General features: G+C 45.4%; 1 protein-coding gene across 2 annotated transcripts; it reads left to right on the forward strand.

Annotated features, from left to right (window-relative positions):
* The first annotated feature begins 31,495 nt into the window (after nucleotides 1–31,495).
* Nucleotides 31,496–53,422, forward strand: TNFSF15 (TNF superfamily member 15). Of its 2 annotated transcripts, none has more exons than XM_010122975.2 (4): nucleotides 31,496–31,708; nucleotides 38,315–38,366; nucleotides 38,964–39,011; nucleotides 45,657–53,422. In XM_010122975.2, exons 1-4 carry the CDS (start codon nucleotides 31,511–31,513, stop codon nucleotides 46,082–46,084), a joined length of 726 nt encoding a protein of 241 aa, XP_010121277.2. In that variant the 5' UTR covers nucleotides 31,496–31,510; the 3' UTR covers nucleotides 46,085–53,422. The 2 variants fall into 2 exon arrangements, with proteins under 2 accessions (XP_010121277.2, XP_086620175.1); XM_086764049.1 differs by having other exon boundaries at nucleotides 31,511–31,708; nucleotides 38,970–39,011.
* The last annotated feature ends 18,246 nt before the right edge of the window (nucleotides 53,423–71,668 follow it).

The following is a 71,668-nucleotide window of genomic DNA, read 5'->3' on the forward strand; positions in this document are numbered from 1 at the left end:
CCATCCTCAGCATCCCCTCTGGGTTGCCAAGGGCTTGCGCCCGGCAGCAACCGCCCTCCAATGTTGTAAGATGAGGGTGTTGTACACCATGAGTAGAGTCACCAGTTTTTCCTGAGATGCCATATGCTGCAGAATTGGCACACTATTTCCCTTCAGCCATGTTCACAGCATCTAAATTTAGATCCCCTATTTCCCTCCTTAGCCGGAGTGAAGCAAGAGGTGAGTCAGAGCACCCAAAATAGCTGCCTAGATAAGACATGGTCAACTGCTGAGTGAGTCCTTACTCACTCCAGTCACTGGGTCCTCAGTCTCAACAGCTTCATTCGAGTCAAGAAAAATAAAATATTATTTAATCTGTGGATTTATAATTTATGGACACATTCTACTGATAATTTATGGACACGTTCTACAGCTTCCCAGAGTGCTGCCTGTGCTTTGAGGCTGTGCGAGGCTCACAGGCAGCCCACGGCTCTCCAACAGAATACGTTGGTAAGGAAAAACACAAATGCTAAGTTGTTACATTTATGGATGCAAAAGAATAAGGTTTTCCTGCTTAGGTCATTTTCATTTCCAACAGCACCTATTCCTTGGACTTGTCCAGAATGAATAGAGACAGAGCAATATTTTGGAATTAGGCACCAATGCAATACTTAGGTTTCGAAGTGACTCTTTTCTCATATAGAACTGTTTGGTAAATATTTGAAATTTTTTTCGATCCCTTCAGTTTACATATTTTTAATTTCCTTGTTTTTCTGTTATTTTCCTTCATCCCATCTTTGCTCTTATTTTTCAGTCTCTATTTCTAGATAAAAGGATTGGGAAAAAAAGCAAGTAAAATACAAAGTGAGTTGGGGGCGGGGAAGGAAGGAAGGAAACCAAGTAAGTGTGAAGAACTGGGGGAAAAAAAACCCTGTTTGAACAGTTAAATGAGCTCTACAGAAGCTCTGGCTCCAAGCATGTCAGTGAATATTGGCATATGCAACAATCTGAAAACAGGTATTTCTAAAACTTATGTTTTAGAGGAAGAATAAGTTTAATGCTTAAAAATGAGAATTTTATGCAATTTTTAAAATATTTTATATGAATGTAATTCCAGGGGCTTCAACCAAGTTCCTCAGGCTTGACAGTGGCAGAAGAGCAGAACTTCCGCCTCTGGCAAGCAGAATTTTGTGCTGTATAGCAAAGCCTTTATATTTAAAGGGTATTTTTTTTCTTCATGTATAAACCCGACTGTGTTGTGAGACAATTCGTTGGGGGCTTTAGCAATAGACACAGATGAAATGTCAAAATAATTATATCATGTGAAATGAAATCGTTCAATGTTAATTATTGCAGTTTAAGTATTGGGGGCATGGGTGTTTTCCTGAATAAACACACCTGACTGATAACAGGGTGGTAAGCGTGACTTTAATCACCTTCAGGCCCATCACAGAACATGTCTCCAGGTAGACACGCGTACAGACCCGATCCTCCAGCCTAGCCAAACCCAAACCTGTTCCTTACGGGCGAGTTCACTCGCTGCGGGACCACAGCAGCCCTTTGGACCACCTGTTTGGGTAGGGGGCTGCGGCGAGCATCTGCCTTTCCCCCAGAGCATGGACCCTCATAACAGCTGCAGTAACACGCATGCAGGGCTCTAGTTGGCCATACAACGTCTGTATGAAGATTTAAGGAGTTAAGCATTTCAGTTGAATGCTAAGTTTTGGAATTCAGCCCTGGGAAGTGCTCAATACGCTTGCTCTGATTGAGAGGAGCACTTCAGTGTAAACCTCACCTCAAGCAGGTGTTTAACCACAACCAAGAGGCTCTAAAAATAATCTGTCTGCTTAAATACCTGAGTGTTTTTAAGCAAGAACTGCCACAGTGCATGAGCTTAGGCATCTAAGAAATTCTGGGTCATGGCATTATATGAACAATTCAGTAACGTACGTTTGTCTAGCATCAATATTTTTGAAGAGTCACTTGAGCTTTTCCTTAGACTTTGATCTTCCATTACCATACAGATCAGGGGGCTTTTAAGCTCCAAATAACTTCAATTCAACTTAAAGGTTGTAAAATTCAATAAGCAACAAGGACTTTGGTGTGTATTTTGTTTGGGTATTACGTAAAGTCAATCAAAGGATAACAGGAATTGAAGAGCCTTCTGAAATTCTTAAGCTGATTTTTAAAATATTTTAAGTAAAACCAATAAAGAAAACTACAACAACTATAAGTTTGCATAAGAAAACACAGTAGACGTGACGCATTGCATAAGTCCTCTTATATTAAATTCTGTGCAGAAAAGATAAAGTGACTCCCTTGCCGCAAAAGAAAAAGAAATTAGAAAATCATTTTATAAATAATCCACCCCATGAGGTACGTGCCATGAACAACTCAAAAGGTAATTTTTTTTTGTGTGTTATTAAAGTCTGACATTTACACCAGTAGGACTGTAATCAAACAGAAATATGATTTATTGTAGCAGATTCACTAGGATGTTATTAATTGCCAAGGACACACTTCATTAGCAGCACTGCCAGCTGGAAGACTGATCCTTTTAACAGGTGGGGTAAAGCCGGTTTATGTATTGCAGAGGAAAGCAAGACTTGCTGGCCGGACTCAAAACCAAGAGCCGCTATCCTGGCATCCACAGCAGCCAGTACGGCTACGCCACGTACGAGGGCAAGACCATGTCCCTGTGCACCATCCCATCCCACCAGCAACCACTGGAGATCACCCGAACCTCTGACATGGGATTTTTCCGTTACTCTTACCACGCTTTGTGCATAGCAACACCCCATGGCTCTTAAAGATCACCTTAAAATCTTGTAACTCACCTCCCTCCAGAAATGCAATAACTACAGACTAATTATTCAGAAATGTAAGGGGGGGGGGGGGAAATCAGTCTATTTGCTGGTTTTTAATTAATGCCCTTTATATCAAAGTGTCTCACCATTGCTCAGCTTTCCTTATTGTGTTCCCAAAGCAAAAATGACTCACATGTCCCTCGCGTCAGGTGTCATAGCTGATTTTGTTCAACTTACAGTCCATTTCACATGTGTTGTCTCCTGTTGCTATCTGAGCCATTGACAAAAACAAAGTGCATAAATACAGGGAGGAAACCTCTGTAAATAAACTGTACACAGAGCGAACTAAAGAATGAAAGAGAAAACTGTGAAACTTGGTCTGGAAAAAAAGCCAAGTAATACACTTCTCTATTTAACTTGTGAGATAATTCAGCTAATCTGGTTTTATACATCATAAATGTTTCTTAGAAACTGTCTCTTTTCACCATATGACCCAAATCCTGTCATACGGACAAAATTAATGTGTTGAACAACAGTAACTACAACACATAATCCAGGAAATAAAACTCAAACGCCTCTCGCTGATTAGCAAAAATTCTGGCTTCAAACAGCATGGAAATTTTTGCTTAAGGGTTTTCAGAAGTTCATATCCTACAGTTGATTTTTCCTCCAGGATTCTGAAATATTCTAGGCCTACTCAGACAGAATATGCATCCCTGTTTGATGGGGACCTGTATTACTGAATACATAAACTCATATCATTCACAATGCTATATTTTTTCTGAAAGAACAAGGTCCAAAAGGGAAGAAAAAAATCTTTCTTAACATTAGTGATTGCCCACCAGAGAATCAAAATGAATAGATTATGTTAAAGACAAAAGGGAATATCGCATAAAAGAAATGTAAATTTTTTTTTATCTTTTTTTCCCGAAGCTTGCAGGGCTTAGCCCCACAAGGAAAGTGCAAGACACAAATTTTTCAACAAAGTCACATTTTTTTCTCTCTTTTTCTGGAAAGTACCAGTTTCACTGAAATGCTTATCAACAGAAGTTGCTAAGACGAGGCTGGAATTTCTGGTCAAAATCACAGAAAGACCAAGACACTAACACAAACTATCCAGGGGATCTGGCTCTTCCCGGAGGCAGGAGGACGTGGCTGTGAAGCCTCGCCCCAGGTGCCCTCTGACGGAGTTGTGTCCCAGCAGACAGCCCCCGTCCCCAATGCTACACTCCCCGCCTCCACCAGCAAAACAGTCCCTCTGCTCAAATTTTGGTGCGTTACTCTAAAGTATTGGTTGTGGCTAATGACATGCTGTTGTGGTGTCCCTCTCATTGGCTGCTTCCTGGCTGTAACGGGTTATTTCTGAAAAGAGCACAAGCACTAAGCAAGGAGCTGAAGACCGAATCTGGGAGCTGCTGCTCAAGATGGCCCAGTACAGCTCCTCTGCTGGAAGGGTTGGTGCTGCAAATATTGCTGATTTCACCCCAGGGAACTAAAATGCCTTGTCCCTGTATCAGAGGCCTAGAAAACGGGTTTCAGTTATTTGGGTTGGAGTTTCGGAGGCGATGGGAGAAGCTCTGAAGGGAATCCTGGAGAGCTGCAAACACTTGCACCATGCAGGAGTGATGCTCAGCCCAGATTCAACATTTACAATGCATAACTGGGGTCTTCTGGAAAATCCATTGCTGTGTAACTCCTCAGAGGTGGTACCCATCCCTTCCAGATTTTGCGAATCATCCCCTTGGAAGAGCGCCTGGAACAGCATCAGTCAGCTAAGCAGCACCTAGAAGAGTCACCCTCACTCGCATTCATACTTATTTCCAGCTATGCTCTCACTCTCTTCTTGACATCAAGCTCTTAGTCCTCTCTTAAAAACATAGAAATCCCTGGAAAATATGTCCAGACCTTTTCTTTGCTATTTTCTTTCACCACACAGAAAGCTGGAAAGCACAAGACGCTGACCAGCGCTTCCTCCTTCCATTTCCTTGAGCACGTTTCTCTCCTATGCCGATTTGCGTTGTGCCAGTTACAGTCCCTGCTGCCTTCCTCTCCAGTTTCTCCAGGAGTGCCATGCAACTGAGGGGCACTCTGTCTTGAAAACTGAGACAGACAGAAACTCTTTAGCAGAAGGGCACTGGGACACAACTGCCTGCTTCCTCTTCTCAGGAGAAACTCTTGTAGGAGTTAAAGAAAGTAGAAAAAAAAAGTTTTGCAAGTGGGAAGAATGATCTTTAAACTTGCCAGAGCTCAGGATGGATTTTGGCTGGGGTTTTCCAAGGAGTTCAAAAGAGTGAATGTACAGCCTTCTTAGAAATTCACTGACATTTGAATAGCAGCTTTTTAAAAATATCCCATCCCTGCTCATTGCCAGCTCTGCCACTGACTCAGTACAGCTGTACCCACTCTGACCTGAGGGCAGGGTTTGTCTTGGGCATGGTGCTGGCATCAGGCAACCGCAGTGTTGGATGGTGGTACAACACCCATGGAGGGGGATGGTGTGACAAATCCCATACCTGGTGGGAGGCTGGGGCCATCCCCAGAAGTATACTGGGACCAGTGATGCCTCTACAAGGCAGGCAGTGTGGCTAGCCAGGCTCACCTGTAGGCAGATGTTTTCCCGGCCCATGTTAAGGTTCACTTTTCCTTCCCATTCCTTAGCAAATCTCACACTGTATCCTTCTGCTTGTTTCTGGTTTATCTCAGACGACGCTTTGACAGCATGGGACAGCAAATGGACAACAAAGCTGGACTCAGGATCCAGTCCAAATCCACATTCAGCATGTAAATACATCCTCTGCAAGCTCTAGCAGGTCAAGGGCAACATTTTTAAGGGCTCTCCATCTTCACAAGCACTGTTTGAGGTGTGTCCTTGCCCTCATCATCCTCCAAAAGCACTTGCACAAAACGAGCTACCAGCTATGAACACATCTGCCCATATCCTGTCTAAGGTTTATGTTTCCTAATCCGCAATAAAACATACTGAACTTCACTTTAGTGCTGCATCATCAAATAGACACTCCAAAATTACAGCAGTGACATCAACAGAACAACTTATAACAAAGACTGATGCATTTGTAGAAGACACAGAAGGCTTTAAAGGGCAAGTTTTCAGTATTGGATAGGTAAGAAACCACCTCCATGGAATATAGCCCCCGGGACTGAAGTGGTATGGGTAGTTCCCATAGTATCGCTGACCAGGATCCAAACACTACCCTGTGATAGCAGAACTAACCCAGCATGGCAGCTTAGACTTAAGGTAGGTCGGAGGCATTTCTACTCTACACATGTATCGGATTATGCACTTCTACCACGAATAAAGAGATGTCTTTCAAGGAGCAAGTCATAAGGAAAAGTCTTGTAAAGAAAGAAGTTTAGTTCTGTTAATGTCTACTACTCTTCTTAAGCTGAAAGTGCATTCCTCTTTTCAAAGTGTTGCTATTTCATTGTGATTTCTGACACTCAGAATATTTCATTTTACTTGAAACAATTTCATCTTGAGATGTGGGGTATCAGAAGGTAGGACTCAACATAACAAGAAAGAAGGAATGGTCAAAAAAAATCTAACCTAATGCTGGAAAATAATTATCTGTATCTTATAATGGAAGGTCTTTCAAATCCTCTTCTAATTATTTTCTAGACAATATTAAGAAAAATTGATCACAGGTGTTAACCAACCATAAGCACTGAAAAGACTCCCATCAGCTTCCCCTGGAACTGCTGAACACCCTAAACCTTACAAACAACATTTAATCATTTATTCATGTGCTTCGCTACAAGCATTACTAGCATCACTTTCCTTGCCCTTTGGTTTTCTTTTTTATTACGAAAAAGGAAAAGCACTCCTCCCTTCACAGTTACCAGACGTCAAGCACAGTTTTCCAGCTCAAGAACCATTTTGATTTTTACATTCTCACACCCAACGTCCCCAGCAGAGCTGCCACTGTGCCAAGTGAAGCCATCCCAACCCAGGCTGTGGTTGAACCTAGAGGAGCAACTTTCTGAGCCGATTCTTGGCTGCAGCACAAGCTCAGTACATGGTTTGTTTGTGACAAGTCACTAATGAAGTCATCCAGCCTGATTTTCATTATAGTCAGGCCTGAACATACCAAGGCCATGGTGAGGAGGGGAAAAACCTTGGAACTGTGCCTTTCCCTTCCCCTGATGAGCTAGATGCCATCACCCAGAGAATTTCTTCAGGACTGCTGGCATTTCTCCAATCACTGTTGTGGGACTCCACAGCGAGAAGGAAAGAGTTTTTTGCACCGTGTCCCCTATACATGCTGACAGATGCAGTGGGTCAAATGGACCCACAAGATCAAGTGGCAAATCTTTATTACCAATGCAAGGCTCTAAAAGAGACCCTGTAGGTTTCCAGATAAACCAACAAAAAAACCCAGGCTCTGATTCATACAGCGAATCACTTGGGTGAGGAATGGGAGGAGATCACTTGAGGCAGACCACCGAGCAGTGATTTTTATAGACATTTTTTTCAGGCATCGAGGTGGTTGGAACCTGTCACAATTCACCAGCAAGGCTTTCGTGGCAACTTGCACACCATGCGGGAGAGGATCCCGTGAGTACAGGCTACCAAACCTCTGACCATCTTAGTGATGGAAAGTGGCCTATGGCCAAGGCTTGTGCAAGCAGAAGGTGTGTTTGAATGCAGGCAGTGAAGAACCCTATAGTCTTGGATAGAGTAACACTTGACATTACCAGGTACTACTCCACTTAAAGCCAAAAGTGACTAGAGAATGAATGTATCGTATGAAACATGATCCAGCAATTGCTACGCAGTGTGGAACAGGTTGGTTAAAGGTGTTCTCTCTATTCCAGGCTTTAATCTGTGATGGAAAAGGCAATGATACCATCTTTGCTGCTTTCTCCAGAAACTGAGCAAGGAGCTCCATTAGGAAGAAAGGGCGGAGGGAGTGAAAAGCACGAGGGGGAAGACCACAAGCCCAGGAGCTGAAACAATTTGCCTTACAATTTCCACACTCCCCTTGTACGCCTGGCTTCTTCCTCGGGATCAAACAAAACATCTTACGTAATCTCCTCACAGCACAGTGACGTCCTGATGGTGCAGCTCTTGCTCATTCCTATTTCCCATGTGTTTAGACATGCCTGTGAGGCACAGCATCTACCTTCTGCTGCCTTCCACCACAACCACAGTGCCCTGAAACAGCTTCTCACCTTTTCAAAGGGCTTGAAATATTAAATAAGAAAGAATCTTCATCTCAATCAAAGACGCAGAGGAATAGGCAATAATCCACTTGCCATTGCTTTGCATTAATATTTTCATGAACGTCAGTGCAAGACCTCAAGGTCCTATTACATTTCACATCATAGCTTCTTTCATTTGTGCCCAAACCTGCACTGTGCACATGAAGGAGCCCTGCACACACTTCCTGCTGCTCTTGGACTCTTTCTGCAATACACAGATATTGGGTTCTTTAATCAGAAAGATGACATTTTACCAAGCACTACCAGATACTGCAAAATTAATGGGATCTTGCCAGGGATCTGAATGACTCCAGGATTTGCGCCAATCCAGCAAATAATTAGCCTGGTTTTGGCAGGAAGGGAAGGTTGGCTTTTGGGAGAAAAACTTTAAGAAAAGAAAGGCTGAACATAGTTGAATAAATTACTTTGCACAGCCCTTGGGTCCAGATCCATCCTAAGCAGTGCAGCGTAACTCAGCATGCCCTCACACTGCACCCACCAAAAAGGAGGGGGAAAAAGCAAAAGGATATTTCAGCTCCAGAGATGTGGTTTTGCTGCCTCATCTGAGCCTAGTGCCCCTGCTGAGCTGCCAGAAATGGCCAGCTTTTTCCACGCTTGCTTTCCTGCTGAAGGGACCTTGATTTGTGGGAAACCACAGATCTGGAAGCACTGCGGGAAGGACTGGGCTTCCCCTGCCCCAGCGAACTCCCCTCTTCTATGGTTCCACTGACATCTCATCCCCATATCCGTCCTGGGATCCTTCCAGGTCCTCATCTGATGTGCCTGGGCTGCTGCCAGCCACATCTGGTATGTGGGCTCCTACAGCAGGGAAGTCCAACTGCCATCACACAGCGCACATGTTAGGTGAAGCCTCCTGCCTCCTTGGAGCTGTGCCATCCTTGAGGAAGGCTGAGCATGCTCTACGTGGAGTCAGTATCCACAGGGTGGATGTCTTCCTTGCCCCAAAGGAGGTCAAAAGGAGGGTGAGGTACCCACTGCCTTCTCAGCAGCTCTGCCCACCACACACTACCAAAGGCAGAGAAACCTCACTTGGTCCCTGAAGGCCCTCTGCACATACCAATGGGTCACTCAAGGGCTGCTAGCAAGCTGTGTAGGCAGGGCTCCACGAAATCCATGTTTCTGGTGACTCATGGCAGCGGCTGTTACTCTTCCTTCTGCTTTCTTCATGTCTGCTCATAATTTCAGAATTAGAAAAATGAAACAATGACGTATATAATGTTGCGTATTGCTGCCTACCCTGCTGACCAGTATTTCTTCACTCTCATCCTTACTCTCTCTTAATGGCATGTGGCCATCTATCCTCTTACACTGAGCAATTGTTGTCATCGCAGTTGTATCTCAAAAGACACCAAAACATCTCCCCAGAAAATCTCAGATAAAGCAAGTTATCTGGTATATAAACTTTTACGCAGTGATGACCGGACCCGTGCTGAACCAATAAGCAGAACTATGTGTTGGAAAAGCATTGTTTTCCTGGTGACTTCTCACAGTTAAGCCAAGCAAAGTTGGAGGAAGTTATCTTAGGAAACAGTAGGAATTTGGCTACGTAACCAAGGTTTGTGTTTCACTTTGCACAACATCTGAGATGTGAGCAACTTGATACTACAGTGGTGCTATTTAAATGCTTATTAGTAACATTCTCCTCTTTAAATAATCTCTGTCCTTGGCTGAAAGAGTTAAAGAAGCGTATGTATACTGGCTGAACCAGATCTTTGGGCATCTCCAGCCCACCCTCCTGCTCAAAGGAAGACTGCCACCAGCACTAGGTCAGGTTGGCCATGGCTTTCTCTAGCCAAGTCTTGACAGCTTCCCAGGGGAGGGATTCAGACCTGTTTGTGTGCTGTATCACCCTCTGAATGGAAAAGATCCTCCTAACATCCATCATCAAGTTCCTAAAATGCAGCTGATGGCTGTGAATAGCTCCTGGGTGTACCATCTGGTATTACCAAGGCTTTTTGGCTTCCCTTAGCCAAACTAAACCAGCCCAGCTCCCTCCACCTCTCCTCACAGGTCATGCTGCCCAGGACCCTGAGCATCTTTGTAGTCCCCATGGGAAGCAGAGAGGGAGGTGCTGATCTCTTCTCCCTGGTATGTGTGGACATGGTTCAAAGCTACACCAGGGGAGGTTTAAACTGAACAAAAGCATTTCTTTAGCAAGAGTACAGTCAAACACTGGAACACCAACTAGAGAGGTGGTTGATGCCCCAAGCCTGACAGTGTTTAAGAGGTATTTGGACAATGCCCTTAATAAGCTGCTTCAACTTTTGTCAGCCCTGAATCGGTCAGGCAGTTGGACCAGACAATCCTAGTAGGTCCCTTCCAAATTAAATTATTCTATTCTATTCTGTTCAGCCAAAATTGGATGCCATATACCAGTCACAGTCTCATCCTCACCAGATAGGGGGGATCTAACAATGCCCCTTGGTCTGATGGCCACTGTCCTCCTGACTTTTATCAAGACATAAAGAAATTGTATTGTTTTGTCATCCACACCTATAGTCCCACACCCTAATTTGGTGTAATGAGGCCTGAGTCCAAACTTCTCCAAAAGCTGTGGAATATCTTCCACTTACTTCAGTGGTTTGGGTTCAGGCACTCATATTTTACTGGGATTGCCACAAACTTGATGACACTGCCAGCTACCCCCAGGGCATCCATCTTCCCTGGATATTGGAGTTTTCCTTTCCCTGGGCCAAATGAACAGTGTCCCCTCACCCGGATTAGGAGAGAACATTATCTCTCACTGCATCACTTTCAAGTGCAGGCACATGGAAAGAAGTATATTTGAAATCCTTTTTTTTTTTGGCAGCTATAAAACTCCCTGCAGCTGCAACGCCCACGTCATTCCTCGGTGCTTCATTTGTCAGGGAGATGTGGAGTAGTTTCTCTGTGTGTAGGTGGCCTTCTCAGCCACCTCCGCAGGTACTGGAGTGGAGGAAACACTTTGCAGAGGGTGTGTTGAGGCAAGTAATGGAACTTTCATCCCATGTGGTCACATGCGTGGGCTTCCAGATTTCCATTCTTTTTTTTTTCATTTCCCCTCCTTAGCTGCATCTTTATGCAAACCATATATAGAGATGGAAGCAGGAATTTTTCACTGGAATGTGGACAATAGCGCAAGAACATAAAGGTTTGCCAAATTTCTGGAACTTTCCTCTTCACCTTGGGAATTTTTCCACAATGGCTGAAAACCTTTATGAATGAAACTCGGTTGTCTCTCCTTCCTAGGCTCCGCTCCATCAACAAGGTAAGAAAACTGACTGTAATTCTTTCAACCAAAAGAAAAAAAATAAAATTGCTCTTTCCTTTAAACATTTACTGACTTAATCAATTCTCTGACATATTTTAATCAGGGACCACGTCCTCACTAGGGGCCAGATGAAGTCCTAGCATACTATGCTCATCAACTTTCATAGAACCGTAGAATCATAGAATGGTTAGGGTTGGAAGGGACCTTCAAAGGTCATCTAGTCCAACCCCCCTGCAAGGAGCAAGGACATCTTCGACTAAATCAGGTTGCTCAGAGCCTCATCCAACCTGAATTTGGACATTTCCAAGGAAGGGGCATCCACCACCTCTACGGGCAACCTGTTCCAGTGTTCTACCACCCTCACTGTAAAAAAATTTTTTCCTAATATCTAATCTGAATCTACCTCCTTCTGTTTTGAAACTTTGTCCCCAGAGCATTCCTCTCAGGAAACGTGCAATGGGTGGCTGTCATGAAGTGTCCTTCCTGTAAAGTTCAGGTTGCTCAAAGTGATGACAGCAACCCTGCTAAAGCACTAACGCTTCTGATTCAGCTGAGACATAACCCAACGCTCAGACGGCGCTGAATGGTGGAGGAGGAGTGTTGACGTGAACTCATGGCATCTGTACAGAGGCAATTGAATGTTGCTGTGATGCTGACCTGAAACAGCATACCAAAATCTCAAATGGTCTCAAAGCTTGAGTGACCAGACGCGACTTGGTTCAATGCAAAACTGCAACCAAGAGGTCCTCGCACTCCTGGGCTCCCTAAGGAGCGGCCAGGCTGCCAGCTGCAAAAGAACGGGGCCAATACCACACACAAGCAGAAAAGGACAGGTTTTTTTCTCTTAGATTTCTCAGCAAAAGCCCTGTTGAGGACCACTACATAAAGACCAACACCTACTAGTATCAGCAGATGCAGTGAGACAGAAAGATGCGTAGGTCTCAGAGTGCAGATCTCAGGTCAGAAGATTGTCCTCAGCTTTGCTTGCTGCACGCACGGTACTGGAGGAACCTTCATGCTGTTGTAGCTTGCCAAGAAGGGCAGATCTGCTTGAAATGGTATAGCGGGAAGTATGAGAAGGTAAAGCAATCCATCTCTGCAAAAACTGATGTGTGTGGAGAATGCCTAAGCCTGGTCTCAGACCCAAGCTCTCACATTTCTGCATTTACTCATTTCTAATCTAGGCATTTATGAAAGAAGTGATGGATGGCCAGATGAGAAGTGGTTGATGTTGTGAAGTTAAGGTGTTCACTGGGGTCTAGCCTAGCTCTTTCTGGTAACCTCAGAGGACACTTGAAATAGCACAAAATGACAAATATGAACTAAGATCCACAGGAAAGAACATCACGGCGATGTAAACATTACTGTACCATTAAGTTCATCTCACAAACATTCTACTGATTGCACCATATTCGTACTGAATATATCATAGAACAGCTTAAAATTTTGCTTCTATTTTTAGCACATCCTTTTTCAAAAGAAATAATGAAGACACTGCACAGGAAGATAATCCAACAGCCGTTTCTGCCCAGTGAAATCAAGATATAGTCAAAAACTCTGGAAATGTGCTTGTGCATATTGTGCACAAAATATTGTTTGAATTACAAAAATCTCTCTGTCTCATGCTATGATAGTCGTAAGTTTTATTTTGTCACCGCCAAACTGAGGTGATACTTGGAATTTCCTTCCTGTGGGCAATGTTCAGATGTTTCACTTTGTTTCTTTCCAGCACAGAATGGAAAAGCTGACAACTTTTTCCTGAACAGAATTCCTTAATTTGTCTAAGATTTAACTTCAGAAGAGTCGAGGTGCTTCTTTATACCTTCGACACAGACAGAGAAAAAAAACTTGATTAGATTAGTTTGAAATTAACTCAAATGTAGTCGAAAAGGGACAATCAAACATCGTTGAAACGAACCTATGGATGATTATTCTTGACAAATGCAGCGCCATTCCTCCAAGAGTTCTCAGTTAATTCAAGCGAAATTTCCTTCCAGAGGAAAAATATTTTTGTCAGAAATATTCTGGTCAGATCTGAGATGGCAGAAAGTGAAGTGTCGAGGGATGGATGTGCCTGGGGTTGAAGTTTTGCATCTCACCCTTTTTGCACTAATCCAGCTTAGCTCTCCAGCCTATGTAACAGCAGGCTGTGCTGTGCCTCTGTCTATGATGTTCATTTTCTCTGCCATTTCATGTTCTTTAATTGAGCACTGATCATTCCAGCACATGGGAAAGGCAGCAGCTGGCCTGTCTGGAACTAGGTAGACATCTCTGTTAACTCCAGTGAAGGGATTTCCAATCAGATCAATAGAAGGGACACATGAACTAATAGATCTTAAGTTGCAAGAAATTTCCCTTAGCATTGCCAGCCCAAGTTTCCTTTCAGTTACTACCACCCCTCTGTCCTGGACAGTCCTCCCTCCTTTCCATCCTGATGCATTTTGTTATTTTCATGTTATAATTGCACCGATCGCAGTATAACCCTTCAGTGCTGTATGGTTTTTGTGCACAGCATGAAACAACTTCTGTTCAAGTGGTCTTGCGATGGATCTGAGAGGTAATACATGCATTTTTTGAAGTTGAGCACCGAGGCACAGACCATTGTCTGGCAGCTGGATTTTTAACAGCATTTCAGCACCTATTTCCCTGACAGGGATCAAGCACAATTTCCAAAAGCAAGTAATATGCTACATAAGAACCATTCCAGATGAATGTCGCTGTATTAGTACCAAGGAGGAGCATCGTATTAACACCGCTGGTTTCCCAATAGTGTAGTTTCCAAAAAAAAAAAAGTAGTTCTTTGCAGTCTTTATGGTAGACAGAATAAATTTTGTGTTACATCACCTGGGAACACTTAGAAAGTATTTCTGCACAACAGCTGCAACCTTAAACAGTACAGAGATTAATCTAAACAACATCAATATTATAGATTAAAACATCATTAACATTTAAGAAATGCCTGTTGCTGAAGAGATCTACTTTAATAACAGTAACAACAATAATAACAATAGGAACACAGGTAATAACATTTTCCAGTTAAATCCTCAAGTGCTTCACAAATAAAAAGCCCGGTTTCATAGCTCGTGTTTTCCTATTGCAAATTCAAAGCCCAGACAAACGAAGCAGCTGCCAGTGCAGAATGCATGCCTTTAAGTTGCAGGACAGTGCTCTGTCCTTTTCCTCCTCTCAAGGGTATTTTAGACAGTAACCCTAGCCAGCTCTCAGAGAAGCCTGTAATCATCTTTTAACCACGCACTTCATCTGTGTTTATACCTTCTGCTGTTTGCATTCTCCACACCTCTGGTAATCCTCCCTGAGTTTTCCTGGAACACCTTCACTCGGACATGCTGCTGCAGAGATGCTAGAGGCACACATACATGACAGCAATTTATACTGACATTTCAGTCAGTCTTTTCCATGGGAGCTCAATAAAAATGTTCTGAGATCAAGTCCTCAGCAAGCTTCAGCCGCGCACAGCTCTCCAGCCATTTCTGAAAGACTTTTCGAAGACGATGGTCCATCAAATGACCATGACCCAGCATGGAGGTGAATTGTGCACCCCAGGCACTCAAGCCAGCATTGGGTTGACTGGGGAGCTGCCCTCGCCTTCCAGACTTGCTGTCTAGCTGTCACTTCAGCAAGAGTTAGCACATCATCACGCACTGTGGGTGCCAAGAATTGTGCAAGCAGTGCTGGTGATTTCCAGGAGCAAGGTTACTTCCCTGCCACGCGAACACCCGCTACAATGAGAGCTGCTGTTCACGCTGTTTGTATCACCTGGCTGCTGAGAGCAGTCAAGCACAGTTCAAACCCATGAATAAGGAAAGGGATGGATTGCTTGGTACCCACAAGAAGCCCTCTTTGTACCACAGTGTTGAGGCATGCAGCTGAGCAGAGGCAGAGCAGAGATGCTGTAGCCTCCTGGATCATGCCTGTGGCAGCACAATTTGAGAAAGATATGGAGGAAAATGAAAGACTATACCAGATCTAGATATGAGAGAAGCCTTTCTACCTTGACTTACTAGTTTTTTGTCTATGAAAGGTCTGTGATTTCCATTAAAGACAATAGTTACTCATTCTTTATACTGATCCCATTTGATCCCAAATGCCCTTTCATTACTCATCCTAAAAATGAGCCTGAGATGATTCATCATGGGAGATTTTTCCCTTGAATCCCCAAGATTTTAGGTGGCTCCTGCAAAATCCAGAGGGCTCAGTGGTGAGACATCACACTAGGAGTTTGGGGTTGAGCACTGAAGGACAGAGGAAGAACATTCAGTGGTGTAAAAAAATGGTTACTGGAATGACCCAGAGGACAAGGGAGGAGGGAGGAACAGGGAAGGCAGGCATTTGGGAAGACAAGGGAAATGGTGTTACTCAAAAAACTGGTGGAAAATTCAATGAAAATATTAAATAGAGGAGTCTGCTAGCATAGGCAGGGAGGCAGGAATAGTTTCATTCCTTTCCTCCCATGAGGTGGGCAAGGCTGCTCTGCTAAACTCTCAGTGGAACAGGATAAAGGAAGCACGACGACATCTTTCATCCAGCATCTGCTCGAAATGAACGCACACAGACAATTTGTTTCTATCAAAGCTGCTTAGCTGAAAGCTGTAGAAGTCACTACGATGTCCCTCCTGTGGTTTGCTACAGCTTCATTCCCTTAAGATCATTGCTTTTTCTCAGCACACAAGATGAATTAGGATGTTTTTCCCCACTTGCTATACTTTACAATTTTAGATAACAGGTAAAGTTTCTGGGAATGACGTGCCAGCCTGCATGGTGTTTCTGCAGATGGAAGAGTTTTACACATTACAGGCAGATGTAAAAGCTTTCCACAATAATTCACTTTCCAGCAACCAAGAGGAGAGTTTAATCAATAATAACTACAAATAAATGGGCATTAGTCCCTCAGCTACAGCCAATACCGTGCAACTTGTACATGACAAAGCGACTAGATCACAAATTATTTCGCAGATTTGGGAGAAGCCATGTTATTCTTACTTGATCCACCTATGATAGCATAAGGTAGGGAGAGAGCCTGTGACTTGTGCTAATTCTCTCATTCAAGGTTGTTTAGTAGCTCCTACACAACAAATCCTTTTCAAGTACTTCAAACTGACCCCTTAAACTTGAGTTGCTCTGATTCTCCATGTATTTCTGAAAGTCCTGGTCCACATTCTTCAGCCTTGTAGTAGCGAGACTTAAGGATAGAAAAGAAGAGGCCAAGGAAAAGAGGCTAAAATCCTCCTTCTGCGTCTTGTTTAATTGACTGTGTCAGCTCTACAGCCCATTCGCAGTCCGTCTGTGCTTCCCTCCAACCTTCCCTCTACCTCTCCCCTTCGCACTTGCAGAGCTGGGTGTAAGAAGGCCCATCACACAGCTGAAATGGAAATGCATGTCCTTGGAAAGTCACTTCTGTGTCTGGACGGGCAGGAAGGCCACATCACTGCTGTCTTGTAATATGGCAAAAACACTTTAAAGTACCGATACTACTTGACAGTTGTATGTAGCAAGGTGGAACTGGATGATGAATACAAAATATTTCTATCACGTTTTTTTCCCTCGCATCCCAGGATAATTTGGCTAACAGAATTATTACTTCCCTCAACCATCTCACCTTGCTTCTAGTTTTAGATTACCAAGGCCAGAACTTTATTGATCAAAGTAAAACCAAGAAGTGATTTGCATTTAACAAGTGAATGGGGGAGAGTATCGGGGAACAGTCTTTCTTTACAAGAGACCTGTATGCTACCCATGTCATACCCATCCCCTTTCTGGTACGCCTCCTGCAATTCTACTTTCTCTACACTTATAAGACTCAAAAATGAAAAATTCTTCATATTGTCAATGGTAGTGTGTTAATTTACAGGGTTCAAATCCCAGCAGATTAGATAGTAAAACATTCCAGATGCTGAACATTTTGCGAAGAATTATGGCATGATATCTATATGTATGCAACAATGACTTTAGATGAAAATATAAAAACAAGCTGGTGTTTAAGCTGGGAAATGAGGTGCACTTACAGATATGAGCGATATGACTAGGTGTAATTTTGTGATAAGGCACAGACTGCGTCATTTAGTTGAGTAACCGTTTCTCAGCATTTTCCCCATATAATGCCTTTAACATCAACTACTATCTTTTTGTTTTGCCACACCAGAGAGGTTGTAAGTGGGAAAAAATAACAAGCTGTTAGTGACTTTTGCTTTTTGAAATAATTCTTTGATCCCAGTTTTTAAAAATTTAACTTTTACTGCTTGATTTCTATCTAGGTTAACCTATAACTATAGCTCAGAGTTCAGCTCTACAAAGGTAATGAGCTCTGATTAGATCCAATCAGTCTTATTAGGTAGTCAAAAAGTCAAAATTTGGATTGTGGGATAGTCATATCCTGTGTCACGAGACAGTGATCCTTCTAAAAGCCACTGCTGTACTCCAGTAACCCTATTATTTCATCCACCGGAAATCTCTGCTCCAATGCTCAGTGCAAATCATTTCTACTCTTTCCCAGAGGTCACTGACTCACTGGCTTTGCCCACACAACAAGACTGGGAGATGAGGGCTGTTACATCACTCTTCCAGGCTCAAGGACATACTGAAGCATGGCTCTATCTCCCCATTTGCATGCCCACACTTGCACATCCCTGAGCATTCATTTCAAAGGATGGTGGGATCCCAGCTCTTGCTCTGGCCTGCAGTGTGGTCATGGACTAAGAGCACACCTACAAACCAGGAACGGTGCCTATAGCAAAGCGCTCCTCATCCCACAGCTGAAATTCTGCCAAGAGATCCCAGGGGAAGAGATGAGGGATACAGACCTGTGGACAAGTTTCAGGAATTGACTCATTAACTTCCTTGGCATTTGAGAAAGGCCTAATTAAGAAGCAGCAAACTTCTGACCTCAGAAAGCAGCCAGAAACATTAGCCTCACAGACACTCCTACCTGGAGCCTGCATCTGAGGCTGGGCTGTTCCAACAAGTCTCTGTCTTCACCCACTCAAGATGTAATTCAACCTCTTTGAAGCTGACAGAGCAATCATGACGTTCAGTGAATTGCCTCATTAACCACACCCCGGTAGCCTTCACTTGTGCTGGGAGGACTCCTCTCATGCTCTTCCACCGTCCCAAAGAGGTAGGCTTCAGAGGTGCAACTCCATCTAATTACACCATTACTTTTACCCAAACCTGCACAGTATCAGAGCACGCTTTACTCGGGTGTGTTCAAGCCTGCTGTAAGCCACTTTCTTGGATGTGACAGACCCACTTTCCCACCTCAAGCCCCCTAAACCTAGATCCTGGTAGCTAACCAATTACGAACCTCCACCAGTTCCTTCAGCTCAGAGTCACCGTGAGATTTGGCCATTGTGTCTTCCACAGATCTAGTCCTCCCAGACTGCTCTCTCGTTCTTCTAGTGCATCTACTTGCAAAGCCAGATGTGTTCATAGTTCAAACCTGTCTCCTGTCCACCTTAAGCACTCTCCTCTTGTGATGGGAACCCCACTGGTCAGTTCATACCAGCGCCAGGCTCATATAGCCCCTCTACAAAGTGACCTGGGAGTTAGGCTGTTCCTTGAGGGGTCCTATCTTATTATTATTCACTTTGGTAGTTTGCAGTTAGATTTGGTGCAGCAATTATTTCCTTTTTGGTCATTACTTGGGCAATCAGCCCTCTCCACTTGCCATGAGGTTGTGGCAGTGTGTTGTTCCAGGTTAACAGCTAGCCAGTGTCAGCTGCAGGCATACTCTTGCAGCTTGATATACTCTTCCAACTAACCATGGAGGGAACTAATTCCCAGTTTCCCAAACTATTCCAATTATGAGTCTCAAATCAAAAACTTAAATTATGAATCTCAAAAAAAAAAAAAATCAAAGCAATTGCATTGGAACACATGCATGCACATACCCAGCTGTCCTAATAGGAAACTTCCCTCCGCAGAAATGTCACCTCAAAAAAACAGGAGGAATTTCCCAGCTTCACCCCAGTCCAACTGGTGCAACTCAGCAATGCACCGTTTTTTCCTTCGAAGAGGTTACAGTTTTGTTCAACTTTTTTTGGACTTCAGTCCAAGAAAAACAGGTCTAATCTGTCCAAGAAAAGAAGATGTCAAGAATTGTTCATATATGTCATCACTTAGCCCCACTTGGGACCAAGCTACGCAGTCTCTCACTCACTCCCCCCACCCTCCAAGGGCATAGGGAAAGGTAATACAACAAAAAGGCTCGAAGTTTGAGATAAGGACAGGAAGAGATCATTCAAGTTACTGTTACGGGCAAAACAGACTCAACTTGGGGAAAAATATTCATTTATTATTAAAACCAAAGCAGGATAATGAGACAGAGAACAAGATAATCTCCCCCCACCCCTCCCTCTTCCCAGGCTTAACATTATCTCTACCACCTTCCCCCTGAGCGGCACAGCGGGGAAGAGGGAATGGGAGTCACGGTCAGTTCATCACACGTTGTTTCACGCCGCTGCTTCATCGTTGGGGAAGAGCTCTTCACATTCCTCCCCTGCTCCATCTTAGGGTCCCTCCCACGGGCTGCAGTCCTTCGTGAAACTGCTCCAGCATGGGTCATTTCTTCCACGGGGTGCAGTCCCTCTAGAACAGCTGCCCCAGCAGGGCCTCCATGGGCCACAGCCTCCTTCAGGCATCCACCTCCCCCGGTGTGGGGTCCTCCCCGGGCTGCAGGGGAATCTCTGCTCCTGCATGGGCCTCCACGGGCTGCAGGGGGATCTCTGCTCCTGCATGGGCCTCCACGGGCTGCGGGGGGTTCTCTGCTCCTCCATGGGCCTCCGCGGGCTGCAGGGGGTTCTCTGCTCCTCCGTGGGCCTCCCTGGGCTGCATGGGGGATCTCTGCTCCTCCGTGGGCCTCCCTGGGCTGCAGGGGGTTCTCTGCTCCTCCGTGGGCCTCCCTGGGCTGCGGGGGGATCTCTGCTCCTCCATGGGCCTCCATGGGCTGCAGGGGCACAGCTTGCTCCACCATGGCCATCACCACGGGCTGCAGGGGAATCTTGGCCAGGAGCAGCATTACTGCTCCTTTTTCACTGACCTTGGCGTCTGCAGCCGTTCCTCTCACAATAAATTTTTCACAACCGGCAGGCAGATGCCTCTCAGGATCTCTTCACCTCTCATTCACATCTCATCTCTCCACTTCTTGCAGCTGGGCTGGGCCGAGTTGGGCCCGGATGGCCACCCGGCAGGAGGCCAGAGGGTGAGGGCCACAAGGCCCACAAGGCTCACGCCTCCTGCTTCAGCTTCTTCACTTGCTTTTTGTAATTTTTCCCCTTCTTGAATACGTTATCGCAGAGGCGTTATGACGGAACATTCTGTCACCAATTGGCTCGGCCCTGGCCAGCAGCGGGTCCACCCTAGGCCCGGCCGAGTCCACTGAACAAAGGGGGAGCAACTTCTAGCAGCTTCTTACAGAAGCTGCCACTGTAGCCCCCCCCTCACTAAATAAAACCAACACAACTTGATACCTGAATTCCACAGGTATTGAGAGGCCCAGTGAGTCAATATTGACAGAGCACTTAAGAGTCCTTTACAGCGAGAAGCCACATAAACACTACAGATAAATGCTGCACTGAGCTAGTCTGATTCTCCTGGTATATCTATAAAACTCGGATGATTTTGCTCTTCTTTTCAGATTTTCACAGATGTTTATATCACCCCCAAAACATGAATCTGTTCAGCATTAAAGACAGCAAAGCTTCAGTGAGTGAAGGCTTGAGTCAGTTCCTACTTGTTCACATTTGTGTCACTTTTGCATCTGAAGCCATGACAACGTATTTTGTGAAATATGAAAATAATATCCTCTCTCCCTTTGTAATTTCCTTTCCCTAGTCCTACCTCACTGCTCATCCCAGTATGAGGTTGTGGTTTTCTTTGCTCACCGTAAGTAGCATTTGTCCACTGAGAGCAGAGGGTAACGAGACCTTACAGACCTCACGAAGCGTCTCTGGTTTTGATTTGCATGTCTTGTGTCCTGGCCTGAACAACCCTTATGAATCACAATGAACTTTATCATATATTAATTCAACAGAGCAGCTTATACATTGCAATTTCCAGGGACAAAAATCAAGGTCAGCCCCTTGATAGACAGAAAACAATCTCCGAGACAACCAGTCTCAAATGATACACCATGCCACGTAGGCTAGATTTAAGGATAGTTTTGCGAAAGAGAAACATCATCCTCCATGCATCCAAATACATATCTCCACACTATCAAAAGGCTGACCCCGAGAGCTCACTGTCCCCTCAGTAAGAGCTGAACATCTCCAGTATGACTGGCAACACTCCCAGTGTTTCTGAATCCTTTAGCAAAACGAGGGAGAGAGACAGAAAGCTTTGAAGCACAAAGAAATATACTGCGTTTTGTTGTACACCTAACAATCTGGTGTTTCTCATTTTTACAAAGCAATATTTGGGCTCCATACCATGAAAGATTTGCTCTCATTAACAAATAAGATTTTTTTTTTTTTTTAACAGGAGGAGAATGAATAAACAATAAGCAATTGTCCCACTGCAAGGTAAACTATATGAGCTCAAGTCTGGCTGATATTAGTGCCTGCACTTTTTTCAGCGTCAGAATAATAAAATACAGTTACTTGTCTGTACTTAACATTCAACAAAAAAGTACCTGTGGTGGGTTTGTAATCTCTGTGTCAACAGAAGTAAATTCCCTTTGTATTAATGAAAAGATCATAAGATCACGCAGTTTCACACAGGGCTTCCAAGAGAGGGGGAATGAAACATTAAGATGAGCCTAAAAAAATGCCATGTACAATCTTCATGCCTTTTTCAGTCAGCTTTGTTTCCGAAATGTGTATTTGCTTCACAGATTTCAAAATGTAAAACTGGTCTTGGAAAATTTTTCCACACTATTTCCACCTGGAACCCTGAGATATCTCATGATACATCATGTTTCTGAGAACATCAGTCTGAAAATCAGCTTCTGAAGACAGACATGCAGAACCTTTAGCAAACTGACTCTCCAGCCTCTGTTGAAGTGCATTTATTTCTTAATCCCTAATTTCATTTGAGGTAGGGTTAGAGTTTTGTGTGGGCAAGTAGGTTCTTCAGAATTGCAGCCAACAGAAAGGGTGTGTTGGAGGGAGGGGAAGAGCAATACAATTGAGGAGTCTCCCACGCCAAGCGCACAAGACGGCTGCCAGCAACCCACTTGGGGATACTCTTCCACAACCCACCTGGGGAAACCATAGAGCTATTATTCAAATTACCAGGTTTCTGGAAAGAACCAATAAGTGAGCTAAAAGGCTCAGCTCAGGAAATGTGCAATTAATACTGATCAAAAGAAGGAAGCGGACTAAGCGCAGCCTCCTTCAGTGCCGGCACCCATCCTCTGCTAGTCACAAAGGTGTATCCACACCACTCTGCAGCTATAGCCTCGAGACCTGGCACACCAACTCCGCCTATTTCCTCCCATTGGAGCAGTGATAAGTCGCTAGTATCAGGAAGCCACCGTGCAGTCATTTCCAGAAGTGCCCCAGTGCAGCCTGCTGTCTGCTGCCTGCAGCTGGAGATCTTCCACAGGGGCATTTCCACAGGCATGTCCCAAATCTCCCCAGCCCTGGTGCAGATGTAGATGTACAGGGCAGACATAAACAAGGCTTCTCCAAAACATTCTCACAGCTTGCAGCAATCGGAGGCCCAAGGACTTCCTGAGATACGAAAATTCTTGATATTTAGTTCCCACAGAGAACTTCTCTTTTATAAACATATCTAGTATGTGCTTAAACTCACGTAAATTTTCAAGTTTTCAGCATCCACAATATCCTGCAGAAAAGAGTTCTATAGCTTAAATTAGGGATGAAAATGTGGTTTTTGTGGTTTTTTTTGACCTTTCTCCTGCTGGTTTAGATTTTCAGGAAGTACATTAATTTAAATGTTTCAGGTGATGGTGGCTATAAGGACCTGGTAGTGAAGGCTGATCATAAAATCTACGTGCAGGTTCTTGCAGTGTTCACAGAACTCAACATGAACCAAGCTGTAGATGTTCATACCAGCAATATCACTTGTAAAACTCTGGTCTGCTGAAGATTAGGCATCCTGCCCACAAAAACAGAGAGAGAAGGACCTCACTGGGTTTTCTACTTGTACAGTTATTAATTACAGTCTCCCCATCCAAATAAGTGCTTTCGTGGTATCATGATACTTGCTAACAATGTTTGTATGGTAACAGGCCACAGGACAACGCATCTCAAAATTCAACAGGAGGTCAACAGCTTCTCCTGGGCAAGCTGCTGGTTTTGGCAGAGTCCTTCCAACCTCCCGTCACTGGGACACATACAGGTGGCTTTCCTCTCACCTCCTCTCCACCAGCAATACAAAGAAATGCTGCAGCCCATGGGCCCTGGTGAGCCCATGCTGCCTTTCAGCTGAGCTCGCACTACTTCACCAGTGGGCTCCTGAGGTGGCCAAGCTGTGCCAAAGGCAGGTCCTTCCTCCAAGGTCCATGCTAAGGAATCATGGTCCCATCACACATCTAATATAAGGCTCTAACTGCTTCTCTAGCACATATCCTAGGACAGCGAAGTCTGGCTCACTGGCTGGGAAGGAGAGCTCTGAAATAAGTGAGTGAAGTGTATCGGCTCTGTGTTTGTTTATTTACCTAGTGGAAAATAGTCCATAAAGACTCTGCGAAGCAAGCCATAAAGCTATTAGAGAATGGCACAAAGGGCAAAATATTTGATATCAGAAATGTGGCAGGAGGTATGTAAATAAGAAATAAATACATCCGACTGTTCATCTCAAGTGAAAAAAAGGGTCAAATCAGCACCAGGAAATTGTCAGCACATGGAGAGACATTACTTACTCTCAGATGCAAAAGCTAAAGATCACTATCCTACCATATGCACAGAAGGATGTAGAAATCTTGCCGTCAGTTTGTGCTAACTTCTCTTTCCTGTTGTCGTGATTTAACCCCAGCCAGCAACTGAGCACCACACAACCGCTCACTCACTGCCCCGCAGCAGGATGGGGGAGAGAATTGTAAGAGCAAAAGTGAGAAAATTCATGAGTTGAGATAAAGAGAGTTCAATAGGTAAAGCAAAAGCTGTGCACGCAAGCATAGTAAAACAAGGAATTCATTTGCTACTTCCCACCAGTAGGCAGGTGTTCAGCCATCGCCAGGAAAGCAAGGCTCTATCACACATAATGGTTACTTGGGAAGACAAAACAGGGAAGATTTCTCCCAGTTTATGTGCTGAGCATGACATCATATGGTCTGGAATATCCCTTTGGGCAGTTGGGGTCAGCTGTCCTGGCTGTTTCCTGTCCCAATTTCTTGTGCACCCCCAGCCCACTTGCCAGTGGGGTGGTGTGAGGAGCAGAAAAGGCCTTGACTCTGTGTAAGCACGGCTCAGCCATAACTCTGTGTAAGCACGGCTCAGCCATAAGGAAAACAACCCTGTGTTCTCAACACTGCTTCCAGCACAAATCCAAAGCACAGCCCCTACCAGCTACTATGAAGAACATTAACTCTATCCCAGCCAAAACCAGTGCAGGTGTATCTGCCTTTGGCCTGGGATGAGGTTCAGTGTGACCATACTGAGTTGTGCAATGCGATACAATATCCCAAGTACAGTGATCTTTCCTTCTTATCCCAGATAATGATCTCTTTCCCAGTGCATAAGGATTAAGAGCCTGGATTTAATTATCTCTGCACTTACCCAGCTGGAGGGCTCTGTCTTTTGCAGTTATTCCCTCCGTGGCTCCACAGACATCTCTCTGTTTGCTGTACCACTGAGCCAAGTCTGATGTCAGAACCTTTTCTTTTGTAAATAATTTTTCAGCACTGGAGAAATGCTGCAGCTAAATCAGAAATTAAGTGGAAAAGGTTTGGATCTGACACAAACTTTCCACCGTAAACTTTCTCAGAGCACGTCTAGAAGAGACGTCCCTAAATGCCTGCTTCATCGAGTTGTTTACTCTTTCTCATCGTACTTTACCTGAAACCATCTGGGTTTTCCTTCCAAAATTTTCTCTCCTCTGAAAGTGTTCCTGCATGCTTTGGTGATGTCCCTGTGGTTTGGGGGAGTAGGAGCAAGGGCAGCGGTGGAAATGGCACCCTGGCTCTCCTCAGCTCTGGCTCCATTTGGCTGGCAAATGCTGGCACATGAGCACCATCCTGCCCCAGCATTTCAGCCATGCCTGGGGCTATTTTGGCAGGCTCACTTCCTATGGGAGCAGCAGCCCTTGTCTGAGGAAACATGGGGCATCCCTACAGGGAAAGAAGACAACTCCTGCCTGCCAGGCCCTTATGGCATATACTTAACCTGTCGGTGGCAGCCTGAAACTTGAAACCCTGTCTCAAAAGTGAAAGAGGCATGACTCAAAAGCATGCCTTGGCAGAGTAAGCTCAAGGGTTTGAGGGCATACTAGGGCAATACAGGCCAAGATCTTGAGCTGAGACTATGTTACCACTGCCCAGCTCAAGGAAATCTGGAGTCTGGAGCAAGTAAACTGCAAGATCCCCGATCCCATCACTCACACTTGGCAGTTTCTGGGCTGCACTGTTCCCAGAGAAGGCAATAGGAAATGGAAAGTCCAGGTCTGCCTGGCTGTGACAGATGAAAGGAAGGCAGTGACAAAGTCATTCTTCCCCCAGTCAACACCATATAATTCTTTCTACAAAATAACCAGGAACTGCACTGTATAATCAGATTTTCTCCATTTGTTTGCATTTGCCAGATAGAAACATGCCTCACTGATGTTATTTCACATATCCTCAGCAACCTCTTGATGTTCAGACAACAATAGCTAGCTGTGGTTTGCTTCTGATGGACTAACAGGCACGTAGAGCCTGGTGCAGAGCAGAGTCAAGAGCTCTGCTTCATTGGATCCTTTGCTAGGGACTGTCAACAGCAAGGAGAAAAACAAAGTCCTGTATCACGAAGGGAATACTTTACAGAGCCAGTTTCCTTGTATGCACTGAAACAGATGGGAAAACATCCAGCTAACCTGTCCTTGCCAATACAAATGTATTCTTGCACAACCTGAGCAAGATGTCACTCCTGCAACCAACGGGATAAGCAGTGTCTCTGTAAATACATCTTTTACTCAGTTCAGGAGAAAAATCTTACACATCTGCCCTGATTATATTATCTCCTGCTGATGTTGCCTGTTCCCTAAGCGTCCTCATGAATGAGGAGCAGAGTTCAGACTTTGCACTCGTGCACAGGTGCATTGTGTGAAGCTCACCTGAACAGCATCCTCAACTGTTGTACACTGGCTTCACCCACTGATTTCAACTTATCTGTGCCAATGCGGTCAGAAGTAAAGCTTCTGCCCCACAGTACCTTTTTGAAAACCTTGCCTGGAGACTGGCTAAACCACTTTTCCCAGCTCTGTAATCAGCTGGCCCTGGCCTATTGCAAAAGTAAACAGTAAATTATCTTTTTGCTTGACGGAGCAATGTTTTCCACTGTTTTTTATCATGAGCTTTATTCTGTATCTCTATTTTCTGATCCTCAGAAATTCATTGGGAGAAGAAAATATAAGGAAAAGTAGTGTGTGTTATGCCTAGGAAAGAGTGAAGACAGTGAAAGGGTCTCAGATCACCAGAAATTAATTTCCGAGAGGATAAACCATCTTGGCTGCTGGCTGAAACAACTCCTATAAGTGCTGGAAGCAAAATGCCTTGGTGAAATGTAGAGAGTTCTAGACGAGAACTAGGAAGCCCTGCACCTGACCTCTTCTGGCTTCAAGAGAGATTTGGAAAAAGAGACTAAGGTGCTTTTAGTCTTTTGAAGACTAACATAGAGACTAAGGTGCTCTTCCCTTGTCGAGTTGGTTCTTCCCTGTGTCATGCTTCAATTTTATCCTTCAGTCATCTAAAAGCTGTACATCTTACTTCTTCCTGGGCTCCAGATTTGGGCAAACCAAGTAGTGTCCCCGGTGAAGAAAGGCTACTTGAACATCAGAGGAGACCAAAGCTATGGTCTATCTGTGTCTCACCTGCGGTCTTGCTGCCAGGAAAAATCTGCTGGCAGCAGCAGTAGAAGGTGAAGTAGTTCAGTACGGCAACAAATGTGGTGTCCAGTGCAGCAACTTTAAATTCAACAAATTCCAGGTTGTCTACATCATGCTGACAAGCACAGTGATTTTCCACAGCATACACAAGGGGGTAGACCAGGACTTGCCATGAAAGGCTCACCTGGAGTCCTTGGCATGGCATAGCTCCCATCCCACAGCCCCTGCCTCCTCCACAACCGTGAGCTGGAGCCAAGGACACAGGAGCAGCATCCCGTTGGGCTATGACATTCCCAAAGCTTCTGATACTACAGGAGTACTGCCCATCTTACTTCACGCGTGTGGGAGGGAAACCTGCTTACAGGACATGCGCTGTATGGCAGGATTCACAGCAAGGACAAAGTGGCTGGAGGTGGGGAAGCATCCTGCACCCTCCCACTACTTCCCCTCACATGTCATCCCTTGGCCTATTTCCTGGCAAGGGGCAGCTTGAGGAGCTGGTCCCCATCTCCTGTCTGGTGACAAACCCAGTCTAACTGGGTAACATTTCCACATAGTGACCAGCTACATCCTACTTCTGCTTATTGGTGGTCAGGAGTTGTGTAAGAATAATGACTGACCTGAAAAGCCCCTCCTGACACATATCCATACCTGATCACGCCTATAGCAAAACCCTCCCACAACCTTTGTGCACAAGGGAGGACATGGTTCCTTCTCCAAGGTGGTGCTGATCACTCTACGATGAGTCCTCCATCCTTCTGCCTTCCCTCCAGCTCTGCTGTCCTCAGCAATCACAACTAGCAGTACTTCAGTTTCTTGGGTGTCCACAGGTTGACCCTGGTGTAGTAGAAATTTCCACACTGCCATTCCCCTTGCCTGGATGAAGCCATGGCCTGGCAGAAGCAGGTGCTGCCCGTTGCTCCCCGGGCAGCGAGCTGAGCGCTGGAGGGCACGGGATGGCCGCATTAAAGCACTATGGGGAACCATCACTAAGTACGTGCCAGCGACCAACAGCCACGGCATCAAGGCAGCAGCAGTAAGAGGGAAGGATGAAATGCCAACCTGGGAAGTCATGAGTGGTGCTGAGAGTGCTCAGCACCAGCTACAGTCTGTCCATGCTGCATCTGTGTACACACCATGTCTCTAGTGGGAGACTCTAAACGACCTAGCAAAACATCAAGCAGTAAGGATACGGCAAGATCAAGAGCAGCAAATACTGCGTGCTGATCTCCCTTCTCCTCCCAGCTGAAGGATGCTCTGTGCTTTGTCTTTCTAAGGGGAGTCTCACAGGATTCAGCTGGAAATGATGCAGATCAAGCATTAACGGTTCTGAACACAGTAAACAAATAACACTTCGAAAACTCTTAGAAAATGTGTGAGATGGTCTTTGAATGCTCGATTACTTTTTCTACATACTCACTGCAAGCTCAAAAACTAAAACCACAGCCATCGCCCAGTGCAGACAAGGAATGAATAAAGATGCAATATGCTATTTTTTTTCCATGCTGAAGACAGAAATACCCAGAATACCATTCCTGTGTATACTCCTTTATCCTTACTATATATATGACTATATGTGTATTATTTGTCCTCAGACAAAATGCCTTCATGCACACCATGCACAAGCATGCAGAAAGAACAAAAAGCGTACAGAAAGAAGAGAAAAATCAGCAGCACAGAGGTGGCATGCCCCGGTGACAAGCTATTCCTTTCTCTTCTCATGGATGCCTACTTCCTTTCATACATTTCTCTTTCAAAAATCTCTCAGGTCCCATACATTTAACTCCACAGGAAAATACCTCCCCTCTTTAAAGCTACAGAGATGAGCTGGGTTGGTAACCCCTGCAGATTTCTCTAATCAGTAGAAATTAGCCAAGGCTCACATGCTGGGACACGTCTGACATGAGCAGGAGAATTTACGCAACATTCCGGGCTGAGGGCTCGGCTGGGGGCTGTTCCCGTATCCTCTCAAGAGTCCAGCCCTCGCTGTCCGAGGCTCCGGCTACTCATCCTCTTGCAGCCAAGGGTTTGCCGGTCATGCACCACTGCAAGACGTCTCAGGCCAATAAAAGCTTTTACGAGCTGTTTTCACGCAGAACTGGCTCCGCTGGAATTGCTTGGAAAATAAAAAAAAAACCAAACTCCAGGGGGTTTGCTGGCTTCCAGATTGGGGATGTCTGTGGGTGGCTGCTTGTAAGGCATGTGCCTTGAATACATATTAAGCATTTTGTGGCACTCACAATGAAGAGAAAATTAACTTTGACACTCATGGCCACAATATTGGTATTACTTTTTTAGTACTCTGCCCTAAAATAAGCAACTGGGACCCTAGCAAAAAAAAAAAACAAAACAGCCAACCAACAACCAAGGCATCACATCACATCTCTACACAGCACTTCCACAGAAATAGGAGTTTTCTTTCTACTGATCTTAGCAGCACCTTCCCGCCCATTCTGGTTTTTAAATTTATGATTAATTGAGCCACACCCGTCCTGAAATCAGTTCTGGGTGCTTTAAAAATAGAGAGTCCTTGTCCTCAAGGTTTTACAGCCTAAATTAAAACAAACAATGAATTAAAGAAGGAAACAAAGGCAGTCACTAGCCTAAGGTCACAAGGCAGTTATGTGGCTTGGCTCGGATTAGCGCGCACATCCTTTGGTGCTTTACCAGCACTCTTACCCTGTCTCCCCAAACCGCACTGGTTTTCACTATTCCTTGCTTTCCGCTTCACACTTTCTGTTTCCCTGGCCTATTCCCTGTCCAGTCCACTGGCAAAGATCTCCATCCCCACTGCTGACACCCCCTCAGTCGTCCTCACTAATTAAATTATACATTCTGCTCAGAGCATGACTTTTAGCTTTTTAGTGTATTGAGAGCTGCACCAGACTAGTGTAATAGGAAGATTTCTAGCAGTGATGGCTGAATTTTTAGAGGGGTTGGGCACGCAGACTGGACGTGAGAAAATATTTTTCTTTCTTTGATATTGTTTTGTAGTAACACAAATCTGAAATGTTTTTCATGGGGAGGTGGGCGAAAACCAAACTTTGTTGCTCTCTCACTAAAAAATAAGTAAGTTTCTACCCAGGGAAAAAGGAGAAGTTTCTGCACGTAGTGTGTGTGCATGGATAAATCAAAGACAGTTTCATTTTTGGTGAGAATCATGCTTTCCCAAGTTAAAAAAAAAAAAAAAATTCAATTTCAACAATCTGGATAAGTCTACACAGCAACATCTCCGCTGATGGCTCCTGCCAAGCCCTCCCTGAAGCCTGCCAACAGCAGGGACGGAGGGTGGGCTGCTGCCGTGTGGCAGGGACCGAGCGTGCCACTAGCCTTCCCCGGGAGCAGGGAGCCCCTTCCAGCTGCACACCAGCTGCCGTCTGAGCTTGTTTCTCCTAAATCAGTTGCTGAGCAGCTCCTGAGGTTGCCCATAGGCAGCAGGTCCTTTAATCAGAGATAGCAGCTACCAATAAAGTAGGATGACATCAATTTTTCCCAAGTGCCATAAAGTCACAGTTTTTCCACATACTGATAACAGGCTCCTATGAAAGAACAATGACAATGAGTTTGGAGAAGATGAACCCCACAGCGGGCAAACACCCTGTTTTAGGCCAGACGCTGTACTGTTTGGTGCCAAAGACACACTGGGCAGCCTGCGGCCCACTGCAAACTCTGCTAAAACATAGGAATGAAGCAACATTTCAGAGAATCAGACTCTTCTTCGGGGTCCCTTGTGATACTCTCACCCTAAAAGACTCTTCCCTTTTCTCCCGGGGCTGCGCTGAAACCGCCGGGCTCCAGGACGCGCACACTCCTCTCTGCCGCTCGTTCTCACTCTCCCCCTACTTCCCACTTTCACTCCCATTGGTTTCATGTTCTCTTTGCAACGCGGAAAAGCCTTCATGCTTATCCAGCCCAGCAGCAGGGTTTATCCTGGTTCCACCCACTGGGACTTTCCTGGCTTCCTTCTGCACAGCGAGGGGGAAAAAAAGCCGGAGAGCGGCAGGCAGCAGGCACCTCGGGGAGACCGAGGAGCTGCCGTACTCTCTTTCCCTGAGCTAGGTTTCTATTGTAGGCGGTGCATTCCTTGGGAGGGAGGGTGTGTGTGTGTCGGTGCCTTCCCACACTCAGGGCAGCTCTTATTTAATGGGGGTCTCCATGCAGGGCAGACACCAGAAGGGATTTCGCCGTTCCCACTTCCCATCCAGGAACAGCAGCGGCTCGCCCGCCAGGCGCTGGCATGGACCGTGTGGCTGAGATAACGCTGGAGGAGGCAGCTCCTGGGACCAGCCAAGCCTCCGGGATGCACCTCAGGGAGGATCTGAGGAGGATACGGTGCGGGGTGCTGCTGTGCCTGCTCTCTGTGCTGGTCCTGGCGCTGCCCACTGCCTACCTGCTGGTCGGGAACATCAGAGCACCCAGCTCCTGCGTCAGCCAGGTAAGGGACTGACAGTGGATTTCTGTCCTGCCGCCCCGCGAGGAGGAGAACGCCGCGTCCTGTGTCTCCGGGGTTGGGTTTGTTTGGTTCTTTTATTCCGTTTATGAGTTTCTCATGTTTACAGGAATGTGAGAAGCTTGCTGTTCATTCCTTCTTCCTTATGCAGAGCAAATCTGCCTCGCATAAATCTTATTATTGTTTGATTTTTTGAACTAACGGTTTCTGTTCCTCTTGTCTTAAGTGCCCTAAGGTCACAGTACAACTCACAGCTTTAAAACTTTGCTTGACATGCTGCAGGAAATGCTTAAAAAAAAATGGCTGGTTGATGGAAATCAGTGTCTCTTCACTGATTGCAGCCAGATTTTGACACTATGGCTCATTTTTTTCTCTTCTTTTGTGTTAACTCTGAAACTTCCTTCCCCAGTGTACAGTTTCAGCAGATGTCTGCTGACCGCTCTGCTGATGTCAGTGGGATGGTGCCCGTTGTCTATCAAAGGGCAGACAGCTACAGCTCTCCTATGTTATTAATGCAAACCCCTGTAGACATAAGATTTGGGACACTTAAAGAGTCTGACCCTAAATTTCGCATCCCGTTTTTCACTCCTTGTCAAAACTTCCTCTAGATCCAAGCATCTGCTCAGCTCTTCTCCTTTGACAGACAGCTGAAATCATTTTGCAATACAAGCTTTCTGATGTGGCTGCTTCTAACGCTCTTCTGTGCCACTCCTCTCCTTGTGCCAACCTGGAAACAAGTGCACATTTCCACTATAGACTATGAATTCAGCAGGATTACCCTGTGCTAGAAGGATGTGTATAGGCATATAGGACTGAAGAATTAAGGTTTTAATTTTAGCTTCAGGTCCGAAATTCTCCAACTAATTAGCCTGCTTGTTATATGCTCACTTAGGACCAGCAAAAGCAAGCAGTGCCAGTAAGTGGCCTCGAAGGCAGGTTCCTTACCTTGCACACATCTAGCCTACGGATGTTTAGGGAGTGAGAGAGCCGTACCCATGTTTGGGCACGTGCGTGTCCTTGGCTGCACAGAGACATGCCAGCCCCTGTTTGACCTCAAGTCTGCACAGCCGGCATCTCGCACCCAGACGATGCCGGCTGCTGGGTGCAGCATCTCCTGCATTACCTGTTACATCTTCAGGCACAGCTGAAGGGAGATGCAGCAGCCCTGTGCAGTAAGTCAGGCTGTTCAGTCTCTGATTTCTTGCACACGTGAGAGTGCGTGTTACTGCGCTGACCCTGTTGCTGCTATTTCGGCCAGCTAGAGCAGGTGCACACGGAGCAAAGGGGCTCTTTGGACAGCTTCAGCTGCATCGCTCTCGGTTTGCATCCCGTGAGGCTGTACAGAGAACAGTTCAGTTCTTAAAACCATCTTGAAGTGAAATAATAATAAAATCTTAGCCTGTTTGATTGGACCAATGTGTTCCTGGCTCTTGACCCTGTTGGCAAAGTTAGCAGAGAAAAGTATTTTTGTAAGTGGGTTTGGCTTCTTAAGAGGAAAAGTGCAATGTGAGCCATTAGATTTACTCTAGCCTGGGCTATGCTAGTGTGTATTTCCATGTGTATGCAGTGCATCATTAGCGCGTAGTATTCCCACAATGATGTAATGAGGTGATCAGATGAGTTACAGCCTCTGCGAGTCCCACTGAGGAAGAGAAAAATCATTGGGGCTGGCCGGCTGCCCGCTGCTGCCGTGCCAAGCCCGGTGGGTGGAACACCCAGCTACAGTTGAGCTGGATCCTGCATTTTCTGAATTTTTCAGTTACTCTCCTGGTGACGGATTGCGTGGCCAATGTTGTCCAGCAACAGAGCACAAATGGGTGGACTTGTCTGCCAGCGTAGCTATCTGTTAATTCCCCAAAAAGCTGTGTCATGGCCTGAGCCCAGGGGCTCGGTCCTGTGCCTCAGCACAGCTGTAGCCTGTTTCAGTCCATGGGAGTGTTTCTGGGCATAAAGGCTCTCTGGAAAACGCCTTTGTGCGTTTCCTTACGCATTTGAAGTGTTAGAACTGGATTGCTGAAGGATGCCTTCCTGACGGGCCCCACTGATAGCCCAAATCAGGAGGACTAGCATGGGACCAGATATGCATGCCAGAGCTCTCTGTGGCACTGGTTTTGGGGTGCAGGTGTCCTGCGCATACTGGGAGCAAGTGGGCAAAGCTGAGTTTGCATCAGATGCGTGTTCACCCGCTGACCCTTGCAGCAGCAAGCCCACGGGAGGAGTCCTCTCATTGCCCCAGGACCAGAGCCCAGCCCACACATGGCAGATTATCAACTTCTGTGCTGGGGACGGGCCTGGGAGGAGGGAGGGACTTGGCAGCTGAGCTGGTGAGAAGACATAGTAAATTCCTGAGCCCGTCCTTCCTGGAGCAAAGAGGAGGAGGAGGGGAGCCGGGGAAGGTTTGTGCAACAGGGGTGTGCCCCTTTGGTTTGCCTGCGGGGTGAGGCGGTTTATTCATCTCTGCCTCTGTGTGGGTGCAGATGGTGTCACATTCTGCCTCTGAAGGGATACAAACTCACCTTTTCCTCTAGAAATAGCCCTTTCAGGAAAAAGCAGGGCAAGTTATGTCATTACAACAACACGTGGGAGCCGCCGGTTCTTTCTCTCTCAAGTGTGATGATGGTTCTCCTGGGCACCTTCCAGGCTCACTACGCTGCTTCCCTTCTGGCAATAGAAATCACTTTCTTTTGTGCTTCAAGACAGAATGAGGTGAGGAAACAGGATTGTTTAAGCAATGACACATAGTTTGTGTTATTAGCAGGAAATCTATAAAAGTCTCTGATGGTGCCGTTCTGGAGGAAGGGCCAGGGCTGCTGTGCGTCCTTCCCCAAAGGGAAGCCAGCTTTCAGTTCCAGTGCACAAATCTACCAAGGGAGCGGCACAGCAGCGAGGAGAGCATCTCTGGCGGCCTCAGCAACCCACGTAGCTAGCCCAATACAGCAGAGCATCAAGTTCTGTGGCCTGGAGTTGTTGGTACTTGAGCCTATTTTCATGGCATACTTAGCATGGCAGGACCACAAGCAGCACAAGGGGAAATTCCAAAACCTGTCCAAAGGGTTGCGTGTGAACCTGTGTGCCATGTCAGCCTTGCAATGGAGAAGGGAGCTGTTGCAGTACAGAGGGGACTTCAAAGTCCTAGCAGCTTCACCTGGATCCCACCCAAAGGGACAGGGCTAGCAACAAAGCTTGGAAAAGGACTGCCAGAACCAAAATTCATCCAGAGCCAGAAGACCAATGGCCTGCCCAAATCGGGGAGAGAACCTGAAATGGCTTCCTGGTCTGTAAGGAAGGAGGAATATTTGGGGAGGAGCAGTGAGTGTTGCACCTGAGCCCGGGTGTGTGGGATTCCCCTTCCAAAGGCCAGCAGCAGTAAAACTCCTGACTGGCCATTGCTCCATGATGCACGTGGCCCTTGTGGGCAGAGAAGGCAGTGAGCACATGTCCTGGGTACATGTTTACACCATGCACTATAGTCCAGCCAAAATACTCCCATTGAGGCTAGTTTTTACTGGCACAGGACAAGTCTCAGCCAAAAATGCCCAGCCCAGGCCAAGCAGCATCACTGGAGCCAGCAGAATTGTGGGTGTATGTGACGTGTGTAATCTGCAGAGACCCTGCCCGTAAAATAGCATCTTGTGCTAAAAATGGAGTGGATGGAGGTGCTGGGGATATTTTGCTTACGAATCTCTCTGCCTGCAGTGCCAGGCTGCTTTTCCCATGCAGCTCTCTATGGGATACCCCTCGCCCTTCCTGGAGGTGCAAGAGGCGAAGCATGTGAACAGGGGATGCTCAGCCCTTTATTTTCAGCTTTAGCAATGTATGGATATAAGTGCATTGAGGCTTTCAGATATTCTTGGTATCAAAAAAATGTAGAAGTGTTTTGTGTACTGCATTCGTCAGGGTAGTAAGAGCTGGCTGTCCAAGAAAGCGTTTGTCTGCAAGGCAGCTGTAAGGTGGGATTTTCAACACCACTCAGTGCTGGTTAGTCCCTGCCCAGTAACCAAAGGGAAAACTGAAGCCATGCTGGGAACTTTTCAGAATCACAGCTAAGCAAGAAAGGAAAAGAGAGAAAAACACTAATTGTGTAAATGATCTCTCTATTGTCTCATGATCCTTAGCTCTCCTTCACCACCTCATGTACACCATCAATGTAGAACATCTGTGCCTATTTAGGACAAATATTACTATACCTACCCTTTATGTAGCATTGACTAGTGCTAAAATATTTTCTGTATGAGGTCTAGATTTGTATCCTTATCAAACGGCAATATTATGGAAAAAAAAAATTCCTACCTTTGCCAAGCCACAGAATAATTTCACACCTTGCAGCACCCTGCTCCATCTACTGTACCACACTGTCCTTTAGCACCTCTGAGTGCAGCTTTGCACCTGGAGTTTCCATCTGGCCTTCTTTGGAAACAAGTAAATTGAGGTTGCATAAAAACTTCATCCCAGTTTTTAGTCAAAGGCATTTTGTTATTTTTTATCAAGAAGTAGAATAAAATTCTTCTTTACATCCTTCCCAATTTCCCATCAGCTCTGTTTGTAAACACTCCCACTGAAGTTACATTATTAATTGTAGGTTTGTGATTGATTTCTAGCTCATTGTAATACTTAGCATCATTAGAAAATATATCACTTGTTAAATGTGTAGGGAGTGTTGCATAAACAATGGTGTAAATATACTCATGCCCATATACACCTGGCCCAAAGCAAGAGGGTGTGTTTCAGGGAAATCCTCCACACCGATCTCGTACTTCCCGCCAGGGGAAGGACAAAGGACTCTGTCACATCAAAAATACACTCATGTTTAGGTACCACAGCAAACAGAGAGGACTGTGGAGAAAGTCATTAGTCATAATGAAAGGCCCTGACATCTCACTGACAGCACACCACCATTCCTCTCTGTCAGCCGCACGCTGAGCTTTCACCACTGTCTCCTCGAGGCGACATTTCCTGCACAGCAGCAGGCTCCTGTGGCTGGGCTAGAGATGTGGGAGGGGAGGGAAGGGAGGGAAATTAAAAAAAAAAAAAAAGAGAATTTTCCCTGCAATTTTCCTTCTCCATTTTTTCCCAAGACACTGGAGAAACTGCTTTAGAAATTATGGTTTCCTGCAGGAGCACATGGATATTTACTGTTAGTAAAACATTCTTTTTTTTTTGTACTTGCTAGACTAGCAGTCCCCAAACCCAGGCAATCTGACTCTTCCCTCGACCAATATAAATGAACTATTTTCTACTTCCCCTGCAGTATTTGAAGCTGTGTAAGACACAGCCATTAGGAGATAGCTTCAGCATCTGCGTACCTGTTCATTAAGCAATGTGCTCGTATCCTTAGCTGCAAGCTGATCTGTGGCAGTTTACTCCATTCAGTGTACTTATTGCAGCTGTCTGTAAAACACACCATGCCAGAGCAGTGTGGTCCTGACAAACATTGTGTGATAGGGGTTCCTGACAGCCCTCATAGTCAACCCTGAGCTGGCTGCGTAACCCAGGCTGTCTGCTTTCTGCATCCACGCTGTTGGCATAGACCTGCAATGACCTGGGGCAAGCGTAAGGGATGCTCCTTACACCCCAGGGAAGCCAGATCCGGAGTCAACATCCCTCAGCATCCTCCAGTGAGGAGCTGTGCTGCGTGGCAGGCTGCTGTAAGAGGACTGGCAGTTGTCGAGAAGCCACTGGACATGCCCAAGGGTGATGCAGAGGGACCAGCCCTGGTAGGCGTGTGGCAGGCAGACAGCAGCTTCCCTTTGAACTGCTCAACCTAAACGTCAGAACCACTTGGCACAGCCCAGGGCCATGCCCTGCTGCCATGCAAATGCGCGTTGGCACGGGGATGTGTTATGAGTGTGCTGGTGTTCAGCTCTAGAACCAAACGTGAGAGGCAAGGAGACGCGAATCATCTTGCCTTCCCTCAGTGGAGCACCAGCAAGCCACAGAACAAACCCTCTGCCAGATGTACTCTCAGATCTGCTCAGCTCCTTTCCGTCCTCCAAGGAGGCTACCCAATGTTCAAGACAGATGTAAGCAACAGACTTACGGCGTGAAATAACAGAGGTGCTGAAGTACAAGCCCGTGTAACTGGTACAGCTCAGTTAGTCTCTTTGTGCCTGCAAAGGCTCAGACCTGCTGAGTCTTGAGACAAGGAAGAAGTGCTCACATGGCTCTGCTGTTGTCTTTGCTCTGCACAGATTGAGGGGCAGGAAAGTCTCTAAGCCGCGGAGGTGCCCCAGCAGTGCTGGATGGAGGCACCATCCCAAAGGAGGGTTAGCAATGGATAATTCACACTGGCCACTATGCCAGTCCTCTCCCAGTTATGCCGAGGGCTTGTCCAGCCTCTGAACAAGACTGGCGTTTAACACAACACAGGAGCCCAGGTCCTGTCCCTGGCACCCTTTCAAAACACACAGCAGAAAACTCTTGCAGTGCAGCAAAGCCTTGTCAGGGCTTGTCCTTTTCCATAAAAGCTCGAGCTGAACTCCATAATATCACTGTGGCATACTCCATTTTCTGGGGCAACGCGAACCAGATCCTCTCTGGAGGTACCCTACACCCTGCAGCCCTGAGCTAACTGCTTGCAAATCTCTCCCACAGGTCACAGACGAGAGGGGCTCGCGCTTTCTGAAGCAACGGGCAGTGGCTACCAGTAAGTTTGCCAGTCCTTTCATCTTTGTTCACCGAGGTTTTGCAATCGCTGCCGCAGCACCTTGCTGGCAGACATCTCCCCACTTGCCCTCCGCTCTCACCACCCAAATCCCTCCGGAGCCAAACAAGCCAGGGTAGAGGCAAACCTGGGCGGGAAGATGCAGGGAGATCCTGGGCCGTAGTGAAAACGTGAGCATTTCTAACCTCGGGGTGTGCAAGCTTGCTCCTTCTAGAGCAGGCACGGACCTCCCCAGCAGCTCTCTGAGATCGGTAAAACTCCCCAAACATGCAAAAGCATGGATCCAGGAGCCCGTGTGCACCACACCCCCACTCCGTTCACCCTCCAGCGATTAAAGACATGGTTGTGATGTGCCCCATCAGCACCGCAGCAGGCCTGACAAGCTCGCTCACTTGCAAAGTCATTTTATTACCACAATGGTGTCAATAAACAATCACAGCAAACAACTCCTGACTCAAACATGCAGGAGCGGAAAGGGGCTGCATACGTTTCCCCAACAGCATTGACCACCGCTCACATCTCATTAACTTGAACAGCAGCAAACGTCCTTACGCACTTTTTTTTCTTTTTTCCCCTCAGTTATAGATACACTTTCCAGTGCGGAAAAGCCAAGAGCACACCTGACAGGTAATGCTTGTTCAAAAATTAAACGTTTCCCGTGGGTATTACAGAAGATGTGGGAGTGCAGTAATCCTGGTTTATACGGGTCTGGTAGGATCAGGTGTTGCAGGAAACGTGGAGAAAATCATCAGCAGCTTTGCCGTGTTGACAGATTGGTTGCAGCCTGTACTAGTAGGAAAGGTTGCAGAAATGTTGCCACTTTTCCAAGCCTTTTTTTTTATTGAATGAGCATCTCTTGTAGCTGAACTTAAATAGGTGCTTGATAGGGCCTACAGGAAAAACGGGGAAAAACTCTTCAGTAGGGCCTGTTGCAATAGGATGAGGGGTGATGGTTTCAAAACAGAGGGAGGTAGATTCAGATTGGATATTAGGAAAAAATGTTTTACCCTGAGGGTGGTAGAACACTGGCCCAGGTTGCCCAGAGAGGTGGTGGATGCCCCATCCCTGGAAACATTCCAGGCCAGGTTGGATGAGGCTCTGAGCAACCTGATCTGGTTGGAGATGTCCCTGCTCCTTGCAGGGGGGTTGGACTGGATGGGCTTGAAAGGGCCCTTCCCACCCAAACCATTCTGTGATTCTATGATATCTCAGTGATCTGCTGAATCTCCTAGAAAAGGTAGGGGAGAGAGCCCAAGTGAGCCCTCATGGAGCAGTGAATTGGGAAGAACTAACAGTTTTGGAACAAAATCAGGTCAAATAAGATCAGTTTTAGACCTTATTTTTTTGCAAAGCCTGACTCAGACCACACACACCATATTCCCATCAAATAGCCTCCTGTTTTCATAGAGCAAGCAAGGGAAGGGTTATGCCCAGCTGAACCCCTCCAAGCACTTATCTTGTGTTAGGAAGGTGCTGTCACAAAAAGCACCATCGCAGAGTGGGCCACCATTCATTTCCAGGGGGCTGCCAGCATTTGCTACCATCTCATCCTTGAAGGTGTAGCTACCAAAGACACCGTCCTGAGCCCTCCCTGGTCCTTGCCAGCTCCACCCAGTTGGAAAATTTGTGTATTACCAGAGAAGAGGAAAAAGTTAATGGGTGTTTCCCATGTGGATGGAGTTGAGTGCTGAAAGACTCTCCAGCTGCTCTGACCTAAGGCAAGTTATACCTCCCAAAAGTACAGCTCACTGCAGAGGCTTCCCCAACACCCTGCATGTTGTCCCAGTAACTTCAAGCATGCAAGAAGGGGCACGGTGCCTCACACAAATCCGCCTAGAAGGTCAGTGTTTCAGGGCTGGTTTCCTTCCCAGCATAGTTCACTTTCCCTAAGTCACAAGCTCTTTCCTAATGCTCATCCCTGGTCCCATTCCCTCTTGCTAGAACTCCAAAACTGACCTATCCTTGCTCAAAACACATCTTTGCTTAAGTGTAAGTTTACAAGAGCAAAAGGACCGTGTCTGCTGGTGTAGGTCTCTCTCTTTCCCCCCGAGTCCCCACATGGCAGAGAGACCCAGAGGCTCCTGGTGCAGCTGACTGAGAAGAGCAGCCAAAGCACAGCGCTGCTAACGGGAAATTCCCTGGGTTGCACAGAAGTCCAGTTGCTGCAGGGAATCACCCAACAGGTTTCTTCAGATTTCCTCAGGTCTCTCATTTGCAAAACCTCTTTCACTGTCATTCCTGAGCAGTCCCCCCGAGACAGCACCTGTCCTCATCAACCTGCTCTTTCGGGCCAGTCGCTGTTGGCCATAGCAACGAGCACGAAAAAGAAAAAGCTACACAGATTTTCTCTCTCCTTTTCTGTGCTAAAAGGCTATACCCATGCTGCTGTGCTACCTAGCCATCAGGGAAGCCATTTCTATGAACTTATCTTTGACCTTTTTTTAGCCCAAGCGTATTTTTGGTGCTGTACCTTGTGGCAATGAGTTCCTAAGCTTAACAGTGCATTGCAGTGAGAAAATATTTCCTGTTATTTTAAATTTGCTGCATAATAATTTCTTGGGTGCCACCATGGTCTTCTAATCTCAGAAATCGTGACTCGTGCATAGAAAGTGAAAATGGAATAATTATTCTTTAGATCTTTGTTACGTTCCCCCACTTCAGGTACCTTCTTCAAAGTGAAGGTGATAGACTGTATATGCTCACTCCTAGGTAATCTCTTCCAGATCTCTGTTCTCGCTGTCTTTTTCTAGTGTTAGGCACATATATTCTGAAGGTAAGAGCAGAGGAGTGAGAGGAATGAGAACTAGCCACAGTATTTTCATGGGAACGCACCACTGACTTAGCAGTAGCAGAATGACTCGATGTTTTGGTCCCTGTTCCTTTACGATGAATTTTCCACATGCTCTTGGCCTTTTCAACACACACTGAGAATTCTGAATTTACCTAAACTGGCATCAAGATCTCCTCTCCCAGGGCAGCTATAGCTACTGAAGAATCATAGAATCATAGGATCTTTAAGGTTGGAAAAGACCTCCAAGATCATCAAGTCCAACGCCAACCCAACACCACCATGCCTACTAAACCATGTCCTGAAGTGCCATGTCTACACATTTTTTGAACACCTCCAGGGATGGTGACTCCACCACTTCCTTGGGCAGCCTGTTCCAGTGCCTGACCACTCTTTCCATAAAGAAATTTTTCCTTATATCCAACCTAAACCTCCCCTGCTGCAACTTGAGGCCATTTCCTCTTGTCCTATCACAGTTACTTGGGAGAAGACACCAACACCTGTCTTCCTACACCCTGCTTTCTGTAGAGAGCAATGAGGTCTCCCCTCAGCCTCCTCTTTTCCAGACTGCACAACCCCAGTTCCTTCAGCTGCTCCTCATCAGACTGGTGCTCCAGACCCTTCACCAGCTTATTTGCCCTTCTCTGGAAGTGCTTCAGCAACTCAACATCCTTCTTGTACTGAGAGGCCCAAAACTGTATTTGAGGTGCAGCCTCACCAGTGTTAAGCACAGGGGCACAATCACTTCCCTACTCCTGCTGAACACACTGTTCCTGATGCAAGCCAGGATGCTGATGGCCTTCTTGGCCACCTGGGTACACTACTGGCTCATGTTCAGCCAGCTGTCAACCAGCAACCCTGGGTCCCTTTCCACCGGACAGCTTTCCAGTCACTCTTTCCCAAGACTGTAGCGTTGCATGGGGTTGTTGTGACCCAAGTGCAGGACCCAGCATTAGGCCTTGTTGAACCTCATACAGTTCACCTTGTCCCATCAGTCCAGCCTGTACAGATCCCTCTGCAGAGCCCTCCTACCCTCGAGCAGATCGAAACTCCTGCCCAATTTGGTGTCATCTGCAAAGTTGCAGAGGGAGCACTCAATCCCCTCATCCAGATCGTTGATAAAGACATTAAACAAGACTGGCCCCAAGACTGAGCCCTGGGGAACATCACTTGTGATCGGCCGCTAACTGGATTTAACCCCATTCACCACAACTCTCTGGACTCAGCCATGCAGCCAGTTTTTAATGCATCGCAGAGTACACCTACCCAAGCCATGAGCCGCTGTCCATGTGAATACCTAGCTGGGTCTTTTCTCCATCCCCGTTCTCTCCTGTGCACTAATTTATATTTGGTACTGACTGTGCCATGCCACGCCATCGTCCCCACTCTGACTTATTTGGTTGCGCTTCGGGTTAAGATGCAGACCAATGCCTATTCCTTCTTGTCACCAGCCTGTGGCATGGCTGGATGAACTATGTTTTGGAAACCCCATCAAGTACCTGGCTAGCACGTACTGTGCTGCAGTGGTATCTGAGCGCTCCGCTAAATCTGCGTAGAACATCACTTCCCAGCTCCTCTTGATTGTTGGAAGTAATGACCTTTTAAGTGCAGTTATTAAACTCCCAGGGCATGATCTTGAGCGACAGAGGTCCTGCAGCCATGGGACTTTGCAGTACATGCTGTACAAGAGCTTTACTACAACAGGAGACAGACTCTAACCTCTTGCTGAGACCAGGACTCTGGCCTCAGAGTACAGGGTTCAGTATCAGGCTCTCACAGCAGTGAGGGCTAAGAATTGTAGAAACCCCAGAAGTTCAGCAGTAAACTACAAAATGTACCCAAAAGCTGGCAGGCAACAGGGATTCTCCAGCAAGAGACTAAATCAAAAGGGATTTTGGGAAAGGAGAAGTAATTTCTCATGTAAGGGATGCCAAAAATTTATAGTGGATGAGAAAGTTCAAGGAACTGTAGCAATGAATCCCTTATTAAAGACAGATTTTATTTACTTGTAGAGTTAGCATAACAAGCATATTTTCAGGAAGTATAGCTCCATATGTTTATGAAATAAATAAATGAGAAGTACAAAGTACAATTGCTGCTAGAAAGGGGTCTGTACTGTATTCAGAGGCACTTGAACACGCATTTTTCCTCTTGATTTGTATTGAAGGCACTGGAAAAGTTAATTAACTTCAAAACAGAGAGCATCAATACAGTGAGCTTTATCCTGAAAGGGAGGGTATCACTGTAAAATTTAGAGTTGCCTAATTCTAGAAGTTATGAAATCATGTACTCCAACTGAGATGCCTGTTATAAAAAACATCGAAGAATTGAGTGTCGTTGACATTTTAAATGCGTCACTGTGCATGGAAAAGAATATTTCACATGCAGCTTCTGTTCAGTTTTCCCCAAAAATTGCCAAGATGGAAGAGAGCCCAGGACATTTTCTGGAAGTATTCTGATCTTTTCTGATCCTCCTCATCTCAAACAAGACTTTTTCTGCTACCAGCTGACCTCTGAGACGTAAACATTAGAGTGACCCAAATGCTACTTTAGTTTTTGCCAGGACTCAGACTAGGCTCTAGACACCTGAGAGGTAGATGAGGATGAAAGCATACCATGAGTACTTTCACTTTCTTTTATTCCTCTCTCTCTGTATCAGGCAAAGCTTCATTGGCTCTGAGCCTCATAGTCCTTATAATACGTCTATAATTTATCTTGACTTGCTATCATAATCCCTGCCTATCATTCTCCCACACAGAAATACTCTCCTCATGTACTTTGCCTCCTGGGGAAAGATCAGAAAGGCTTGATACCTCAGCAGTGCTGACAGGCAGGCTGAAGAAAAGCCGCTATTTTGTGGTGCTACTCAGAGAATATGCAAGAAATTGCACTCCTAACACCTTCTTGTCTCCTTACGGATTTTTTATTGCTAGAAAAGAGAGGGAAATGGATGCCATTGGGAGCTGAGCACATTCGTTTTTCTGAATCTCATTTCACACAGGATAAACCTAACAGTTATTGCCAAGAGCATTTCAAAGCTTTCCCTTACCTGCATTCAGTTCACCTCCCAGCCCATGCACACACATCCCTTCCCCAAATACTGTAACAAAATCAACCTTAAACCTTAATTCAAGCTCATGAAAAAGGTCTAATTTCCTGTAAATCAGTTGCCTCAGGCTTTCTCAGCATCTAACATGAACTTTCCAGGTTCATTTTAATACCTGACAGAGACCTAATTGTTTTTATCCTCTTCCTTTTCACTGCCTCAGCCGTTATACCATAACAACTTTATGTGGCAGTCACCAAAGAGCAGAGAAAACTCTTTTTCTTCCCTGCAGAAAAATGAGCAAGTGCTAGGGCTTATTCTTCTGGCTGTGGTGTGAAAGAAATTAAAATAGTAGAGGAGAGGTGAAGGGAACAGGGCCCCTGAGACCCCTGCGGACTGGGGAGTATCCTCAGCTTGGGATAGACTAATGCTGGGGTCTGGATTAGAGCTCTGCTTGTAATCAGCTAAACGCAAGACTGGGAAAAAGACTGAAGGAAAGCTGAGGCTAACACTCCTCTTAGTGTTTTGTTCCAGCAAAGCATTTTGAAATAAAAAATTAAGATAAAAATGGATTTGAATATAATGTGTTGCATTGGAATTGGGCATTTTGAAGCACAGTGGAGTCATCTGATTTTTTTTTTTGTAAAATCAGGTGACACTTGTAAACCAAATCCAATTCTACACGCAAAATATTTCATTGCAAACACTGAGGAAGAACAGCGTGACGCAAGGGCTAACAAACCCGAACATCCTTCAGAAGCAACTTGGCAGGGAGAGAAGTTCAAGTGTCTCAGTGCTTGGTGACAGACCAAGCCGATCATTGTGAAACTTTTACAAGCACAGTAGTGTCTGTCTAAGAAACATAACTGGAAACCATTGCTCCTGAAGGCAATGATGCTTTAGTATTTCTTATTACTGTCCCGAAGCGTTCGGTACAGGCAGGGTACCCGTGTGTACAACTGCTCCAGCACCGGTTTCACTTAAGGACAAGGTTTTTGCTCTGTACATAGGTAAGATAGCATCCTGGACCTGCAGCATAAACCAATCTGCGTTGTTCCATGGTGCCATGAGACTCAGCCTTTAGGAAGGACAGTCTCACCATTCAGGATTTGGCCCTCAACCAGGACATCCCATTGCAGCACACCCCTTCAGGCAGCCTGTGCTGGCCAAGGTCTTCCAAAAGCATCCTTGGCTTTTACTCCCTATTGCTCCTCCCATACCTTATGGACACGCTTCAAAAATATCCCTGGACAGTTGGCCTGCAGCTAACTCACCTCAGTTTTCAAACTGTAAAATAAGAACTTTTCTGTCCTAGCATTTTGATCACCCTATTGAAATTGCTTGCCCTTTGGAGCAGAGATCTCTCATTACATTCAGCAGCATATCCCTGGCTGTAGCAAGCTAACCCATGTCTTCTCCCTCTCTCTTCCTCCCGCAGTGAAGAAACAAGATCTCGCCAACACCGTGGGAAACCATCTGCCCGTCCTGCAGTGGGAAGACAAGAGAGGCTTGGCCTTTACGAAGAACAACCTGAGTTATTCCAGCAACGCACTGGTGATACCTGTGTCTGGGGACTACTACGTCTATGCTCAGGTCACTTTCCGAGGACCCACTGACAATCACAGTAAAACAAATTCTGTCACTGAGATCATCACCAAAGTCACTGACAGTTACCCCGAGCCCACCCAGCTGCTGACTGGCACCAAGACCCTCAGTGAAAAGGGAAATAGCTGGTTCCAGCCCATTTATCTGGGTGCAGTGGTCTCCTTAGAAGTAGGAGACAAGCTAATGGTCAACGTTAGCGACATCAAGCTGGTGGATTACACTAAGGAGCACAAAACGTTCTTTGGTGCCTTTTTACTATAGGTCCCTGGCAGCAGCTGGTAGGGGCTTCCCTTCAGGGCCCTGGTGTGACTTTGCTGGACCTTGGCTTTGTGGGCTCATCTCGGGATGCTCTCTGTGTGCTGTCATCCTTCTTCTGTACTGTCACTCCCCTGCAGCTCCCTGCAGCCTTAAATTAAGGGTTAGGGAAAGCTGAAGCCACAAGCTGAATTGAAACAAATAAACAAACAAAAAATTAAGAAAAATGAAAGTCAGATTGGAGGAAAAAATATATTTTTGAAGGTGAAAACTGAGAGCTCTTCAAAACTTTGTAAGCTAGGGAGGAACACTTTATACCTGCAGGTAGGAATATTGATCTTGAATATGGCAGGTAGGCTGCATCACTAATTCCACCTCCAGTGTACGATTTCCTCAACTCAAAAAAGAGTTTTGAACTTTCTCCAGCACCTCCAGTATAGTTTTGCATGACCCTTCTTCAGATTCTTGGTTCTAAAAGGTAATTACTTTTCATCATTTCCTTACAAATAGATTTGCTCAGTACTTTGCACTAACATAAAGCTCGGATTAATCATTAACTACTTAATTAATCCCTTCCAACTTCCCTGTGAAGTAGTTTAAAATTATATCTTTTGTTTTGTAGATGCTACTTGATTCTTTTTTTTTCCCTAAGAAATTGTTTACAGTTCTTAAGTCAACATACAGCCCCAAAACTTTATGTAAAACTTCTAGGGAACACACAGAAACACTTTCTGTTTCAGCATGAAAGTGGAATCTCCCCGCCAGGCCCTAACATTAGGAGAACAGAAAAGACAAGGCAGAGAGAGACATGCAGCAAAATTTTCCACACTTTTAACATCAACCATTGAAATTCTGAGAGAAAACCTCTGCAATATTTTGCTTTCCATTTTGTTTAATGCAAAGCAAGTGCAACTAAAGAAACCACTGACTTGTTGCTCCCCCTTGCAAACATTGCCAATGCTGCAGTCCCTAACTGCAAGGGACACCCCAAACTTCCCCTGGGTGAAGGCTGGCAACCAGTAGTCCCTACACAAGGTCAAAAGATCCAAAGACACAATCACAGCATGCCACAGCCAGGCGCAGAGCTCAAAAACGTTTAGCTTCCCACTTTGCCCTTATTTATTTTCATCAACCTCAGGGAAATTCCCCAACGTTCCTTCTCCTGCCACAATAAATACGTCACTGACAATGACTCAAGTCATGTTCTCGTAGATTAGGACTTTACACTCTTAACTGCCAGGAGGTCTCACACCTGAGCACCTACCACCCAGCCATTAGGCAATGACCAGGCTTCACTCTCCACAACTCTTTCTTTTTCCTGCCTCACTTCATTGCATTTCCTCCCATTTCCATTTCTTGGCCAGAAGTGACAACAAGTCTTGATTGCCTAGCTAACGTTTCCACTGAGAGCCGCATGGGGCCCAAAAGCACATAGTTAGTGTCAGGGAGGCACTGAGGCTGGACAATATGTAGCACTGGGGGTGGGAGGTTGTAGCTGAGGAGCTCAAACGGGCAGGGAAGTTCTCTGGTGAAGACAGACCAACTATAAAAATCCAACCAGCAGCGAGACCAGGATGCTTTGTCCACAGCAAGCCTTTTTCTAGCAGGACACAATTTATTGCTCTATAAAGATGTTTGAGCTGACAAGGAAAAGTCAGTAGCACAGCTGAAACATAGAGCATAGAGAAAGGCCAAGGCAGACGGGGGGTGATGGGAGGAAAGGAGCAGAGGAGGAGGTGGGAGATCCAGGCAATACCAGGATCTCTGCCTCTTCATGGTTTGGTGTAAGCACCTTCAAGCTGACAGCATGACTATAACACTTAAACCTAGCAGATCTTCTATGTAGTAAGTTATCTCAGAAAAGAAGGTTTTTTGACCATCCTTCCTTATTCTGCAGTGCCTGAGTCCCATAGTATGTCTCAGTCCTTCACTGTCTTACCTACACCGAGACAGCGTTAAACACGTGGCAAAAGCTAGGAGATTGCCATCGTGCCCTACCCTTCTTTCCTTAGTGAGTGACTTTCTTGTTTCCAGATTCTCCTTGAGTCTAGTCATTGGGTGTTGATCTGCTATACAACACTGCCCATCTAGAAGACCTTGACAATGTCCCTGCGTCAAAATCTTTTTACAGTTTGGATTCCCATCTTTTCTTTGACTTGTCCTTCATTTTCCACAAAATCTCAGCTGTCCTCTTGATCCCTTTCTCCCACAGGCACCTTCCTACCTTCTTGGTCCTATCCATTACATGTAAGGACACTTCTTTGTCTAAATCTAATTTTCTACATGCAACTTCTCTTACAATCACCTCAGTGCACAGAGAAAACTGACAGCTGGAAATAGGTTAGGATGGCAGAAAGTAAAGGGAATGATTCTGCTACAAAGTGCAAATGCTCTTGGCCAAAACATCCTCTTATGTCTTTGTTAGCTAGATTCACTACCATCTTTAAGTCCTTACTCCTATGTTTCCTCCATCTGTTCAGCCTTTTCTTTTAAGCTGAAACTGGCTGGAATGGGAGCAGTTATTCCCCATGTATCTGTTCAGTACCTAGCACACGCAGCCTGGCTTCGTTACTTCTCAGGAAGGTCGTCTGGTCATTCAGCTCCTTGGCAGGGCTGTTCTTACTGCTCAGAAATCTCCCACACCACGGTAAAATCTGGTGAAATCTCACTCTCTTGGCAGTTCAAGACAAGGCTATTCTCTGGAAAACCCTGAGACTTTGCAGATCTCAGATTTTCTAAAGTGTTATCCCAACATCCCACATTGAGTACTGCTGAGCTTCTGATCCCTTAGTTGTGTGCCCAAAATAGGATCTGAACTCATGAATACATGACATTTGCAGCTTTTGAAGACCACCATGTAAAGCACTTTAGGTGACTAGCACACAAAACAACATAGTCTCATAAAGGGAAGACTTAAAAGTGACCTGTCCAGGACAGGTGATTCTCAGCAACCGGGTAGGAAAGCTTCTGTGAAGTGTTGTGTAGGATGAATTTGGTTTATCCTTGGAGAAATTCAGAGCGCAAATTCTAGCTGTTCTGAGACAGCTGCAGAAATTCAGAAAGCTCTTTATTTCCTATTGGCAATAACGAGCCTTTTCTACCACAAGGCACATAATTTGTGCCCACTGTATACTAACGATAAATTTCACAAGCAAAAAATTGCCTGCTGCAGCTCCATTACAGGTGTGACTCTCTTGATCCACTATCCACGGCACAAAAATATTTCTTTTAGTTCAGTTAGAACAAGCTTTCACATCCTGTTACACACACCAGCTTTGAGCACATTTAGCACACTAGGACATTATTTTATGATATAAAGTATTATATCTGGCATTACTTGTTTTAAAGTGATGCAGGCATATTAATCCACACATTTACCCTAATGGAAATTCTCTCTTTCTCCCTTTTTCCTCCTCTTTTAGTGCTAATAATGTTTCTGATTCTGACCCTGTTGTACATCAGATATTCCTCCTCAGAAGTCAATGGCATAAAGTCAGAGTAAAGCCATTTAAGTGAGACAGTGGTCAAGCTTAAAGGGAAATACCTTAAACAGACTGAACCCAAGTTATGGAATTTTGGATTTTTCAAAAGCTAAATAAGGACAGAACTGTTCTCAGAAATTTGTGTTTATCGAATTAGAAAATTTTCTTTAACGTAAATGATTTCTGGAGATATGAAAATGTGTATGCATCAGCATTTTCAATTGAATGAGAACATGATGAAATCTGGTCATGTGAACAAGTGACCTTTCAGTCCATGATCAAACTGAAAATTTGGGTGGAACTGTTTTGAGTGGATCTGAAACTAAAATGGTTATAAGAAAAAACCCAAGCTGAAGGAAAAGGGTTAAATGGGCAGCTCTTGATAAATGAGCTAAAAATACATGATTTCAGGTTTTGACACTGGCATTTCTTAGGAAAAAAAAAATAATTCAGCACTTTTCAAAACAACACAATTGAAAGAAAAAATAACAGATTTTCTTTTTTTCATATGAAGCCTGATCAAGATATTTTAGTTCTTAGGAATTCTCTTCTTCCCTAATCTCTTTGATCTCCAAAAAACTAACACTAAATGTAACTCAAATTCTTAAAAAGGTTCACTTACCTACCACTTCCTTTCCCCTTAAAAACTAAGTGTTGGTAAATAAGCATTAACTATCTCTCTGTATGCATACAGAAGTAAATTTAAATCAAGCTATATGGATCATAGCTCCTGTCTTACCAACATACACTTGTGCTGTACTTGGTCCTGAGCACGTGGCAAAAGGGATATCATGGCAAAAGGGAGCTCAGTTTTCCTATTTGGTGTATGGGAGGAGTAGAATCCATATTTCTCAAATTAAAAGTAGGTAAAAACTAAACTACGCCATTATAGGAGCAACCCTCCAAATCACAGAGCGCTTACACGGACCAGCTCCAGCACACGCATGTTGGCAGGATGAGGGTCTAGAGGCGGAAAGTTGAATGTCACCTTCCTGAGCAAAACATAACCCAAACAATGGAAAGGATGCTGCTGAGATTATTTTGGACACAAGAACTCAGTGGATATTAGGACAAGCAGACTCCCAGCACAAAGGGATGCTACCAGGCTGTGCTGAACTGCAGCATGGACCAAGTGGGGTGGATTAAGGCATTCACTTGCCATTTTCAACACGGATATTTCAGAATTTTGAAGGAAACTCGTTTTTCACCTCTCCATGGTATAACTGACCACGCTGAGTTTTGTGTTACTAACGTCCCATCATTTCGGATGAGTAGCCCATCATTTCGGATGAGAAATGAGGACAAAATTCATTCTTTAGAAGAATCAGAAAATGTCAAGAATTTTGCCCAGATCTGGGTATTAGACACCAGTATAGCATTTTGCTATTGTAATATATTTTCATATAAGTGATTGTATATTGTCTTGTGCTTCAGTACTGACGTGTGTCGTTACCAGCAGAACTGACTTAGCTTCTTGTTTCCATGTTTTATGAGAATAAAAACTGCAAGTTAATTAATGTGACAACTTCTGGTCCCCTTGCAAAAACACTAACCCAGTAGCACGCTTCAGAATGATCAGCTAATACAGCCAGAAAACGCTGAGGTGTAAGAAACCTATTTTGTTGTGTGTTAATGATGGTTACTTTATGCACGGTTAGAGGTCCCTCGCCAGAGTGAGCTCATTCAGACTTTCCCCCTGGGGCTTAGAAAACCTTGCGTTTCAAAAGGCAAAACGTAAAGCTTGAGTAGATTTTCCTTTTTCAGTCCCTTTTGCCCTTCGCAGCATGGGGAACAGCTGGTTCCCTCTTTTTTGTTATTTCCCAGTCTATTTTGAAAAAGAAAGTCCTACAGAAAAGCAGCGCTCATCAGAAACTGCATCCCAGCTGGCCTCTCAGCCCGCTGAGTCAGGAACGGATGCTCCCAGCCGAGCACCCAAAGGAGACAGGAACCAACTGGCCAAAAAGCCAGGTTTCCTTTATCTACAACCAAACACAAGAGCACCTTGACAGCTTGGGAACTGACTGTTTCCAATTGTCAGGCACAACCGAGCTGAGAAATTTTGGCCAGATGAGGATCAAAGTCCTGTTCTGAAGGCAGCAGAGTTCTGGGCACCATTAGCCCTCTTCTAGCTGGAGCTTTGCTGTCCTTACACCCTCAGTACAACAGCAGCATCCACTGGATATGTATTTCTTCTCCTGCGTGGTGTTATCTTCAGTTCCTCTGCTGCCAAGAAAGCAAATTCTTTCTTTCCACTAGCAGAACTGAGAAACTTTCTCCCACTGGGCATATTATTTTGTATTTCCAGAATTTATGTTTTTGTTTTCCTGGCTTGAACTCAGAGTACAGGATTTAAATTGCTTCAGAAGTTTCTGGTTAAGAGCTCTGTGCTCTGGCTCACGGAAGGTTTTCACTTGAAAACTCTGACAGAGGCCATTATACCCTGGTTTCCATCCGTTTGCAAATACCCGAGATGCTTTGTTAGCAGCCTCTGTAGATCAGCCAAGAGTTAATTAGCAGGAATCAGACCACGTTCTCGTGTAACACCAAAAAGATGTTTTGTTTGGTTGGTTGGTTGTTTTTTTTTTAATCAAATAGCTACCTCACATTTAAAAGAACAGCAAAAGCAAATTATAATTTTATTATTATTATTTTCTGGTTTAAGTTGGCCTAAGGAGAATTCACTTGTTTTACTGCTGTTTTACTCTGTGCTTTGCACATATAGGGTAGTAGCTTAAGTTAACACCTTCTTGGTGGTCTGAATACACTGGTACATACCGTCCCACCACAGGAGCATTATGCTTCTTTTTGCATACCTTTAACCACACGGGAGGTGTCTACTCTCAATAAATTGCCAGGCTCCCTCTCTAGCGAGGCAGGAGGAAGAGACGTGCATTTCTGAAAGGCTGCACACGCTAGGGAAGTTGAGGATAACAGAGGTGCTTCTCTCCCAAGGCTGCAGATAGATAGATATATTATATATAGTATTTATTTAGCTAAATGCAAGCAAGATAATAGCAGCACTAAGTGAAAGTGGTAACTGGATAAAGCTGCCCAGCTACTGCCTGGGCAGAATCCCCATAGGGTTTAGTGTTAACAAATAAATATATGGACCTGAATCTTGAAGGAAGGAAGAATCTCACTTTCATACAATGAAGTTTTACTCCATAAAATTCATCCTGCAGAGTAGGACACTGCTCATGAGAGTTTAAGGTTCCCAGCTCTCATCCGTTGGCCAAGATGCCCAACCACAGCTGAATCTGCTACTCACCAGCTCCGTTCTTGCATGAAGACACCTTTTCCAAGCTGGGGACAGGTTCAATGTCACAGTTCACACATCCAGCTTCTGGGAAGAGCTTTAAGTTCACTCTGGCAGGGCATGGAGACTTTGTCTCTTAAGAATCTTGCAGGATGGAGCATAAGCTGAGATGAAGTGGAAGTGAACTGCTCCTCTGGAGCAGCACGAAAGACATTGCCGGAGAAGTTATAACCTGGCTCATCAAGCACTATAAGTCAGGAGTGTTTGGGGTTTTTGCTGAATTATGAACTAAACTGGCTTTCCAGATGCTCTCATTCTTGCACAAATCAAGTTACATTCTTTCATTGATTGTAGAGTTTTATATTAAAACGTCAAAAAGGCACTGAAAATGTTTGCTGCATATTTATTGGTACTGTACATATAAATGTCTTAATTTTATGTAAGAAATTGTAAAAATCATGGTATAAAGTTTAGATCTATTATACTTAACAGCTATTTCTTTTAGAAAATAGCCTTTACACCTTCTGACAACAAAGTTTATAAAACATGTTTTAAAGAACTATTTGTGTCTCAAAGGGAAAAAATAAAAGCATTTCATTGGACTCATGTTTATTTCTGGGTCTTCCTTTATTCTAACAAGCACCCACCGAGTGCTTATATCTACAGCTGGGAAGGGCATACATTTACCCCTGCCAAAGTGGTTGAAATGTGCTGCATATTGCACGTTATACATGTTTTCTCAGACGTGTGGAGTGTTTATGTTTTTATATATAAGCTATTAATCACATGCAGAATATGCACAGAAAATTACTAATCCTACCATTTCAAGAGCAGTGAAATTAGGTCCTATTCCTCTGAGGACAAGCTTCAAACATGTTCATGAGCCTTTATTTTAAGGGCTTTAGAGAATTTTGCTCCAGTGGCATAAGACTGAGTACTGGGACTGTAATTCTCAATTCCACACATTTAATTTAATTTAACTAATTTTTTTTTTTCTCTAGATGTAGCTGAATGTCACCTTACTTTTTACAGGTGTCTAACTGTCATTGAGAACATCCCCACCCCAAAAAAAAAAAAAATTATCAGTGCATCCCAAAGGTGATGTCCCTTGCTTTAGAATTAATACTCCCACTTAACTGCTTTATGGTCAACAATAACAGGATTATTTAGTAAAACGACATCACTGTGTTTTGATATTTCTTTAGAATTTCCAGACATTGGAGCAGAAGAGAATTTATGATTCAGAAAACAGGACTTAGTGTGGATTAACTAAATCCCTAATTCTCACAATAGGATCCATTTAACCAACTCCTTAAATTGCTATTTCTGTAAAAATGCCAAAGGGATAAAATAATTCTGTTTTCCACAGTAATTAATTTTGTTCATGGGCATCAGCTAAAATTACAGGGATGGCTCCAACCTGCTGTTCGCAAGTCAGGTGTTAGCCTGGCTTCTTCTGAGTTCTAACAGAGATGCGTCCCCCTGCTAATTCCAGGTGTAGCTGAGGTTAAGCAGTAGGAATCACACCCTGAACTTTGTTTCTGAGCTGAATGAGTGCCCGTTTGGGTCGGCAGCTCTGTTTGTAGTTCCCCTGAAAAGGCAGCTCAGCATTTCCCAGAATCAGGACCTGAAACTGGCTACTGCACCAGCCTACATGGCTCTTCTTCAGCAGAGCATCTGGCTTTCCCCTTCTCTCCCTGCCTTACTTGATGAGATTAAACTCGTTAGTTGGGTATGCGAGCACTGCCCTATACATCAGGAGGCAAAGACATTCACCATTCCCTGTGGATGCTCCAGCCACTTGATACGGTAAAGGCACACCACCATCCCCCCAAGTTTTGAGTTAAACTTTGCAGACAGGATTTAGAGGCACATTTTTGTATGCAGAAACCAAAGTGGAAGAGATCTATTATGACATAATAAAACAAACAGCTGCCAGGGCATGGTTGTCTGAGAAATCCCACAAAAGAGGTGTTTGCTCACTACACTTCCTTTTCTTGTCGGTGCCTGAAAGCAGAGGATGAAAAATTACATCCTTTCAAAGAGATGGTTAGCAGGCAGCGCTGCCGGTGCTCCAGCCCTTTAGCAAGATGACGTCACTTTTTGCAGAAAAGGAAGTGGGACATCTGTATGTAAAACAGGGGAATCTCTAGAACAAAAACAAGGAGATCTGAAACAACCTTTTGCTATAGCAGTGGGACTGTTCCTCTTTGCCACCGAATTATCTGTTGAGAAAGTAGGAAAGCTATTACAGTATATGGAAAACTCCAATATCTGCGTATGAACGTCTACGTCCTGTCAGACTAGACAGTCCCTAGGGCTCTGCTACCAGTATGTTTTGCATGGTGGCATCTCATGACCCTCAACGGTCATCCCTTTATACTTCTTTAATAGAGGAGGTGAGGTAAGGAGGATTGAAAAGGACCCTTTCTTCATGCATTGGCTGCAGCTAATTCTCACGTAGGCTGACAATACAGGACTGGTCTCCTGGGTGTCGCATTAATACTGGCCCTCTACAGTCATAATCTAGACTTTGATGCATGTTCATCAGGCACACTCTGTTGAGCAAATCTGCTTCTAAATTACAATCCCAATTCCAAGACAACATTTATGCACACCTTCAAAGCCAAGTGCGTAACCACAAACCAGTTTTTGGCAAGCCTACTTGCTATGGGGAGTGTTTTCTCGCCTCAGTGGGGCACCGTGGGGTCATGCTTTCATTGCTGTAATTGCAGCAATGACATCACAGTTCTTTAAAGAGGTTTCACTTTATTTATTCTTCTGGAAGGTTCCCAAGGCGTAGCTGAGCAAAGCCCCAATATTTTTAGGGAAAATATGTTGGGTAAAGAAGAGCGCTGCCATAGTTGCAAGAAGGAGTTTTCATGTCATTTCTTCCCAGAAAAGTCTTGCTGCATTACAGGGTAGGGTGGATCTCCTAAGTGATAAGGCAAACGACAATGCTACACCAGCACCTGCTCTATACTTGCTGGAAAATCCCAGAGGAAAGCGTGCACGCTATGAGCACAGCTGCAACAGCAAGGGCTACTTCCACCTGTGCTCTATTTTCCTGTATTTTCTGTAAGCAACCCAAGTCAGATCACCACAAACCCAGAGCAAGGGAAAGGGGACACCAGGCAGGTTCCTGGGCCTCCCCAAGCCTAGTGATTCTGAGCTATGTCATTTCTCCACCCTCCACGTACATTGGCAGGACGCAAAGCTGCAAATGCTAACGCCAATTGTCTTGATTTATTAATTAATGGGTTTATGCCCATCTTCCATTGGGCTGAGAAGCTAACTGATAACTTTCTGTGCTGGGGCTGTGACACCTCAAGATCATCTCTCCCTCCTCTACTATCCCTTCAGAAGGGACCGCATCCCCCAGCTCCCAAACTTCCCAAGGTCCCTCTGCTCCAACACAGGACACCTTTCGCATTGCGGTAGAGGTGACAAATTAGACTGGTTTACCTTCATCGTACATTAAGGCCTGTCTAACGTCAGATCTGGAGGGAACAATTCAAGGCTCATCCATTTAGGTTTGTGTTTACACAGCTTAGAAATCAGCAGAAGACTAACAACTTCAGCTCATGCTTCCAAAACACTCACCGAGCCCTCTGAAGGGCTTTACTGGCCTCAGCCATCACTACCCCAGCGTCTGGGAATATCCACTTTTGGTGGCTTTCCTCAAGTGGTGGGTAAGGAACCCCCTGCCACTCAGAGGCAAAAATACCCAAGAATATTTTAATCTTAATTACGAGCACAGTATTGGTAGTGCGCAGTGCACTTTGTTCAGCTGAGGGCTCATCTCCAAAAACACCACTTTGACAAAATAAGGTGTTTGTGTGAGGAGAGAGCAGCTGCAATGGAAGTTCTTGGAAAAGGTTTTGGCACTCAAAAGTGAGATTTGTTTCCAACACCTCGCAGTGCTGGTTCCTCTGACACAAGGGTCCCTTCCTGAGGCTCTCAGAGCCCCCAGCCTTTCCTCCAAGGGTTGTGCCAGTAGAAAGTGATTATTCTGAGCCAGAGCTCTCTACACGGCAGGACCCGCAGGAGTCAAGAGCGTTGCTAAGTCTACAGACAACTGGAAAGCACGTGTCAGAGTAAGACCCAGGGAGGAACCATTTCACTGCCCCCTCTCACCTCTCCCCGGTCTCCAGGAGAAGGATGTCCACGCCAAGGGAGCAGGCAGGAACCACGGGGCACTCGGCCCAGGCTCCCAGAGGGTGCCCTGTGTCTCCCTTTGCCAAGCAGTACAGACAGAGCCCATGCCTCCCAACAGGCCTGTTGGGATCGGGACAAGTCATGCTGCCGGTCAGAAACCCAGACAGAGTGTTCTCCCAATAAAGCAAAGACTGAAGACCCTTAAAGACATAGGGGACATCCTAAAATACCAGACCAGCAGTCCACTGAGGACAGTTCTTGAACAGCAGTGGCAGAAAATGCTCTTTAGGGAGAATACAGGGGTGTTTCATTTCCCTCCTATCCTGTTGCATCCACACTCACTTCCACCATAGCCAAGGTTTCAGACGGTGCATCCATACCTCATCCCTTTTAGCGTTAAACTCATGAGTAACAGGTCCATGAACAGACTAATCACTTTCTGTTTGTTCCCTCAGTTCCTGTGGTGGATTCCTTAAATTCTTTGCCCGCTATGTAAGAGCGCTTTTGCCTGTTTCAACCTGAAGATGAGAACAGCCCTTGAGCCCGAGGCTACAGCACTCACCTGGACCACAGGAGACGCGAGATCAGTCTAGTCTGGGACAGGTTCTCCTTTTTGGCCAAAGCTTTGGAACATGACAGTTGTATGTCAGCTTTCGTGTTCCTAGTTGTTTATCTTCAGCAACCTGCACCACATGAAAGAAACCTCATCAGAAGCCACAATCGCACCCTCTCTCCCTCCCATATGGATACAGCGGCCAACTCGTGTGTCTTCTCAGCTACCAGACCAGCCCTGGAGCCACAGGAACTAGCAGGGATGCTAACAACCCACAGACTGGTTGGCTTTCTGCACTGCGTGAGGCCATCCTCCGGCAAGCAAATAGCTCCCCACCAGCGCCCTGTGTCAAGGGGCTGCCGGGACATCTTTACTCAAAGAGGTCATGACTAAGCGATCGCGTCAGCTAGCTTCCAGACTCCGACAAAACCCACCGCTGAGCAACCATTATTCCTTTTTGCCCTGCCACCTCCCCTATTCTAATGCGTCATTAATCTGTAAGACAGAGGGAAAACAGAAATTGGCCAGGACATCGCTGGCTTGTCACTATTTTCCCCTTTGCGGGCTTTCCCATCTGGCTCTTCAGAAAAAAAAATAAATGTCTCTTATTCTCTTTCCCTTTTTCCCCATTCACTTTGGGACAGGCAGTCCCAGAGTAAGGGAGGGCCATGCTCCGGGGATGAGGGAGGAGCATGGCAAGAGGCTGCTATCTGCCACAGCTCAGCCTTCCCACACAGCTGGGATTTACAAGGAATTCCAGAAATCATGCCAGGAGGCTCAGAGAGTAGAATGCCATCTCCTCACTCACCCTGCAGTCATCACTATTGATTGCTTATGTAGACAGAGACCAAAGAAAGTCTTTGGCTGAAGCAGCAAAGCACTAACTCAACTCAGAGTCACATGAAACAGGAAACATCACATAAATATCAGCCTGAATTATTGCATTACTTGGATGTTTTCTACTTGGGAACTTAAAGGAGCCAGAACTGACTAGGGAGCTAAAAAAATAAACACAACCATAAGCAGCCAAGCTCCCTCAGCTTCCCTTACAATCAACCCAAATAATCCATTGTGCCTCAGTTTCCCTCCATACCTTCAGGGATCTGCACATCCAGGGACCTGAGCCCCACTCCACACCCCACTGCAACCCCCCACCCCAGCCTGCAGCAACCCACCCCCAACAGAGCCACCCTCCTTTCCTACCCCACCCCCTTTCATCCAATGCAGCAGCAGAGCAAGGTGGGGCTAATGGAGCCAATTAGTCCTCATTAACACCTTTTTGGCCAAAGCAGGTGTTAGCCACCTGCATGTGCCCCTGCCCTGGGAAGATTTCCCCAGCTCAGCACAGGCTCTGGGTCTCTCCATGCTGCACCTTCCTCTCCAGGAAAACACAACGGTTGAAAAAACCACACCGAAATGCCTAAGCACTGCTCGGTGCTTTCCATGGTCTGAGCTGCACAGGATCCCTCTCCCCCACTGCAGGAGCCCAGCCGCCGAGCTGCAGGCAGGATCTCATCCCTGTCATTAATCTTCTGCCTACGTGTTGTCTCTGCTCCGGATGGGGTGAAGAAGACCCTGCCATTAGACTTCTTCAGCGTCCTTGCCAAGGCTGCCCTGATCCCCACCCGCAGGTGTTTTCCCTGTCTTTACAGCCTTCCCTTTCGGTATGCAAGGACCTAAAGCAGCTCTCTGTAACGCAGCCAAACTGCAGCGTCCTGTGCGTGCCAAATGGAATGCATTATCAAGAATGACTTCAAAACTCCACTGTGTGCTCTGATGCCATCACCCAAAATATTACTTGTTTTCTTAGGAATAACTGATGTATTCCCAGAAAAATCAGGACCTTTTCTGGCTGTTTGCTCAGAGGAGGTACTGATTTAACTGTACTCAGTCGGTCTACACCAAGAGAGTATCCAGGGCTGACGAGACCATTTATCCTACTGTCGTTACTATGAGGTAGGGAAAGTCCGTTTTTGCAAATGGGGAACCATGGAGGCATTAAATGACTCATCTGGAGTCACACAGGAAATCTGTGGTGGGGAGAGAAAAGGGAATCAGCTAGGTCTTCCAAGGTCCCCGACTTGTTCCCTAACCTCTTCTCTGTCCTCCAGCACCTGGTGAAGGGTTGGTGGTCAAGGGACAGCAGGAGCCCCTCCCCGCATCTTGCAGAGGCTGCACGGAGTTTCCCCTCCTACACAGGCTGAGTCAGTGGTGGACCCCGCTGTCACACTGCTCTGCTGCATGGGCTTCACCCATCTGCTCACCTCCAGCCACCAAAAAGCATCGCTTGAAAGAGAAGCAGGAGCAGGTGGGTGGAGGAGCCCAGAAGAGTCAAGCCCAGCCTCCTCTGGGGCCAGCACAGGGATATCTCCAACCAGATCAGGTTGCTCAGAGCCCCGGCCAACCTGGCCTGGAATGTTTCCAGGGATGGGGCATCCACCACCTCTCTGGGCAACCTGGGACAGTGCTCCACCACCCTCAGTGTGAAAACAAAATTCCTAATATCTAATCTAAATCTGCCTCCTTCTATTTTGAAACCATTACCCCTCATCCTATCCCAACAGGCCCTGCTGAAGAGTCTCTCCCCACCGTTCCTGCAGCCCCCTTTGGGCACTGGGAGCCGCTCTCAGGTCTCCCTGGAGCCTCCTCTTCTCCAGGCTGAACAGCCCCAGCTCTCCCAGCCTGGCCTCACAGCAGAGCTGCTCCAGCCCTCCCATCATCTTCATGGCCTCCTCTGGACCCTCTCCAACTGGTCCACGTCCTTCTGGTGTTGGGGGCTCCAGAGCTGGATGCAGTGCTGCAGGGGGGTCTCACCAGAGTGGAGCAGAGGGGCAGAATCCCCTCCCTCGCCCTGCTGCCCACGCTGCTGGGGATGCAGCCCAGGATGGGGTTGGTTTCTGGGCTGCAAGTGCACATTGCCGGCTCATGTTGAGCTTCTCGTCCACCATCACTCCCAAGTCCTTCTCCTCAGGGCTGCTCTCGAGTTGAGATAAATATACTGATTTGCGTCAAAATACTCTCTGCTGGAGGAGTACATTGTACTCAGGAAACCTGTCATGCACCTCCCTGTGCTCCTGCCCAGTTTTTGACTGTCACCACAGGGAAACTGGAGACAATGGTGACAATGTTCCTCTCTGGAGGAAGGAATCAATTGACTACTGGAAACATTGCATTAGAGGTTTTCCGCTCTAATAAAAACAAAACAAAATAAAAGAAAACAAATGAGTTTTCAAAAGCAAATTTTTCTAGCCGCTGAATTCTATCTAGTCTACTTTGAATTCATATGGGCTGTCTCTGCTCTAGGGTTGAAGTTATTGATCCAGTCCTTGATTACTGTCATCCCTCTTTTTTCCTGGACTCATTATCGTCCATGCAGGGCGACAGTCTCTAATGAGGGACAGCAATTTACATTCTTGCTCCAGAGAGTCACCAGCGAGGAAGCCATCAGCACGGCAGCTGGCTGCAACATCTTCAGGCCAGCTCAGGTTAACGGGGAGCGGTGCCGCTCAGGAGCATTGGGGTGGGGGGCGCGTGGGGCCGGACGGCCACCCAAAGCCTGCAGGGAGGGCGAGACTTTCAGAGGTCAGGGCTTCCCGATGTTTGCCCCAGGCTCCCACAAAACCACTGGAGAACAGGGGCGGCAATAAATCCCCCTTGCAGTATCTCAGAATAATAAATATCTACCCCAGCTTTGTGATTTGTTGTGATGCAACAGATGAACTTTTAAGAAACATTTATTATTCAGCAAATTGGTTTGATTTACTTTTAGCAATCCACATTTCCTCCTGGTTATCCGTTGCCATTCCCTGGGGCTGAGCTGGGAATAGCGCAGAGCTGAGGAAACGTCAGCCCACGTTGCCGTGTCACGGCAGGGCCTCCAAGGAGAAAAACTACTGGCATGGGCCGCCTCCATCAACTGTTGTAACAAGTAGCAGAGAGATGTGCCAGTGAATAATTACCAGGGGCTGTTCAAGAAAGCCATGTGAAGTCCCCTAAATAACATTCCCATGAGTATTACAAGGGACTGCACATCAGCCATCCTTATCTGGACAGGACGGGCTGCCACAGGATGGCCATCGCACAGAGAGAAGCCCCAATCTTCTCCTGGATCTCATGCGATCCCGCCAGTGTCAGAGGAGGTTTTCACACCGATGCAGCTGACTTCCCGTTAGCCCATGGCTGCCCTCACCCAGCTCAGTGGGAAATTCAAACTCCAGCTGCTTCCACGCTGTCCTGAGCATCCGGATACCACGTCCGAGGAAACCACAGTGGTTCTGAGCAGTTTTTACTCCTAGCTGGACTTCACCTGGGCATCATCTCAAGGCATGACTGGGTTACACCCTTGATTAATTAGACACAGCTTATGGGACAAGCAATGTCATTATGTGGTAAAAAAAAAATCACCTCCTGTAAATATTTTGAGCCAAGTGACGACTTGGCAACTTCTGCACCCAAGAGATTTGGAAGAAGAGATGAATTAGAACCTCAACTTCTGTGATCTGCCAAAGCAAACAGAAAATCTGCTTCTAACTGTGCTGGCTCATGAACACTCTGCCTTCATGCCCGGGAGAGCAGCCCCTGCAGCATCTCTGCTCCGGATACGCCACAGCCAGAGAAAGCATCTGCCCTCTTGGAGCACCATCAGAGAGAGGAGAGGGAAAATCCTTACAGAGGAGCCTTCAAGGCTGGGGCTCGTGGCAGGGCAGACTTAATTCCTGTCCCCTAGGAGTTTTATACTGACTGTGCTCTGAATTTTCCACATTTTTTTATAGGAAGCTTCAGGATTAAGTATCTGAAGTATATTTTCCTTTGGTGTTCTTCTTTCATTTGCCTGGTCTCTCTTAAAAAAGAAACTATCTGAGCAACATCTGACAGAACCATAAATCCTGCACGCATTCGGTATCACATCAAGGTTGTTATTCTTTTGGGAGTTTGAGATGTTGGACCGAAGGTCTATTTTTGGGAAGATTTGCAACAGAGCAGACTGTCTGACGCAGTGAGTAAAGCCTGGATGACCGCTGGCTGCACAGCAGCACGACGGTGACGCTGGACAAGGCAGAAAGCCACCTGTGTGTCAGCACCCGTCCTGCCCGCTGATGCGCCAGCAGCTGGGTGAGATGCAGGACAGACCAACAGCGAAGGTCTGTCCACCAAACGCTGCTCTGAGGAGAACATTGCGGAGCCTTGGCAGTAGAAATGACATGCAAAAAGTGGCAAGCGATTAACAGGCTCAGCAGAGGACTGACCATGCTGTAAGAGTCATGAGGATGTAGGACAGATTCCCATTTTCTGTCTGATTTTAGCCTAACTGACGCAGAGCTCACACACAAAGATCTCTGCCGGAGCAGCTTCTTGCTGTCAATTTTGTCCTTAATTTTTTTCTTTTAAAGGACAAAATATTTCTAGGCATACATCTCTGGGATGTTTGGTTTTTGACTTGGAGAGACTAAATAAATGAAGCATGCTGAGTAAATGCACAAAAACAAGGACATGAAAACCTCGAGACCCTGCCCATCCATCTCCTGTGCACAGACGACAGAATCCCTGCAGTGACCCCAGGGACCGAGCGCTGTAGGCACCTTAAGCAAAATGAAGGACTTGTTTCTTAACGTTGGGGCCAAGATAACTGTGCAAAGGGATGCATTGAGCATAGCAAAGGAGGAGGAGAGGTAAAGTTAAGCACAGAACAGTGACTGTGTGGGGGAAAATAAATGGGGCATACGGTGGGCAGGAGTGGAAGCTGAAGCATGTCAAGATAATAAACCTGCTTCCACTCTACAAAATAAACACTTAGCAAAACCAGGAGCTGAATCTGAGTTCACGCTTCACCGTTGTCGTTGAGCAAACTGGGATTTTCGCTTTGGTATGTTTGGTTTGGGGTTTCCTGGGGTTTTTCTTTTGGTTCCTTGAGATGGGCAACATCACTCAGCTAAAAACAAGTGGTTAGTGATTGCATCAGACTTCCAAAACACAGCCTGACACCTGCGATACCTCTCCTCCTGTCACTGAAGTCTAGAGTAGGTGACAAGCCCAAATCCTACCATTTCTCATCAACCAAAAAGCAAGAGGGTCTGGAAAGCTGCATGGACGTCGGGATCACTTGCTTGAGTAGAGCACTGGAAAGCCAAGAGCAGGGCTTGCTCGCCGCTCGCACAGGGCAGGGACCTGGTTGTCAGATCCTGGTTTCCCCATCTCTGGTGGCAGAAACAACCGGATCCTGGTGAATTCTGCAGCTGAAGTTACAGAACATCTTTTTCCCCCAGGAATTTACCTCTGAATCTCCCTGATATGTGCAGGGCTGGTTCTGTGTTGTTTTAGTTCAGACCTGACATTTCAGAGTTTGAGGCTTGGGAAAAAGCGATGGTCACCAATAAAGACTGAAAACCTCAGTGTGCTGGCATTCAGGAATCCCGTGTCCTTTCCCACCTCTAAAAGTACTGCGCAATCTCCATCTGTACCTTACAGAGTTTGCTTGTGGTCTTTCAAACCCAACTTTGAAAAATACAGGGGGAAAAACCCTAAAACACATACCTCTGTCTGTATTTACTCCTCAGGTAAAAGTCCTCACAGCTTTGAAAGGTTTTATCTTCAAACACACAAAACTGTTTAAGTAAGGAGGGAATGACAAGTTGAATTCTTACAAAGTAAGGTTTATTTTCTAAGCAAGTTTAATGATGGGAACACTGAGAGACTGAGGTCCTGGTCTACCACATGCGAAAACAGAACTTGCACCCCAAGGCAATTTCTGACAGTTGGTTTTTCAACCTTAAAGTGCAACGAAAACTAAAAATATAGAAGTTCACTCAATAAAGACACCCAAGAATTTTTTCTTTGAAGAAGGTGAAACAAAAACTTCTGTAATTTCTAAAGAAATATATTTCTTTTCCAATGGTAGTATTTCAAAATGCCTCCCCCACAAATATTTCCCTATCTTAAAACCAGAAATTTTACTCTAAAACATGATGTTCCCATGAAAAATACCCAATTCAATGTATCATAATGTCTCATTAGGATTATTGTTCTAGGTGAAAAAGCTTTATTCAACCTTCATTAAACCTAGAGTTCAACATTAGATCCTGAAACTTAGTTAATAGATTTCTTTTTGTAAAAATTTTCAAACCGCTGCACAGAAGCGCCTAACATGCCACAGAGAAATCAAATTTATAATTATGATAAATTCAGTATCGTCGTAATTATAATAAACTTAGTATTTGTCTGCATTTTAGTACCACACCATTCAGTTCATACTGAACGACAATGAACAAACATTGCAAACCCAAAGGAAGAGGCATTAAATGGTGGAGGAGGTATTTGTTAGCTTTACGCACACTTTTGCTGCTGAGAAGCAGCCAGAAATTTACTCACATTATTTGCCAGAGGGAGAAGCGTACAACTGAGAGCCCTGAGCATATAAAACATGAACTGAGAAAATGAGAAAGAGTTGGAAAAGATATCAGCAAACGAGAAAATTTTAAAAAAATACTAAATCTTTGGAATTTTACAAAGTTATTTCTCCCAGAATAGCTTTTAGGTCATCAAAATGGAAAAAAAAAAAAAGGTAGAGAAAACTTTGGAAAGGCAAAGGTGAATGGGCAGAGAGGAAAGCCACCCACAAAATTACCTGTTCTCTGTTTCTGCTTGTTTTGTGTTAAGCGACATACCAAGTCACAATTGTGAATACAAGGTTGAAATTTTGTTTAAAATAATGAGGCAAGCAGAGCCAAAACATGCACAAACCAGCAATCAGAGTGATTCCAGCCTCAGCAAACCATTGACCATGGCTGTAAAGTCGGGAGTGTTTTCCCTCACTTTCTGAACAGCAATATCAATGTCTGCTTTGACCTTTAACAAACAGCATCTCCAGCAGCCTGCTAGCCTGTGGGGACCACCAACTGCCACAGCCAAGCTTCTCCTTTTTTCCTGCATTCATTTGGATCCTGCAAGATAGAGCTGCTCCCTGGACTGAAGCCTCTACACAACCATAAATAATTCCTGTGTCTCATGTTGTATTTACCAAACCTCTTTGCCCGTGGCTTGCAGAGGACGTCTCTCATTTTGTTATTTCTGGCTGAGTTGTTTGGTTTTTTTTTTGCTTAGTCTGCTGCTGTGAGATGTTTCTGTGGGAACACTGCTGTAGGAAGAGGGATCTTTGGGGAAACCTGGGAAGTTTGGGGTTTTTTGCTGTTTACTCTTATCCTTATCTTATGTCATCAATGAAACGGAGCAGGATGGTGTCTTCATAGTGCATGAAAATAAGAAAACATCTCTCAGATGGTTTCCATCAGTGGGTTTGTCTAGCAGACATGCAGGAGTTCGGCAGACTCCTCCAGCCACTGGTGGGTGTCACACGATGTCAGAACATATCTGGGAAGTCTTGCGTCAGTAGGAGCTAAAGCCAGGGCCACACGTGGAAATGGAGAAGTGGGATGTCCCAGCCAGCCCCGGGCAGGACGTCACCCCACACTTAGGTCAGTGGTGGTGCTGGGGCAGTGGAAGTGCTGAGCTGAAACATCAAGGTCAGTAGACAGAGGAGAACAGTGTTGTCACAGACTACTTCTATAAAAAGAGAAGTTTCCTTTAAAAAAAACACCAAATCCATGAGATTATAAATTTGGCTCATAATGTTAACCAGAGATACAACATAATTTTTTTTTTAATTTTGGGGGTTTTTTTTAATCCTCTTTCAGTGAAAGCAAAGACTAAGGCACTCTGTACGTGGCCTGAGCCCTGCCTGCCTGCAGAGGACACGTATTCCTGCACCTCACCGGGCAGGGTGCAGCTCCAGCGCAGGGACCTGGGGACACGGGGCTATGAGTGACCCTGGACACACGCCCGGCTTGGGTTTGCTCCTCCAGCTTCAGCCCAAGAAGTGGCACAACACCAGGCAGGGTCCTCAGCCAGGGAGCAGCACCAGCAAGCTCTCTGAGGACGGTCAGAGGAAAGCTGGTATTTGCCCAGCGCGTTTCTCAAGAGGCACGGGCAGAGGAATCCGGACCTGTCCTCTGCCCCACAGAGCCTCGAGGAGGGCTGAGAGCGGACCTGCCTGCTCTCCTTTGGGGCGAGTCACTGGAGACTCAGCAGCCGCTTTCACTGTGTGCAGCTACAGAGAGCTGGAGTCATTTTTTAATTATTATTTACAGCAGTTCTTGCAGGTTTCCATTGAGTTAAATGCTACAACAAAAATGAGAGAGATGATTTCCCTCAAGACCTTGCGAAACTAACCTATGGCTTAAGATTCTGCCAGTGCCACATGCGAAATCTGTGCCACCTCTGTAGACATCTGGTTTTAGGAAGTTAAATATCCAACCCTTGCTTATCTTCAGCCACATTTACAGGGTGTGGTGAGCTCCTTCACTAATCACTAGTGACATGTTCACAGCCTAAGGAAAGAAACAACCAAACCAGAAGCAAAGCAGATGATTACAGAATTCATCCATTCCCAAGGTGGATTAGCAATGAGCATCATGGTTTAGTTTCTAGTGCCACTTCAACCTATAGAACATCCCTTGTGCTGCCTTTTGGCAGCTGGTCCTGAACTCTACCATCAACAGCATTGCTTCCTAAAGCTGATGGCAATCATGAAAAAGAAGTGCAAAAGCCTCTCAAGAACACCTGATAGAGATGAGTGAGGGTGAGCAGCTATGACGAGCTTCAGGAAACTTCAGTTCTTCAGGAATGTCGAAAAACATGAGCAGCTTTGGCCTAGAGCAAAGAGGCAGGGAGTAAGGAAACCACCTGTACACATGGAAACATGACAGTCCATAAAAACTATCTCTCCCTCAGGAGTGTAGAAAACAAGCACAAATGTTTTCTTGGCTGGAAGAAGCCAAAACAACTTTCCAACAGCCTTTCCAGAACAGCTCGTAACAATGAATGAGTGATGCAAACCTGCTATTACACTGACAGCTTACACTTACTGAAGTAAGTAAGAGGATTTTGATTGTGGTTTAGGTCTAAAGGGAACAAAGAGAGGGTTCACTCCCTGCTGTCTCTCTTGGACACCAATTGCCAGTTCAAAATCTTTCCAGAACAAAACTGAGTCTACCAAGAGACTGGGAGCTACCTCTCAATGTCGTAGTGTTTGTGCCTTTAGGGCTGCTGAGGGATGCCAGAGCATCCTCTTCTGTTCCCCAGAAAGGACCCCAGATGCACAGGGGTATGACAGCCCCCAACGCCTTTTGTAATTCTATTTCTCCTGAGAGGGTCCATGTCAGACACAGAACAATGTTTTCAAGGAATGAGCACATGGTCAGACCCATCTAATTCTTAGGGAGGTCAGATTGAGTTGAATCTCCAGCCTGTGGAGTTCAGATTGCCCAAGAAAGCTAACCAAAAGAGTTGTGGTCTTCTGTGGCACAATGAGAAAATCCCTCTCAGATATCCAACTGTCTTTCATTTCTTGTAGATGCCACCAAGTGATCAGTAGAGCTTGTTCCTACCTTTGGTCAGAGACCAGAGTGATGGATGATGCCCAATATGTCCTCCATCAGTTCCAGGAAGAGAGTGGTTTTCCCTTAATGTTCTGTTAAAACTGGATAGGAGTAGATGATCCAGTGTTCTAACTGCTAAAAAACCTAATGCAATTTCCAAATAAAATGCCAGGAAAATCTATCACTTTGCCTCCTTATTCAAAGGTCTCACCTCTTCTCAAAATGTCCAGATTGCACTGCCAGCTGCTGAGTATTCTTCTGCAGAACCAACATAAGTGCTTTCAGAGACACATTTACATGCGTCAGAAACACAACAACAAAATATAACGTCATTTATGCATTTCTTATTTAAGTCACTTCACTACACATACTGTTGTGCAGGTAGCAGCAAGCACACCTTGCCCTGTGGGCCATCCTGTTTCCTCAACAGTATAAACTATTTTAGACAAATGACACAGAGAAAGCTTAAAGTGAAACATTCCCCGTTCAGCAGTACAATATCTATAGTCAATAGGCTACATAGCCTCTCCCTTCCTGTTGCAAACAGCATCCCACATAGGGATTAAGCATTCCTCAGAAATAGGACAACCTATTGCAGGGTTATTGGCACCTCTCCCAGCTCATCCAAAACAGGGAACTCTTGACATAGCTTGAGTCGTCTTCCTGGTAGCTCTTTTCAAGCCTATACTCATCAGCTTCCAGGTGAGCAGACTTCTGGTTTTCAGCTAACATGACTTTGACTCCTCCAGTCTTGGCCAAACCAAGCAGCCTGCAGAGGAGGAAAATAGCTGGCTGTAATCGATTGCGAGCCTCACCCCACTCCAGTCAGCACAGCTGATCAGGGTACAGCAAAACAATTTATTTGCCTTGATTTGCTTAAATAGAAAATGTATTTGTTTTCATATTCCCTGGAATTTAGCTGTATTATTCTGCATTTAAGAGTAAGAATGCTAAAAGCAGAAACAGAATAAACAACAAAATCGGTTCACTGGTTGAACTGATATCCATTTTTTAGCACAAAATCTCCTTTCTGAGAGCTCGCCTATTAAATAAAATAATTTTTTGGCCTGTCTGTCCATTTTGGATAAGCGGTTACAAGGACAGCAGTGGCGAAAATGCCACAGCTGAACCAACGGCACTGTGCTGGTGCTCGACCAGGAGCTGCACCTCGTGCTTCTCAGATGCAAGGCAGGTCAGGCCAAAATTTACATTTAAATAGCACATTTACAATGAAAAAGGCATAACCTCACCACCTATATAGATGTAAAATTGCAGTTTTACTTGCATCCTAGAAAGACTTGGCTTTGTCCAAGAGAAAGGAAACCACAGTCAAACAAAAGGGAGAAATAAGAGAGTGACATTGTGCGTTGAGCCACCTGACCTTAAACACTTGATTGCTAAAAACACTCACCTGAGCAGAATCAGACCAGGAACTGAGATCTAAACCAACTCTGAACCCAAATATCACACAGTTGTGTGGGTCTTGTTCGAAAAATAATGATGGATGGGCAGATGGACACACCTTTGCTCGGTAACTTACACCCCAGCCTTACACAAGGTATTCCCAACAGCCTCCTGCAGCAAGCTGAACGCCCTTACAAGCCTCCAGATCAATTGCATGAAAAAAAAAACAAAACCACATGGGACATTTCCATCAGGGTCAAATAAAAACAACTGCATAGTTGGAATTAGATCTGGAGCATCTATGAACACGAAGTTGAGGTGAGAATTTGGATTTGCATGCTGTTCTCAATGGAGCTCTGTCCATGATGCACCTGTGAAAGAGAGTCAAAGGCACAAAGACCAGAAATAGGGATTTGGGCCAGAGACCCAAAGGCAAGTTCTGCTCACATCCACAGCCTACGTCAGGATTTATGGTAAAGAAACTCTCACTGGTGACGTCTTTAATTTCCAAGAGAGGTGGTCATTTTGAAAATTACATGGTAGAAGCAAGAATTTCTCAAAACAAGTTTGTGTCCACTCATCCCTGGTGTTCACTCACATTAAGGAAGCAGTCTGGCTCGGTCTGGCTCTTGCACTGCTGCTGTTATGCATGAGGCAACAGCTTGAGTCGCTTCCAGATGAAATTACAGAACGCTGTGTATAATTAAATGTCTACCAACACTGAAGCAAAGGACTTGATTTTTACTATACCTGCAGCGACTTGAAGTTCTTTACTGAAACTTAGAGATGGGTAGAAAAAACTTACCATCAACTTGAATATGTTTCTACTCAGCATGGAAAAAAAATGCCTGTGTCCTACTCCAGAACACACTGAATGAAGTTCATAATTCTGAAGGAACAAGGACTTTTCTTTTGGAGCAGAAGTCTGCAGTTCAGCAGCACATATGGTCTCATCAGGATTTCCACCTTTTCTTGCCTGCACGAGGTCCTGTCATTTGCCTGACTCCACAATTCCAGCACAGCTCCGCCATATTTTATATATTAAAATGTCCTACAATGATATAATGGTGGACTAAAACAGACGACTGATTAAAATACACAGCATTGTATGTTACAGCCTTAATAGCTCCAACATTATTAAAGATGTGCACTGTGCTTTTAAAGTGTTAAAGATTTCCAAAGGTAGATGGAAGAATTGAAACAATTCTGTAGTCTCTCAAAAAGTTAATGCACTTTGAAAATTCAATTAACTGCTGATTTAGAGTTGTTTTCTTTGTTCAACTTTTGTTACTTTTACATTTTGCAACTACTCATTCCATCCTGCTAGAGAAACTTCAAAGAAATTTGTTTTTCTTCTGTAAAGTTTGCATGTAGCCAACGGGTTTTCTCTAATGGAAACTAGGAAAATTCTGCATACAGTAAGTGAAATTCACTCAAAAGGAGTCTAACACCCACCCCAGGATGGAGAACCACTTTCTCACGGACTCCGTTCCTTGGGGCACTGCCCTGTGGCTCAGTTCTGCTTTGGAATAAGGGTGGAAAACCACATTTCTCGTAGTCCTTGAGGAAGTTTTCCGTAATTAAATGAAAAGAAGCACCAAATAACCAAGCACATGTATTGTATCAGTTCTTTTGTCATTAAGACAGCTGTTCCTGTTTCAGTCCTGTGGTAAAAAGGAAGCCAAGCTCCACTCAGTTATTGTTCTCTAAAAGCTTTACGCATGCCAACAGATGTCAATGAAAAGCTTTACAGATCCTTCCCTGGGATTCCCTTTGTAAACAGCTTCTGGGAGGAATTCAGACATGAGATCAGCAGCACCGGGAATCCCCGTGTCGGATGAAGCCCAGCGGCTCTTCCGCAGCAGAGAGGAGATGTAGGAAGGAAAGGCGGACACATGCCTTTGGGCTGATAGGAAGCCAGGTCCACCTTCCCCGAAATACTCTCCAGAGAGGGGCACAAGGGGAGGCAGGGAGACAGCTCCAGGGAGGAAATCGAGATGCAAAGGGTGAACGGAGCAGCTTGCATCAGCAAGAGAGCCGACTGTGTCGTAATCAAAATGCTGCCTTGCCCTTTACCTTGCCCTGGTGACATCCATACTCAGTGGTGTAATTTCCATCTTCCTTTCAAGTCAAGCAGTGACTTAGATCCCCAGGGCTGAGTCCGCAGGAGAAAGCCCATGGAAAATTTGAGGTTCTTGCCCATAAGTAAAAAAAAAAAAACAACAGATTTGGTCGGGGAAGGAGAGTGGAAACCAGATAAGCATGCTCAAAGCAATGAGTGATAAAGAGAATGGGCAGTGACAAATG

The sequence above is a fragment of the Chlamydotis macqueenii genome, chromosome 20 (assembly GCF_036417535.1).
Source record: "Chlamydotis macqueenii isolate bChlMac1 chromosome 20, bChlMac1.mat, whole genome shotgun sequence".
Classification (NCBI taxonomy): Eukaryota; Metazoa; Chordata; class Aves; order Otidiformes; family Otididae; genus Chlamydotis; species Chlamydotis macqueenii.

Coding starts and splice junctions, on each gene's coding strand:
- TNFSF15 (XM_010122975.2), top strand. CDS start 31,511: ATGGACCGTGTGGCTGAGATAACGCTGGAGGAGGCAGCTCCTGGGACC. Junction 31,709..38,314: donor CCAGCTCCTGCGTCAGCCAG/GTAAGGGACTGA, acceptor TCTCTCCCACAG/GTCACAGACGAGAGGGGCTC. Junction 38,367..38,963: donor GCAACGGGCAGTGGCTACCA/GTAAGTTTGCCA, acceptor TTTTCCCCTCAG/TTATAGATACACTTTCCAGT.